At 39.9% G+C, this 60,948-nt stretch overlaps 2 protein-coding genes across 2 annotated transcripts; both read left to right on the top strand.

Annotated features, from left to right (window-relative positions):
• The first annotated feature begins 221 nt into the window (after nt 1-221).
• skila (SKI-like proto-oncogene a) lies at nt 222-37,619 on the top strand. The gene is made up of 8 exons (XM_028472418.1): nt 222-364; nt 1,368-2,649; nt 25,908-25,994; nt 27,027-27,115; nt 28,718-28,860; nt 33,431-33,810; nt 34,902-35,132; nt 36,234-37,619. Exons 2-8 carry the CDS (start codon nt 1,528-1,530, stop codon nt 36,483-36,485), a joined length of 2,304 nt encoding a protein of 767 aa, XP_028328219.1. The 5' UTR covers nt 222-364; nt 1,368-1,527; the 3' UTR covers nt 36,486-37,619.
• Nucleotides 37,620-49,577: 11,958 nt separating this feature from the next.
• nadkb (NAD kinase b) lies at nt 49,578-60,091 on the top strand. Its single transcript, XM_028472419.1, has 12 exons — nt 49,578-49,746; nt 51,496-51,783; nt 51,861-51,944; nt 52,678-52,807; nt 54,370-54,478; nt 55,058-55,143; nt 56,335-56,437; nt 56,530-56,681; nt 58,293-58,392; nt 59,035-59,192; nt 59,275-59,357; nt 59,447-60,091. The coding sequence occupies exons 2-12, from the start codon at nt 51,497-51,499 to the stop codon at nt 59,604-59,606; spliced, it is 1,452 nt and encodes a 483-aa protein (XP_028328220.1). The 5' UTR covers nt 49,578-49,746; nt 51,496; the 3' UTR covers nt 59,607-60,091.
• The last annotated feature ends 857 nt before the right edge of the window (nt 60,092-60,948 follow it).

Genomic DNA, 60,948 nt, shown 5'->3' with positions numbered 1-60,948 from the left:
GCGGTGGACCCCGCCGTGCCCTCCCCGAGTCGGGCTTGTGCGTGACACCCAACCGCGTTAGTGCCCCCCACCATCCCCGCCCTCAGACCAGACAGTGAATGTCATTATCAGCGCTGTCTGCATACCAGGCGAGGTGTACCGCCCGCAGACGGACGGAGGGTGGAGGAGGGAGGGGTGGTGCAGCAGCAGTGGTGGTGCTTTCCGCGGTGTCCTTGCAGCAGCAGGACGGGAATGGGAATGGATGGGAGCGGACGTGACTTTCGGGGATGCCTCACACGGGTTTGGTTGTGCGGGACACTGCGGATGCTGAGTGCGTGATCGCTGCCCTGGACGGTGGTTGGATGTTGCAGCTCAGCTGGAGAAGGTGGTTCCCCCGTACAGCCTTGTCTATTGGTTACATTCAACCTTTTCTCTATAGCGTCGAGGTTTCCACTGCGGGAGTCCGCGTCAGATTCCATTAGATGTGTGTGTGTGTGTGTGTTTTTTTTATATATATATTTTTTAAAACCAAATGTGAAAAATCGCATTGAATTTGAAAACACGATTAAATAAAGAAAAGTGTTTCACTACAGCGCATTTAGTCGATCTGTGGGTGTCATACTGCAGCAGATGCTATTATCAGCCACACCACGCTTTAAATTGGGGGGATCCCAGCTTAGTGATGGTTAACTCTTTCGGGTATTTAAAAAAAAAAAAAAAAAAAAAAAAAAAAAAACATAAAATCCACGTTTTCAATTATTCTGCAGCCTCAAAAGCAGTGGGAGCTAAAGGAGGGAAGGGGCGGCCACAGTTTGGGCTTTTATCAATTGTTTTCTATAGGGCTGATGATGGGGGTCAGCGTGGGGTAAAGGTACCCCACAGGGAACACACTTTCATTTGCAAAGTAGACTGTTTTTTTTTTTTGTTTTTTTTTTGTAAATCACCTTTAAATGACCACTGTGATGGAAGAGGTTGGTTGGGTGTAGTGTTACTGTTTACTGGTCCCTGTCTGTGTTTGTTAGAATTTACACTTTGTAGCATGCCTTCACCCAAAACCCTTTGGTGGTGTGAATCCTGATGCAAAAGATCCTCAATCACAGGAGAGAGGAATACAAGCTTTGTGTTTGTGTGAAGTATGGTAATGTCCATTTGGTTTAGTGGACCATGCTGAAAGCCACTGACCCTTTCAGCCCCCAGCCATCATAGCAGAGAACTGGATTTCCTCTTTTTATGGGGGACATTTGAAGGCAGTTTTTCTTTTCACTCCTACATTTAAAAAATGCCAGTTATTCACAAACTTTAAATCTTAAGGAGTGTATCAAAAGTTATGAGGACGACTGACTTTTTATTTGTATTTTCCATGTCTAATTCTTTGTTTTGTTGCACAGGTTGTGGATCCGTACAACAACAATCTTCAGTAACCATCATGTATGCGTTCACCTGCATGAAGATTTGTGCTATTTGAGAAGTATTTAGGTGGTGGAAAAAGGCTTAAAGGAAAAGAGGATCTTAGCTGACAGATAAGTGACAAAAACCTTGTGTTCAGACATGGCCAGCACCCAGACCAGTGTGAAAACTCCTTTCAAAGACTTGACCTCCTTCAAGGGCAACATGAAACGTCTGTACAGAGAACGACTGGAAGACGCGCCCATCAAGAAACGAGTAATGGCAGAGATGAACCTGAAGCGACGCTGCATGGATTCCCTCCCCAAAACTCCAAAGGTGAAGAGGGAGCAGGTGGAGGATCTGCGACATGAGTATGACATGGATGTGGAGGGCCGTGCTGAACTGCATGTAGTGGGCTCTGCTAAAGCCCTGGACCTGAGTCCTGGGCTCAAACACACACTGGCACAGTTCACCCTGAGCAGCCAGAGCTCCCTGGGGGGCCCAGCTGCCTTCTCCGCCCGCACAGGCCACGAGCACTCCCCTGCTGGTCTGCCACCACTTTCTTCCCCTCCAGTTTTAGGAGGAGGTCCCCTGTTGGTTCCATGCGACAGCTCCACTGAACTTACCCACTCTCTGCTGGAAGGAGAGTCAATCTCCTGCTTTGTTGTTGGGGGCGAGAAGCGGCTCTGCCTGCCCCAGGTTCTCAATTCCGTTCTGCGCGACTTCTCGCTGCAGCAGATCAACACCGTATGTGACGAGCTCTACGTCTACTGCTCGCGGTGTGATGCAGAGCAGCTGCACATCCTCAAGGTTTTAGGCATCCTGCCGTTCAACGCACCGTCCTGCGGTCTCATCACGCTGACGGACGCACAGCGCCTGTGCAATGCTCTACTCCGTCCGGGGGCAGTCCTGCCCGTTGACCCCAGTGGAAAACTGTCATCCCAGGGTCTACTAAAAGAGAGCGAGTCCAGTTTTCAGGTGGAGCACCAGTGTCTTGGGAAGTGCCAGGGTCTTTTTGTGCCCCAGTTCTACACCCAACCAGAAGCACCCTGTATCCAGTGTGTCGAGTGCCAGTTGCTCTTTTCACCACAGAAGTTTGTCATGCATTCACACAAGTCGCCCGATAAGCGGACCTGCCACTGGGGCTTTGACTCGGCCAAATGGCCCTGCTACCTGCAGCTTGCCAGGAAGTATCAAGGGACCCCTGAGGAGCCCAAGCTCAAGCAGCTGCTGGATGAGGTCAAAGAGAAGTTTCACTTCCTGCTCAAGAGGTCGCTGGACAAAGTAAGTGCTTGTTTGTCAACTTTTTCCAATGTGTATTTGTCAATTTACATACAAAAAAAGTAACAAGTCTGGTCAAAAATGTCTATCTGTGTCTGATATCTCTACTTTCTGCTCTGTAATCTTCAGCCATGCTTTTCGAGATCCTTTCCCAACTCCCTAATGGGGGTTATTTTTTTTGACATCTATTGATTAAATGAGTGTCTGAGGTAACGGACAGGTGATGACATCTGTTTTCCCAGTCTGAGGTCTGATCAAACAAGGTCAGGCCAGTTGGCCACAGCTGAAGAGGAATGCCATTATTTGTCCCCTCAGGTCATCTGGAGGTCAGTGGGAAAGTGAGGAAACAAAAGGGCCGTGTAGGATAAGACCCTAAACTCCTGGACTAGGGTCTCTCATCAGCAGCTACATTTGCTGGCATAACTTTTTATCAAGTCTTTCTGTCTTTTCAGTTTGATTTTAATATTGCAAGATATTATTTGTTTGGACCCCTTGAAAATGAGATGGCACATCTCAAGGGGCTGTCCTTATAACAAATACTTCAGAATTTGAAGTCTGTATTTGTTTTTACAGAGCTGGACCTTTTGTATTTGCTTGTTGCTATGGATTTTTGGAAAATAGAGAAATACATCAACAGCTATCCAAGAGGCAAGACATTTTTGGCTGCCTTGACTTCATTTTATAAACCCTGTGAAGAGTTGCTTAGCAACTTGAAGAAAATATCATTGCTCCTGCGAATTAGAAAATGTCTTGATGTTGTACGAATCACAGTTCCAGGGATGTAAGGAAGGCAGTGTCAGTGACCCATCTGCCTTCAGGCAAACCTGGGACTGAAATGGATTTATTGAATTCTCTCTTGATTCCAATGAAAATCAGAAAGCTGCAGTTTGTCAATGTGGGGTCGAACATTTTGGTGTGTAAAAAATAAAAGATTTAAAACTATTGACATGAATGGCATGTGTGCTTTAAAAAAATGCATTCAAATATTTTGATTGATGTCTTTTGACTTCCCTGAGAACATTGGATGGCTGTTGTTTGTTTAGATGAAGGTGGAATGGTTTTCTTTTTCTTTTTTGGTTGCATCACCTCATCCTCACATCCAGACAAGCTTATTTCTCTAGAAACCAGCGTGTTTGTCAGGCCCACAGGTGTTTGGATGCACAGCTGTTGAAGTGTGTGAGATCGGCACATGGTTTTCCTTGTCTGGGTTCCTCCGTGTGATTGTACCCGGAATATTGCCTGCTGTTTCATCTTGCGTCCCAACCTCCTTCCTGTCCTGCTCCCCCAGCCCACCCCCCCACCCCATCCTTGTTCTCTACTCCTCATCCCCTACCTTGATTAAAAGTCTTGTATATTAGAGCCATAGATCTTCTTACTCAGAGACACAACATATTACCACAGAGGAAGAAAACAATCCTGACCACAGACAACACACACACATAAAAACATGTAATGTCAAGGTGGATGATGAATCCCTAGGGCTCTGATGTGTACCGTTGTCTGTATGTGTGAGACATTGCAGCTTTCTGTGTGGGTAACGAGCTGCTCACCGGAGGCTAGTATGACACATCTTCGTCTCTGTGTGAGTCTCACACTTTGCGAGGCTCTCTTGAGCCTCTGCCTCACCACAGTTTCATGTGCTGTTTTCTCTCTGCTGGCTGATTCCCCTGTTTGAGGTGTTTCTCTTTCATCCCAGCTACAGTGACTGAATCTCACCATTTTCTGCTGTTTATGGAGGTTTTTGACCCTAGATGTTTGTCTCGTGGCCTCTTTTTAGATGACTAAATATATTTTGAGGGACTTTCCCACTTCCAGTTTACATTATTTCACAAAAGCGAGAACGCCCTCATATACTAGGTATCACTTTTTTTCTTCTCAAGGGATGATATTATAGAAATGAAACTTGAAAGTTAGTATGTTCAAATGCTTTGATAATACTAAAAATAGCCATTCGTTGTTCTACATTTACATACAGTCTACATCAGTCACAGTTAAAATGCTAAACCTTTATAAAGAAAAGAAAGCTAGAACATAATTACATTTCCCTTTTCCAGTATTACAAATAATGATTTTGAATCAGTAGACATATTTGGATTGATCATTTTAGTAAAGATAAACGTAGGCGTAGGTGTAACTGGGACTGTTATGTCTGTGTGCTGTTCACAGAACTGTATAACTCAAGATAAAGCTGAGGTTTGCGGTTCAAAGTCCAAAATATTGTTCCCTTTAATGTTTTGATGCTTCCATGGAAAGATAAATGCATGGAAAAATAGAGGAAGCAGGTGATATTGGTTTTTGGGGAACCCGCCTCACATTCTCATCTCAAGGCCTGAGAACAAGGTGACCTTGCAGTGTCCCACTTCATTCAGTGGGGACACTGGGCATTGGCCCCTAACCTCCAGCTGCCCTCCATTTGTGTATCTGTGCTTGAAACGGGTGTGTTTGAGAGAACAGGATGCGAGGCAGACGGACATACTCTCACCCCGAACATCCTCCAAACTCTGCGCTTCCAGCCGCCTCCGCTGCGCTGGCAGTGTGACTCATACTTTCCACATCCCAGTGGATGTTAGTGGAAAGCCAGCTAGGCCGCTTTCCAGTCACACTGCTTTTTTAGAGTGGACGACTTGCCTCGCGATGTTGGTCTAACCCCTGAACGTGGACCTTTTTCCCCCCGTGGCTCGTATTTACACACAGTGTCAATGTGCACATTTACAGGGAGCTCACAGATTGACCAGAGAACTCTGGTACCTCCAAGTAAAGAGGAGACACAAACTTGGGGGCTCTGGAAGTATTTTTTTCCCCTCTAATAGCTACGAGTCCCATTTCCTGTTTGCAATGTTGGGTTTGAGAAGGTGCAGTTAAAAAAAGTCCAGCACAGGTTCTCCATAAATGGGTCTTTGTGCCTCGAGGCAGTCCTGCCCTGTCTACCGATATCCGATGTGTAAATAGAGCTGGCTAGACAGACGCCACCAGCAGACAAGCTGAGCGAGCCTTATCACAAGAGTTACTTTAATACTGGGCAGACAGTTTGTTTAGTCTGCCCTCTGGGTTTGGACAGATGTCTGAAATTGAGATGAAGATGTCACATGTTTTTGTAGGTGACTCCCTTCCCGCCTCCTTTTCTAATGGGGCAGAAATGTGGATTTAATAACTACTCACGGATGTGTGAAATTACATCACCAGGGAGGTTTTGGGAAAGCAACAGGTTACCAAACCTCAAAAAATGAAGATGTGTCCACTGTGACATTTAAATGTAATATGGTGTCTTTTTGGTTGAATTTCTTCGTTATGAACGAGAAAGAGGTTTAGTCAGATGTGGTTTCACAATAATTGCTGTTTTTTTTAATTTTTTTTAACATATTTTGCACAACAGGAAAACATCTGAGGGGATATTTTAGGCTTGTTCCTAAACTGCACTAAGGACAAACAACACAGTGAACATACTGTATCCGTGTGTGGCCTCAGCCTTATTTTATAGCATTGTGTTGGCAAAGAGTCAGAAGCGTCAGACAGAGAACAGCCCTCCTCTGTCTGTCTCCTCGGCATGCCTGACACTAGATGCTGCGGCACAGACGGCAGACAGCTGCAGTTCTCTGGCTTCCTCTCTTTGCTATTTGGAAACCAGTGACTTCATTACCACAGACCAGTGCAGCTGAACTCTCTGGCGGTTTCCTTGGCTGTCTGCTGGTTTTGTCTGCTGTCTGTCTTCTTGTCAGTCCCACTCTCTGGCTGTTTCTAATTGAATTTTGGCATTTGTACCTGTACTAATCAGTTACTGAGCTGCATGGCCTCTTATTTCATCTACAGTGAATAAGCTTTTTGATCTTCTGTTGATAGGAAATTCTCTCTACTGAATATGGATGCCTTTTTGGTTTTTTGGAAGGAAATTCAAAGTATCTGGAGAAAAGTCTGACATTGAATAAGGTGAAAATTTGCAAATTAAAAAATAAAAGCAAAGTAGTTTCAGTGTTGTCAGTGATAATTTACATAAATTAATTCCTCTCTATCAACATTAGTGCTTTTAGTGACTTCTTGTATTTTTAACTGACACTGGGACTATTTGTTAATGTTAGATCTTTTATGTGACAAGACAACCATCTTCAGCTCTTTCACCTATTTTCTTCTAACCCAGACACATCTGTTGCTCACATGTATCTGTAAACAGTCAATGCCCCTCCAGGCCCCAATCAGCCATCAGTAACATAGTAAGCAGCCAAATGACCAAACAAGTCGATCATTACATAAGCAATAAGACCACTTGTGTGCGTCTGCAAGGCGGATGAGAAGAAAGACCCGTGGCTATTGATCTTTTCCCCAACCTTGATGGATGTGGCGAGTTGCCTGGTGACAAAAGACCCTGAATAGTGGAGGAGAGGAAGCAGAAGGCAGGAGGAAGGAAACTGTAGAAGAGAGTGAAATGAGGAAACCAGAGTTACAAAGACGGCGTTGCATAAGTTTCCGTCGGCATTCAGACATGCATACTGGTCTCCCAAGTTAACCTCGGCTCAGCTTCTGGTGTGGCTTCATTTTAGCAACTCGTACAAACAGAAATAGAGCTAGTGCTGTGTGTGCAGTCAGTGTACCTTCTCTGGGAAAAGTCATCCAGCAAAGTGAAATGCATGAGACGTGTCCAAGAAGAACAGGTTATAAGGCTAGGATAGGTGCGCTTCACATTGTAAGGCTTTACTTGACCCATTCAAAATGATTTAGACTTTTGTATGGCACAGTTTTTGTTAGAAAAATAAACAAAAAAATTAAATAGCTCCCACCTATTCTTTTTATAGTCCAAATATTGCTTTATTATGTATTCATCAAAAGTATCATTCCTGTTTTTTCCCCAAAGTGGTTCAGTTTGTTTCTCAAAACATTTGCGCAGTTTCTAAATGAACTGTCGTTAATCAAAGAAGAACTTTACGACATTTTTTGGACAGCTTTTGAAAGGTACATGCTTTACATGATTACAAACAACAAAAATAGTAATATCAATTTATATTTATTTAACACATTTCAAAACAGCCTGTGGAGTTTTTGTGTGTTTGCATGCTGCCACGCCTCACTCCAGATTGCTTTACAGAAGGTAAAACAACCTTTACCTTTTCTCTGAGAAGTTGTGAGTTTTCTCATTTCCAATATAGTTTAAGGAAAAGCCAATTATCTAGTGCAGTGCTTGGTTAATTCTTTTCAGGTTTCCAAAAGAGAAAAACTAAGCCCATGGAAATGTTGCCACTGTCTGGGAATAATCAAACCATGCTAAAGCTCACTGTTTGTAAAACCTGACATACAATATATATTTTTACAAAGTGCAGCTATATAACAAAATTAGAATAATATATGTAGTATATATTATATAAAGTAGCCCCTGTTAAAGCGAAGTACTATGTTTAACACTATGGTAATGTTAAAGTCAATATAAGGTGTGCCAGGTTTTTTCCCAAGGACTCATAGGGGGAAGGAATGAAGCCCATGATGCTCGATATTTAATTATTAGACTTCAGTTTAAGTATTTAATTTGAACCCTTTAGCTTTGCATTCATGTAAAGTTTCTTTCAATAAGCTAATTTAAGAATGTAAAATTTAACTTTGATTATTTTTGTGAAAGTATTTGTCCTTCAGAGACCAAACCTGTGTCTTTGGCTTCTTTAGTGAGTCAATGTATGCACTTGTAAAAGTTAACTGTTATTTTTATCTTGAAGTGACATTTTTCAAAGTTTTGTAATCCCTTGATTCAAATCCTATTTAAATTCAGATATTCCATTATACGTTTTCAGAGATTAGGTAAACTGAAGTCATTTTATGTCAGGTTGATTTTCCAAACTTCTCAACGTTTTTCGCTGGGCCTCCATGAAACAAGCCTTAGGGTTGTGGGGCCTCGTTCACCTTTCCCCCTGTAGAAAATTAACCTCCCGAAGGCCTGAGCTGAACTACAAATGGAGCATGTTACAGCCCTCTTGCCTGGCCAATCACGTTCTTGCTTTCCCGTCTAGCCCCAACTAGCACCCTTGCTTTTGCCCTCCACACCCAAAACCGACCCAAGACATTCATGCGCATTTTTCTATGTCTGCTTCGGTATTCTCCAAGGAACAATTATCCACTTAAGTCGAATACACATCCATGTCTTTGAAAGTTGGCCCATACTAACCCACAGTCAAGCACACCAGTATGTGCTGTGGTGGACTGTTGGTGTTCCATGTACACAACAAGCCATGCCTTGGCTAGTGTTTGCTGCCTGTTGTAAAGAGCTAAAAGAGGCCCCATGAGGTAGGAGGGGCGGCATCGAGGGGCCTCTGGTATGTCACTGTCAGGTCAGTGCCAGGAGTGCAGCTCTGTAACACCACTGAAGCTCACTGGATGAATGCCAAAGTCATTACTTCTCAACCTTTTTCTTTAATAGATAAGAATCTCCTCAAAGTTTTAGGTTTCACATGGTCATGGTCTGCAGTTTTAGCCTGGATACACTAGTCTACACTAGCTCTATTTTGTTTGCTTCATTGCCCCACAGTAAAAACTGTTGCTTTGGGTTAGCATAAAGATATTTCTACCAGCTGCAGCTCATTATTTTTTGCCTGTTTCCTTGGCTTCCTCTTTCACCTCAGCAATCGTAGAAAATAATATGCTGCAGAGGGACTGATGGGAGCTAGCCACAGCAGGAGACAGGTTTGTTCAGATATGGTGGAGCCTCCACCATGTCTGCCAGTATTCTCATAGACTAAACAAACAAGGCCTTAGCTCCTCCTAGAGAAATGTCCTGCAGGCTGTGAAAAGGCCTTGGAAGGAAAGCCTGTTTGCATGTTTTCAGCAGTCTGACTCACTCCCTTTTGTGTTTGAGACTAGTTTACAGTTTCAAAGTGCAAAGCATAGTGAAGGAGTAGAGCATGTAATGTGCTACAAACTGAAAAAACGTCTGTAAAATGATCTTACAACTTGTTAGCCTGGGTTATTTCAGAATCAGACCAGAATGAGGAGGTCTCGGTCTTAATTAATCAACGTGTCAATGAGAAGTTTAAATGTCGGCTGTCTGGAGTCCCTGAGAGATAGTCAGACGAGCAGGTTGTGTATGGGGGGGATGGGATATACTGGTAGTTGTGTACTGTAAATGTGCGGTGGGAGCCCGCCTGCTCAAGCGTTTGCATTTGAAAAGCTCTTGTGTGCCGCTTCCCCAGTGGGAACAGTGATTAATGAAGATATAAATGGAGAAACCCAGAGACAGTGCTTTCCATAGGAGCAGCACACACACACACACACACACACACCATATAGACTCCTTTACTCATTCATATTTACTCCTACAATCCTCGTCTTCGAGACAAGCAGATAAACACACAACATCAAAGCAGTGTCACGAGTCACTTCCATAGAACATTAAGCCCATCCACTACATTGATCAATAATGTATGATGCAAACAAGTGTAAAAACAGGAGAACTGGTCACCCTGTAGGTTTCATTAAAGCCCCATCCCTCCACTTAGCTAATCATTTATTTGTCTGGTAATTGCTCCACATTTCCATATGTAAGCTAGTACTTGTGTTTCCTTGGCTCATTCAGTCATTCTCATTTTTTGTCAAAGACAGCAGAATGCAAATACACACAGTTGGCAGCGATGGAAACCAGACGTTTAATGTAAACTTAAAGAGTAACTACACCTCAGGTTTTTTGGCTGACCTTAAAAAAAATGCATTGATTATGGGCGGGGCTCCTGGAACAGTTAAAACATGCCTAGTCTATACTATAAAATCTCCAAAGAACAATCTATGCTATGCTAAATACCTACTCAATACTCAAAATGCCTAAATATTCAAAATTCCTTTAATCCAACCTACTTGAGACCACAGGTGCTAGTTTTTATAGGAGGGGCGGAGCCAACAGTGTCCGTTAGTGACATAAGAAGCCACCAACACATCACAAACCACCATTATCAGCCACTAACAAAAATTGATTGTAATAGCAGGGTTTCAACCCATAGAAGGCAATCACTCTTAGGTTTTACAACAAAATATGCCAAATTTGATAACTTTGGCTAAAATGTCAAGAGTTGCGCTATAGATCAATCAATAACACTACCTCATGCGCAAACACATTTGTTTTTGGTTTTGGTGTTAGTTACTCTTTAACAATTCCCTTTCAGATCTCCAAAGCTTGGATTGGTAAATCCTTCCCTTTATTTTGTTTTTATACCCAACAAATCCCAACAAAACTCTGGAAAGATGTTGCTCTGGCTGAGCAAGTTTAGATAGTTAACACATGAGGAGCAACCTATAGTACTGAGGAAATAATTGACAGCTCATGATTTGCACTGCCTTCCCATTGCCGCCCTTGCAAACACTGATATGTTTATCTCTCTGTTATTCCCACCTGCAGTGATGCCGCTCATGGGAATTATTGAAACTCCTGCTTTTCCTTAGGCACACACGCGCACATACACACACACACACACACACACACACAGACACACTTGGAAACACGTAATCTTCTTTGCCTCAAGTCCCTCAAGGGCCCCTGCTCATCCTGTAAGCATACAACTTATATATCTGGATTTCCCTATTTGTTGTCCCTCCTCCTCAACTCTACACTGTGTAAACTAAGTAGTAGACACTCATCAAGGTTGTTGACCTCTAGAAGCCTATGATTACCAAAGCTTCTGTAAAACATGTATTTTTATAGTGCACTTCAGCTATGAAACCCTAATTAAAGGGTTGTATGTGCTGAGGCTGGTGAGTGCACTTCTGCACTCTGTTGCCAAATAGCCGATAAATGTGTTCTTGAACAAAAAAAAAAGGTTATGTATGTGTCTGGGCAACTCTTGACAAACGAGCTCAGCTCTTCTTTTCCTGCCTGCTCATAATAACGTTGCTGAGAAGGCGTGACCTTCACATAGTTTTACAATCTTTGATCTTATGTTGGAAAAGGCCAGGTTTTGTCTTGTGGTCTAGTCTGGCTACAGTTAACGCGGTTTCTGTGACAAGTATGCCGAGTTATGCTAGATATGCTATTTGTCATCATGATCAAAATGCCTCGGCTGCCTCACATCCTGGCTCCAGATGAAGCCATAAGTACAGTGGTGCTGTTGGAACAGTGATTCACTGATTGAGGAAATATTGAGTTATACTTGTAATTATTAAACAATAAGCAGCACTTTTCTGCTTGATTTAAAATATTCACTCATGTTTTAGCTTTTTGTCGTCCACCTTTTCAAGATTTTGGATATTATAGAATATTTTTGGATTTATTTTCTCCTTTAAAAGTTTAATAGGAAAATTTAAAAGTTTATTTTTAAATTTGAAAAGGAAATTATAATTTTGCGAACACCATGCTTGGTTTTTCTAAATGTTTTTATTGAGTAGTATAAAAAGAAAATAAAAATATCTTAAATAAATTTTGTCTGGTCATTGGATATTTACAAATAATCACATCACTCAAAAAAAGTTTTTTTCGTGCTCCTTTTATTCACTCAAAGACATCCATGAATCACTCTGTGGCTTGCGTGCGAGACTTTTGGTGTACTTGACTAATGCAGACACATTTAACGGCAGTTATTCAAAGCACGATAATCCCATATGATTTTCCTGGCAATTAAAACTTGAAATGGTATTAGGGACCATTGAAAATGTGGCGACGGCCCACAATTACCAGAGCTAATTGTTTCCTAAGAGGACATCTCATTGTAGAAAAGAACACTTCACTGATCATCACAGAAACACAGGATGCTGCTCAGAAGACGGTGTCTGCAGTCGGTGATTAAAGGAAGTCAGAGGACACACACACTTGTACAAACACACACACACACACAGATTTGCCACCGTCATCCCATCCAACACCCCAAAAGACTCGTCCAACATCGTGAGTCACAGCAGCTTCATTTGCGTTGCAGTCTGCTCTCCAGCCGTCAGCGTCACTTTGGAGCCAGGGACAAAGATTTATCACCATCCGGGCTTCCACTGCTGTCTGTTTGATCTGTGCCCAGGTGCGTTCGCTTCGAGCTCTGACTCAAGCCCTAATGAGATTTACCAAATCCAACTGTGCTGACATCGAGTAGGCCCCAGACTCTTGACTGTGTCTTGTTTGCCTTAATGAAGGAAGTCAGGTGTTCCAGCTGGCTGTGGAACCACTTGTCATAAGTTGTAGTGTAATAATGCCAGGGGATGGAAATGAATTGAAGCCTTGGGTCCAAAATGCTTTTATTGAAAGTAGTTGTCCATCTGTGGAATTAGAGAGCAGAACTCTAGTGAGAAGCAAACTGGTTTAAAAAAAATAGGAATTGTGACAGAGAGGATGGTGGTGGATGATGGATTTGCATTACGCAGGCTGTGCGTGTTTCTGGGTGAGGCAGAAAGACGGGCGGAGAGCTGGACAGCGAAAGTAGGGGAGCAGCAAAGGCTTCAAACAAGCTCCTGCATGTAATATGAATGAGACTTATGCTCCCTGCAGAACAAGTCAGAGGACTTCTTCAGGCCTGTCTGAATTTAAGTGTCCTTCTTTTTCCATGTGTCCTGTGATAGATTTCTTACCCTGCGGGGCATTTTGGCCAGGTGGTGCCTTCTCTTTGTAGATCTGTAACTGTATCACGGGCCAACCTCCTCCTCCTCCTCCTCCTCCCGTTCCTCTTCTTGTGCCCTTGTTGCAGACAGTGATGGCCAGCCAGGCAGCGACATCCACTGCAGTATTCTACATTACGGCAGAGCTGCCTCCTGTGCAGAGGAAGAAGAAAACAAACTCCAATCAATGAATGGCCACACACGTGGCTCAGTAATAAAGGGTTTTAGTCAGAACTTAAGTATCTCTTGCAGTGGAATATATAAACAGCCAATAAACCTCACAGCTTGTCTTTCCACTGACACATTTTGTCAGACACATTAGAGCTTAAAACATGTTGTCAGTTGCAAAAATAGTATTTATTACATATTCAAAATAGGTTCTGGGAACTTCTTAAGCTGTAATGCATATGGTATTATTTAAATGACTAGAAACAAAGTCTCGATTTTGCATTATAGTGGTGCATTTCTGGCTCACTGACTGTCTCTCTCTCAGCTTTCAGTCTGCTTAGCAACGCTCGTCTCTCCTCTCTCTCTCTCTCTCTCTCTCTCTCTCTCTCTCTCTCTCTCTCTCTCTCTCTTCCCATCTCCCAGCACGCAGACTTTTTTCATCCATTCAAATGAAGTGAGCTCCCTTGAATAGACGGAAGGAGAAGCAGGCAGTGGATTTGTGTTCCCTTTCCCCGAATGCTAATTTGAATTAAAATTCCTCCTCTAAAAAGCTTCCCCTGGTAGCAAGTATTTCGAAAGCTTTTGGTTTAGTTATTTTTATAGACTGGAACATTCAAGAACACACACATGCACAAGCAGACACACGCACAAGCTGGCTAGTATGAAGCTCAGATGATAAGTACAGTACAGCCATCCACAGACAAGACAAGGGCCCACTGGCCTCATTCTCTGTTGACGTGTCCTCCCAAGAGCATAAAGTGTGTCTGCTCATGTGTCTGTGTGCGTAGACGTGCTGGAGAGTTTTGCAGTTAAACTACGTCATCATCTTACAGTGTTCTGTGTGTATCTCTCCAGCTTGGCATGCTTAACACAAGTGAGCCTCAACAGCTTTAGTAATTATCGTGGTGGGGGTGAACGAAAGTAGAGCACAACAAACGAGCTTTGAGCCACTCGTGTATCAGCATTCAGAGCCAAGTACGATCAATTGTTCCTCATCAGACATGTTGCCATGAAGACAAATTAATTAATGGACTCTGAAACAAGCCTTAAAATGTATAACAGTAGTTATATTGTTCCCCCCTGCAGGAACAACAGTGAATTCACATCTCATATATCTCAGCTATCACTCCATGGCATCTGTCTCCGTCAAGGCTAAATAGTGTGTCTTACTTATGAAGCGGTGCAGTTATGCCTAAAATGACATTATTTAGCAATATGCTACCAATTTATCACAAGACCTCAGGCTTATATTTTTAAATGACATCCAGCTGTTTGTCTGTTGAGTGTACAGTTGTAAAATGACTTTGTGTAATAATAATGATAAACGGGATCTAATTATGGCTGTAATTTGATCAGTACATCATACTGTCTGTAACATTTCAACAGTGCATAATTACACATCGGGCAAAATCCAATCAGAACTTCTTTTTGGAAGTCGTCCAATCGAAAATACTTTTGTTGCGTGGAAGGCTGGACAAGCCGATAAGTGATCCATGTAAGCTTATTGTGTTTACAGACATAAGACTGCTCATGTGGTCTTACGCATTGATCACAACAAATCTGTCCAAGTGTATTTCCAAACGTTAGTACCATCTCATATCAGGTTAATAAATGGTAATTCAATCTTTAAAAAAATGCATAAACTCTTGTGCTTTATAATTTAGTTGACTTAAATCCTAATGTAATTTAGTTGGCTTAAACTAGTACACTGGTTCCCCAACTTTTTTTGCCCCATGTACCCCCTTTGCATATTTGCCAAATCATGTGTACCCCCTTTACATCATAAGTAGTACCCTATCTATAATTGCATATGCTTTTTCATTTGTGGAAGAGCGGGCTCTCTTAAACCCCGAAGGCTTTATCTTAAACTTGATCTAATTAAAAAGCAAGGGAAGTCTGAGTGTGTGCGTGCGTGTGGAGCAAATATCTCCCCGACACGGTGCAAGTTCAACCTGAAACTTGGTCAATGGGTTCCAAATACCCCAAGTGTGTGTATCTGTTATTTTGGAGTAATTTGGTCATTTCAAAATGTTTATTTTAATTTTATTTCACTTCTGGACGGCCCCGAAATGAAACCTATTCAACTTTTGACCTCAGGGTGTGAGGGGGCGCTAGCGCACCATCTATATCTATTTCACTGCACAGCTCCTCACCCGAGCAAGAGTCACGTGTGCGGCCAGAGCCAATCGCTGCACACACAGCAAAGCAGACACAGACTGTAAACACACAATCAAACATTTCACGGAACACACACACACGGTATTTATTTATTTAAATATACTAAATGGGTAAAATAAAACACAAAAAACTGCACAAAAAGACAACTGAAAGAATAAAAAATACACATGACTCCAAAAAACATACATTACAGAAAAATACACCAAACAAAATAAATATAAAAGTGAGTAAAAAAAAACAAAATTTATCATGTTCATGTCCCATAGAACTAAACCAGGGAATTCGCACACGCTGTTTTATTTTGCACCTGAAAATAAACCCCTTTTCTTATTTGGTGATGATGTCATTTCAAAATGTTAGTTTGACCGTACGCTATTTAGACCAGACGGACCTCACCCGGAAGTGATTGACGGCAATAGCTGCTGTGTTGAAAGCCACAAATTTCTCTGCAGTGTGTGTGTGAGGGAGAAAAAAACATATATTACAGAAAAATACACCAAACGAAAACAAAAATATGAAAATGACTCAAAATACACTAAACTAAATACTAATCCAAAAAATACACTAAAATGACAACAGAAATGCACAAAACTAAATATTTATACAAAAAATACACAAAATAACAGAAATGAACAAAATTACACAAAATGACTGCAGAATCACACTACAATGGCAACAAAAAATTATAATTATACAAAAAATGCACAAAAACACAACAGAAAGATACGCAAATACACATAATGACTCCAAAAAACATACATTACAGAAAGATACACCAAACAAAAAAAATATGAAAGTGAGTAAAAAAAAACAAATTTGTCATGTTCATGTCCCATAGAATTAAACCAGGGAAATCGCACACGCTGTTTCATTTTGCACCCGCAAATAAACCCCTTTACAACACTACAGAGTACAGAGTATGTACACCTCTATGTACATCCAACCTTCAAACACATACTCATTTGGCCATAATTAACTCTACTTAAGCTCCCACATGAATGCATACTTCCGACGGGCACTGTACTAGTTAAAACAATGAGCGTAATTTAAAGTGGAATTTATTTACATTTTTAAATACCAATGCAACTTTTATGTGATTACTTCAATAGTAAGTTAACACGGTCAGCTATGTAAAATGTAGCTAAGTATGATCTCCTATTGTCAGAAGATTGATAAAATGGTCTCTACAGCATAAAATAATCCTGTTTCAACCACTGAACTGGGCTATAACTAAAATAGTCCTAATGACTACCTTTTAACTATTTATTTATTTATTCAGTTTATTTCCGACATGGTTGCATTCACAGTTTTCTTTTTCTCTTTTGTACATGCCGAAAAAGGAGACGAGAGAAGCAGGTAGCTTATCCGTCCCCTATTTTGAACACAGAAAATTTACATCAGAGCTCGTCTCTCTGGTCAAACATTCTTTGGTTCTGAACACAATTTCATTTTTTTTCTTTTTTTGTCCTTTTTTGTGTAGGATTTATTCTCATCTGTAGTCAGTGTTGTCATCTTTTTTTAATTTTTATTCTTCCTCTCCATCGTTGTTCGTGTCATCCTTCTTCCCCGTAGATTTCATTCCCAAACGTTGTTTGTGTTCCTCCAGTTCAAAAGAAAAGTTCATCTTCTTTCTCATTGATGTGTTGATCTCGTATTCTTGCAAAAATGTCGTCCGAGTTTTTTCTTTATATCTAGCCAAGTTTGCAGCTTGTTTTGTCTCTGCATCAAGGTTATTCCAGCTGGTAATAGCTCTGTTGACAGTGCTGTATTTTCCAATGTTAGATTTAACCCTTTCTTGTATAAACACATTATTATGTCTTAGTTCATAAGCAGTATGTTTGTATGTGAAACGTTTTTGTATTTGATATTGGAGTGTTTTTAGTGATGCCCTATATTCGAGAATTTGTGTGTTGTAGTGTATTATTTCTTGCAGTTTGAGGTATTTGGCCTTTTCAAATAGTTCATTTGTGTGTGCGTTGTGTGGTGCCTTAAATGAAATCCTGATTGCTTTTTTTTGTAGTTTAAATAAAGGTTCAAGATACGTTTTGTAGGTGTTTCCCCAGATTTCTGAGCAGTAATTTAAATGTGACCCAACAAGGGAAGAATTGATTGTCTTCAGTGATTTGGTATGTAGTATTTGTTGTAATTTCCATAGGATGTACTGTAGGTGCTTATAGCAACTTTGTTTTTAACTACTTGTATGTGTTTTTTCCAAGTCAGTTTCTCATCTACAACTAAGTTTCAGTTTAGTCAAAAGACTATCACTAAAACTAAATTAAATGTGTTGTTGAAATTGACATTTATTATCAGAAAACTTTGTATTTTTCTTTTCCTGCCATTTTCTGTTCATGGTGTGATGGGAAGTAAATTAGAGAATTGAGGTGGGATTTACCTTAGCATCTGCTTGTGTATTCCAGTCAGACAATTTGTCCATTCATGAGGTAACATTATTCAAACCCCCCCTCCCCCAAAACACATTCACTGGTGTGAACACAGACTGGAAGCCGCCACTGGGGATTCAACTGCACAACATGAGAAATGGAGGAAAAGGGAGAGGGAAATGAATTTCAAAAAGTAATTGGGTTTAAAGAGTTTAAATAGATGTTTTTTACACATTTACTTTGAATTGAGGCTCCAGTCCACCATAGAGCTAGACGGGGACAGTAGACAGTAGAAAGATTCCTCACTATGGCGTTTATAGTGGCTTCTTTTTCTGCCTTTCTACTGCTTTCCTGTGAGTACCAGCAATCAGGGCAGTCACAAGTGTGATAGATTGTAAAATGGCTGACTATGAGGGCAGATATGGATGAGGAGAGTTCAACACATTGGCAGAGGGAGGGGGAAAGCCACGTGTGACGACTGTCTAGACGTGGTGCCCATGTGGTGCAAAAAATGCACCCGAGGCCTGAAGCCAATGCCGGGAACCAACCTGTTCTTATCTCCCTCTGTGTGTGTCTGTTTGTGTTCCCGACCGGGGCATGACTGGGCTAACCGATCCTTATCAGCCTGCCCTGGTTTTTTTCTCTTTTGTATTTGAACCCAAGGAGGAACAGGTGTGTATTTGTTTGTCTAATGGGGCAGACAGTCACATGTCGTCTGTCTGCGTGTTTGTTTTGGCTGTCTGCCGACCCTGTTTTTCTCTTCCTTGTCTTGTGTCCCTTTTCACCTATGTTATGTGTGTACACTTCCACCTGTCGGAGCTGTCCTTCTTTGTACACTCTACTGTTTTTATTACATCTTATCTTCTTTTTTCCCCACTATCCAAAGAGAAACTAAGTCATTGTCACACATTCACTGGAGAGGATCAATGAAAAGAGTCTTTTTTTTTTTTTTTTTTCTTTTTTCCTTCAATCAATTTGTAAGAAATGAATGCTGACAGTTTAAACACATCTCTGTGTTCCTGCTTCACACTGATGAGATGACTGTACCCTCAAATGAAAACATTTTCCTTTAATTGCCCCACTTTACAATCTGCTTCCCTTGTGGTCTGTTATTGATTCGACTGCTCAAACTAAGTGTGGCCCCAAGTCTGTGGGATAAATGGCTTGTTGGATTAAAGCCTTTAGCAATTGTGTGTGGTTACTAGTTTGTTTCCAAGAGGCCCCAGTAAAAACCAGTATAGATCAGAATAGATCTGCTGCCTTGGGAACTCTATTGTACTATAGAAGCTAAAGGAGTTTCATTTATTTTCTACAAAGGCATCTGAAACGAAATGTTTGTCAAAATGTACAATTCTTTAAAAAAAAAAAAAAAAAAAAAAAAACACCAATAAATCCAATTGAAAATAAAATTAATTCTCAGGTTCTAAGTATGGCTACATTTATGAAGTCTAAAACTGTGCCATACCAAATGTACCATGTGGGTAACAACATATTAGGGAGAAACCCCAACCTGAACCGAAGAAAGTGGCTGGGCGTTGATCAGAAATGATACGACAAAGTAGTAAGTAGTAAAAAAAAATAATTGTAAAAAATTATAATTTCCTGAGTATCCGTTGGGTGTAGAAATGTAATGAATTATTTCTTTTAAAATGTAATTAAGTACAAGTAAAATTACTGATTTATAAATATACTCAAAAAGTACACGTACAGTACCCATAAAAGCAACTCAATTACAATAACATGAGTACCTGTAATCCATTACTTTCACCTCTGGATAGAAGGCATTTGGAAAGGCAGCTAGGCTGCGTCCATATGTTGTAATCGTGTTGCACAGCCAGGAAGTGTACATAAGTGTGCATTTCAAGCCTAAACTTTGACACAGTTGACGGCTACAGCAGAGCAGGATGTGGTCGAGAAACAGACAGGGCGTGACTGAGCGCCTGTGTACTTTATGTGCTCCCCCCGTTCCTCCCTCGGGGCCTGAAGCTGAATGAAAAGGCACCCAAATAAAGGTTGTTTACTTCCTCCCATGAGAAGAGCTTTAGAAAGGAAAATGAGCAGCATTAGTAAATCCTCCTCTGCTGCCCACTGCTAGCCCTCTCCCTCTGCCTCCTGAATGCTAGCTCGTCAATGGTTCAAGGGGAAGGAGGGGAAAGAGGCAGTTCTCATACCCACTGGCTGATGCCAGGGGTTCAACAGATGTAAAGACTATTGTGCCCAATGGCAGAACAAGGTTCTTTAATACCAGGCAGGCAGACATAATACAAACGCAGGCCCGTTGCCATGGGATGAAAGGTCAAGGCGAGGCTAGTGTAGTCGACGTTTCTGTGCCTCACATAAGATTTGCCATTAGGCTCGTGTTGTGAGTCGGTACAAAGTGTGAGTTTGTGTGTCATAATCTGGGCAGGGTTACAAAGTTCAAACCCTGTCCGATGAAATAGATCACAGCAAACTATGAATTTGGATGGATACAAATGGAACTTACTTAATCTTTTTACCAACTTATTTTTAAAAATAACACATACGATATTCTAATACTAATTACTCTCACAAATGTAACTTTTTTAATTGCAATCCTAGTCATTTGAAAAGAACGAATGTCATAGGCCCTCAGCTTCAAATAACATCAATAAGTTCATATAATGGATAAGAAACAATTTGTGCTTCCAATAAACAAGTAGTCAATTTCAATTACTGGTACACTGCCAAAACAAGGGTTTTATATTAATTTGTTTTCCAAAGCAAAAGTGTCATTAGATTTTCTTAAAAAATGTGATTAAGTTAATTTCTCATTAAAATGTATCTATACTGAACAAAAATTTAAACGCAACACTTTTGTTTTTGCTCCCATTTTTCATGCTGAACTCAAAGATCTACAACATTTTCTACATACACAAAAGACATATTTCTCACAAATATTGTTCACAAATCTGTCTAAATCTGTGTTAGTGAGCACTTTAACAATCCGTCCCACCTCACAGGTGTGGCATATAAAGATGCTGATTAGACAGCATGATTATTGCACAGGTGTGCCTTAGGCTGGCCACAACACACGTTTCATTTTTTGTTTGTTAGTGATGTTGCTACATAGTTTATTGACTTAGTACCCATTAAAAATATCTTTGCTGTTACCATAGTAACACAATCATGCAGGTGTAAATCAGGGTGGATATTTTCTGTCTCTTTTAAACATTTACATTGGATGATTGTAGTCTATTTCTTTCAAACCGCTTTCAGTTTTTGCTATAAAAGAAGGAAAATAAATATTAAATAATTCAAGCTTTTTAAACAAAACAAAAAAATCTGAGAACTTTCTATTATTTTGTAATTATTCTCATTTGTCAACTTCAGCTGAATATACAGATCCAATCAGTACCAAATGTGCTAGTTTTCTTTTCTCCTAAATTTTTCAGAGCCAACTTTTCTCCAAAGACAGACTGAGTGAGTGTTTACATGAGTGGGGGCAACAGCCCATGTATGCATTTTATTATGCATGTATGGAGACAGCATGTGTATTATAGCTGATATTGGCTGTGTGTGTGTGTGTGCGTGTGCGTGCGTGCGTGCGTGTGTGTGTGTGTCGGTGCGTGCGTGCGTGCGTGTGTGTGTATACACTGACTGAGACAGCAGTCATCTGGAGAGTCCACGTGACTGGAGGAGGAGAGCTTGACCTCGGTGTTTGCGCTTTGTGTGGCAGTGTGTCAGTCTGTGTCAGTGCTTCCCCCTTCAGCTGAGTAGAACCTACAGCAGGGATCTGATGAAAAGGACACAGCATTTTTTAATATGGTCTAATAGAACGACTGAAGCAAAGCTAAATTTGCTGCTTTGTTAAGCTTTTGTGAGGTTAAATCTTTTATTCTGCTTGGAAATCCCTGACCTCTTTTTGGAGGATGTCACTGCTTTTGCAGCAACGCCAATCCTAGAATATTTTTCAGCTCCCTCAAAACTGACAAATGAAATTAATTATTAATCTTTTACATTTTGATTCTACAGAATTAAAAGCTACTCTTCAGTATGTATTATGCCTTATGCAGTAAATTTTTCCTCCTCATTGGAGGAGAATGAATTTTCACGGATGTCTGTTGTAGAGTGGCACTTGTCATTGTTGGATTTCACAGCACTCAAACGACACAGACAGACCAGAAAACACTTACCGCTCCATTCATGTGTCTAGTGTAGAAAGCGTCACGTGTTTGAGCGTGCGGCGGTCGAAAGGGGTGGGGGGGGAGCAGACTGCAGTGAGATACAGGAAATGGGTCATAGTGAAAGTTCACATTGGCTGTTGGGTGTGCAAGTTGGAGCTCATGTTGTGTACAAATGTGTGGCGAACTGCTGGTGATGATTAGGAATGAACAGGGGCAGAGTTCAGCTGAGCGAGTGTGTGGAATGCTAATCCACATTGTCATAAGGCGAGTCTCGGCTTGACAAAAGCTTGACAAAGAGCTGAACAGATGAGAATGATGAAGCATAGTGGTGTTGCAATGTGCAAACGTTTGCACCCGCACACATTCATTAAGGAATAAAAACAGCCATGCAGCAGGAATAATGAGCTGTGTGTGTGTGTATGTGTGTGTGCGCGCTTGTGTGTGTGCGTGTGCGTGTGTGTGTGTGTGTTGATATTGGATGCATAGCTGTCAACTACCAGGTAAACTGGAGTTATGAGAAGAGACAGGTAACCATTAGTGGAAAGACTCATACATTCATGTGAGTATGAACGGTCTATATGTGGATGTGCACACTGCATCTTTCACGTCTTTATAATTGTGTTTTTGTTACAAAATGCAACCCCCCCCCCCCCACACACACACACAATAAAACCCAGCCTCCACATAGTCCCAGAGCTCAGGTTAAACATCTCTACACCTCCCAATCACGCTTTCCATCCCAAGGAATAATTGGTCCTCACAAATATAGACAAACAAACAGGCAAAGACAGACACAGACTGGGCTTTTTAATGAGCTGTCAGTGAATTCAGTAAGTGTGTGTCTGCTATGGTGGGGGGTCAGGAAGATAAGAGACCCCTGGATGACCTGGTGTTAATATCAGTTTAGGCCCTGTGCTCCCCTGCTTTGCACACACACACGCACACACACACGCACGCACACACACAAACCTGCTCAAGGTGAGGGACTGAGTGACAGATTGAGAGGATTCTAGCAGGGAGGGCCAGCATAAACAATGTTCGTGTGTGTGTGTGTACGATCTTTGCCTTTCCCTTTATGGTTGCTCCTCATCCCGCTTTCCCTTCCTTCCTCCGTCCCCTTCATGTCCCATCACCCTCTTCCCTCTCTCTCTCTCCTCTGCTCTGCACTCGCCCACCTCCCCTCCCTGCTCTCAGTGCTGCAGTGCTGCTTTTCCAAGAGAAAAAAAGGGAAAGAAAACCACCAACCACAAGCGCTCGTATACGGACAAGCCCCTTTATATATATACACACACACACACACACACACCTGGCTACAAATACAGCTCCAGCCTTTTTTTGCATTTGTATTTACATGTCCATTCAACCATGTCTTGGTAAATAAAAGGCTATTCCCAATATGTACAGTACACAGATTCCCTCACACAGTCTGCTTATTTTTCCGCTGTCTACAAACAATGTAGAAAGAAAATGGTTGGTTCATGGTTGCATAGATCATTCATCATTTTCCTTATGGTTTTGTCTTTTAGTTTTTTACAAAATATTGAGCTGCTTCTCAAGTTGTAATAGTGGAAAACTTACATTTTTACATGCAAATCAAATGATATGCCCCGGGTACACCCCCCCCCCCCCCCCCCCCCCACACACACACACACACACAACTCTATAAAATTGGTATCACTGGAAAGCCTAGGATATCTAGAATACAAAATCAACTGGCAACAGTAGAAATTTTGGGATGCACTATATGAAACTGACCTTTTTGTTGACCTACCCTTAAAAAAAAAAAACACATTTTTAATTGCGAATGCTATAAAATTCAAGATATCGTCATAGAATACACAATGTTTGACATATTTTTGACATGTGATACACCAGAAGAAAGGTTGTTCAATATCAAATCACAATATTATTGATTTTATTTCTCAATATGTAATATGTGAAGAGTTATACTGGTTTAAGTGACGATAAACCCTAAACTAAGTTTTGTCATTGCGCAAACTCAATAATTTTCTCTATGTGGTTCCCGATTTTCCCTAAAGATTTACAGCAATCAATCTAGTGGAAAGATTGGAATCTTCACATATTACATATTGATAAATATATCAGTACGTTCTTGATTTGGTATTGAATGACCTTTCTTTAGGTGTATCATATGTCAAAAATATGTCAAACATTGTGTATTCTATGACTTGATATCTTGAATTTTATAGAATAGTTTTTTTAGGGAAGGTCAACAAAAAGGTCTGTTTCATATAGTGCATCCCAAGATTTTTATTGTTACCAGTACAGATTCTAGAGATCCTAGGCTTTCCAGTCATAGCAATTTTATAGAGATAGAAGTTTCTATCACATTTGTCTTCATTAACACACACACACAAGCGGTCAAAAGGAGATTTTATATCGAATGGGTTTAATATAGTTGTTATGCAGCCCATTTGGAGCAAAGATCAACAATAAATTAATAAAGTTCACAGTGATGCAAACAAATTGGAAGGGTGCTGCATGACTATAGTCTTATTTGTTGAAAATATTATGTTTCAAAATTGAGGACAAAAAGAGATTTTTACAATTTGTTGAATAAACATTACAAAGCATAATGTCAAAAAGGAAATGTTCTACATGAATGCTAATTGAAGCAGCTGCTGGAGCAGTGGCTAATATAATGATAAGCGGTTAATACCTAGCTGTCACAGTAATTTGCCTCCATTGTTTGGAGGCTGTTTAGCTCCTGTAATGACAGTGTCTCCCAACCAACGCAGCGCAGAGTAAAATCCTTTAGTCCAATTGATGAAAAGCTGCCTGTTTATTGTTCATCCCATGTGTGTGCGCGCCTGCATTTGAGTGCGTCTGTGTGTGTGCATGCACCTTCTGTGGATAAACGTTTTTATAGATGGGTTTTAAAAGGCCAGTAAGTCAATTATTGATGCATCCTGCAGCCTCTCTCTCTCTCTCTCTCTCGCTTTTTTCTTTTCTGCTCTTTGCTTTTGCACTTTTTATTGAATTCTCACTCCTTCGCTTCCTCCTTCATCATCCAGCCACTACATAGTCTGTGACTGTGAGCTCCCAAACAGCACTGAAAAATCTTGTTCCCTGGGTGCCTGTGGTACCTGTCAATTCTGTTCAATTTCTCTGTATGTATATGTGTGTGTGTTTGTGTTTTGTGTGTGTCAGGCCTGTCTGCCACTGATAGGCATCAGCTCCATCAGCTTGTGGCCTCTCGCTGAGCGTGCCCCGAATTTTGCAGGAAAAATAGCAGCGCGCAGAGCCGACACATAAGTAACAGTGTTTGTCAGAGACACTCCGGGGCTCTCAGGATGTAGAGCCGACACAACAAATCACCGGCGTCCGTACACACACAAATCTCCATCTCTGTGTGTGCAGCAAAGAGCATCTCTCCTCCTGCAGTGCACGTGGACCAATTAGTCACGCACATACGAGCACAGACATGTTGGTTTTTCTGCTGTTTTATTCATATGACGTCCTCGGCGGGGCCTTGTTTGCCTGTTTTCTTACTGCACTGTATCAGTCTGTCCAGGCTGTTGCTCACTCACGCCTGGTTGCCTTTATTGCCATTCATCTCCATTTTCTAGCACTCGGATATCATTTGTCACTATTTCCCTTCATTTAGATCCTATTTGTCTCCACCCTGCTCCTTTACAACCATGTGTCAGTTGTAAATTGTTCGCTCCTCTGTCTGTTTCTCCCATTCCCACACTCTCTGTCTTTCATGTGTATTGTACAAACTGCTCAAACTCATGTTGCTAGTACCATTCCCTTGTGTTGTCCTGCTGTGTTTGACCTTGAGGTGTGTATTGTCCTCTTAACCGTGTTTTTCTCCATCTCTGTGTGTGTTTTATAGAAGGCAGTGGATGAGGAGGAGCGCCAGGTGAGGAAGCCCTCCTTAGATCCCAGAGACAAGTTGGCTGATGGCGACCCTGCGAGAAAGGTCAGTAGTCATTTCCCCTCACCTTCAGGCACCTCCTCCACATCCAGCTTTCAGGGTCACCACCCCCATAAACACAACACAACAGACACCTCTTTTCCCTTGTGCGCACACTTCTCCTGCACCCAGTCAAGAGATGCCCCACTGCAGCACAACTACTCACCTCCACAATCACTCCACCACTCCAACTTTTCATGCAGTGAAGAAGCTCTTCATCATGATTATCTTCTGCTCAGACTCGTGCGCACATGTGTGCAGTTTCTCAGCTAGGGTTGGGCAATATATCAAGATTCAAAATTTATAGTTCTTTTTTTTTGCGTTACAGAAAATTGTAATATCGTCTGTCAATCTTTTTTTAATATCTTATTTTGTATTAGATACTAATTTTAGGAGTTGCTGCTTTCGCTACTTATCAGAACAGCATGAAAAGCTCAGTTAGATGGATTGCTGAGTGCGTCCTAACCCAGACCTTCCCCGAAACAAGACACACTCACACGTGCTGTCCCTTAGAGGAGAAAAAGCCAAAAGTGGCAAATATTGTGCAGCTGATTGTTAATAAATGTCCCTGTTCCATTGTGCATTTTTTCCTATGTTTAATATCGTATATCACCTTTTTGAGAAAAAATTATTGAAATATGAATTATGGTCCATATTGCCCAGTCCTAGTCTCAGCTGATATCTAATGGATGATTCCTCAACCACATGTATACACACATATATTTGCTTTATTAGATTACAGCCCTGAGATCACCATCTGCAGGACACCACATTCCCTTCTCCTCTCCATCCTACTGAGTCCCTTCATGTATTCATGCGTGCACACTGCACACCTGTCTATGTGTGTGTGTGTGTGTGTGTGTGTGGGCAAGCAACTACCGTAATCGTCATTGTAATAACTCAACCATTCATAGATTTGAGGTTAATGCACAGATCAATTTGTGTGGATAGAGGAGAGGCTTTGTAACCTGAACATCATTGTGTTGGATAGTGTACAGTGTATTTTATTTATGTGTTTGTGTGTTTCCGTCTTTCCAGGGAAAAGCCTCACCACCCACTCTGGTGTTTAACCGCCTTTTCTCAGACATCAAGGAGGAGCCAGGACACCCCACCCTGGTCCATCCCAGGTACTACAGCTCTTTAACCTGCATTTAGCCTCAACCTGGGTGAATTGTTTAGCTGAAAACTTAGCTTTTCTTTCTTTGAATTTAATAATTGGTCATTTACTAATAGAATTCTCAACCACCAGGCAGCAGCTCAGTCATTATCAATATATTTTTTTAAATTTGTATTTTTGTTATTATCTCTTTCCTTTTTTTTTACTTTCACCAAACATATGAACATTTCTAGTCTATCTTTTTTAAGAGGTTTTAAAATGACTAAACACGTTTTAACGTTAAAGATGATCGATTCCTTGTTTTGGTTTATGTCGTTCAAGTTGTATTTGAAAGGCAAAGGAAATATTAAAAGCCCTCACTGTTAAAGTATCAATCGATAGCTGAACTTTTGCCAGTTGGCCTGGGTTTTTATGTGTAGAAGCCTGCAGTCACACTTCAAATACTGTAGGTGGACCTACTCAGGCTTACAGCTTTAGTGAATGAGTCATCAAGTGATGACAAGCTAGTTTTTTTTAAATTTCATTTATTTTTTAATGTCTAAACTTTTTCACATGCACCACTTCTCCTCCTCCTCCTCCTCCTCCTACCAGCCTGTGTTTGGAATGAACTCTCCCACTAATGTGACCCAGATTAAAGCCTGGAATTATATGGTTTATGGTGTTGTGACTTATGACTACATGTGATCGCCTCTGACATACTGACTATGTGAAGGCTTGCAGACAGAAGGCCAGACAAATTGGTGGGATTAGAGTTCTGGTCACCTGCCAGTAGTCACATGACATGCTTTAAAACCCAAAGCACAGACTTGTACACACCAGTTTGAAGCACTTGTGTCCGTAAACGATGCATCAGATATCCACAACAGTTAACAGAAGCGTATTTGGGTTGCTACAACATCCATTAGTGGGCTCACACGTCCAATCTTAGGCTGGCTTCCATTATTCAATCACCTCTGAGCTATTTCATGTGAAGGACTTTCAGATTTCCATTGAGGCGAACAGGCGGTGCCTCTTATAGAAGGGAGGGTTGGTTGTGCTGCAGTTTGTTCAGGCAGAGTCCCACTGAGCTGTCATGCTTAACCTAGTTCACTGCTCCTGCCTCAGCTCTGTCTGGAGGGGACTGGTGATGGGGGAGGGGCTTTCCCCCTTACCCTTCTCCTCGCCTCTCTTCTCTCCTCTCTTGATAACATGGGCTCAGTTTCTTCAGAGCATCTTCAAGCTTCACCTATTTCTCACTCGTAGCCAATCTGAACATTGGTGATAAGCTGAGGGCCTGTTTAGGCGAAGATCCTGTAAACATCCGATAAGAAATATCCATATTCTCAGCTCCTTCAGACGCCCACATTCCTTGAGGCAGAAGTGGTATACGGCTTTCACTCCGTTGTATTTTTTATTGCTTAAAAGCATCATGTAAGCAGTTGTAGGCCATTTGCAGTGTTTTATGTATATCAGCAGCACAGCAAAGTCACTAACATCGAAACATTTTACAATCTGAGCCACAAAGAGTGATGCAGCTGCCACTGGAACCATAATGGAACTGATGGTTGACAGTGACAAGATAAAGTTTCCTCCTTTTTAATGTTCTACCCTCTTCAACCTCTCTGTCTCCCAGTTACTACCTGTACACCTACGATAAAATGGTGGCTCCCAATGTGTCGCTGCAGAGAGAGGCAGAGATGAGCCCCGAGACGCTCGGCGCGCTGCTCAAACACCACTACAGCCGGAGAATACTGGGAAACGACGAACCACCCATGGGTCAGTAAAGCTATAACAAAGCATTTCACCAAAATGAAGAAGACGAGATGCAAGATATTCACTGATCTCTCCCAACACATGCAAAAACACACTCACTCTGAATCACAATTTCAGATGAATTCATTGTGATGTCAAATATCATATTTAGAGGGTAGAAAAGAGACAAAAGCAATGTTTTTCAACCTTGGGGTCGCCTGAAATATCTAGTTATTGGTAAAAAATAAAATTAAGAATAAATTAAATTTTTTCAAACACAATAAATATCAAATAACTTTATCCTATACTTAAACATTCTCAAATATGAATATTTTTCAAATGAAAGGCAGTTTAAAAATATCTGAGGTGGCGTACTTGTCACTTTGTGCACTGATCCTGGCTACTCTGTGTTCATAGCACACTTTAATAAACATGATCAAAAACTAATTCTAGTAAAAAAAAAAAAAAAAATGTTAAAAGTCTCTGGTTCGCCAGACATTTGTGATATCAAGATGGGGTCACGACCCAAAAATGGTTGGGAACCTCTTTATTAAAGCAATGGATATAAAAAGATTGACATTGATTATATCATTTATATTGTGTACTTTACGCATGTAGTTTTTTTCTTTGGTTAAATGGAGATATTAGACAGTAAGTAAGGGTTTTATTCTGTGGATTTATCCTAAGTGCATGAGTAAAAGTTGGAGAAAAAAAGCAAGAATCTGGGCTGGTAGCCCAACAACTAAAATGTTATCGCTCGATGACTAATCATCCAGAATTGCAGTTTTTGTTGGATGCCATTAGTATGCACTGTGGTCAGAATCTATCAAAAGTGTTTCCACAGTATGTGTTTGTTGGTGTTCTTGCATGAACTAAATACCAGTGAGTAGATTGGTATGTGAACATGATAGTCATGTTGTTAGCACGCTAGGTTGTGCCCTGACTTTCACTCTGTGGGTCTACACATGTATATATAATCCTTTGATTAATCACAGTTTGATAAACAAATGGTTAAATAAATCTTGCCATTGGTGGAATGTGTTTATTTAATAACTCGGTTTTCTTCTTTTCTAGTCACTGCTTTAAGTGATAGGTGACTTGGAAATGTTACAGCTGCAGTTTGAAAAGAATTTAAACAGCTTATTTGTGATTTGTGTTTTAGTTTTTTAATATAGTTAAAGAAAAAGTGTGAGATGAAGCATTCTTGTTCAGCAAAAAAAAAAAAAGGTTAAGCATAAAATAGAGGTGACACAATGGTGGCCACGCCCTATTCTTTCTGAGAAGAGTTTGCATGTACTCCACTTTTTTTGGGTGTTTTCTCTAATTTTGTACTTTCCTCCCAGATTCCCAAAACCTTTATATTAGATAGATTTGTTTTGCACATCTAGAATCCCAAATGTGAATACATGTTTATTGGAAAGGCATTTGCTCTGTTTGATTTCTGACTCGCAGTCGACGCTCGACATGCAACGCTAATAAAAAAATTAGCATTGATTTATTGAATACTCTCGTATAGTAGAGGCAGAAACATGGCTGACACATGTCTGCTATAAATATGTGACACACATACAGGGAGGCCTTTACGTACATATAGCATAAACCGAAGCGACACGCAGATCATGCAGCACACTCAGAGAGACACGTGCTTACTGTAAACATAACACACACGCTCATGCGCACACACATACACACATACAGAGCCTGCAGTCATGCACATAATCATGCACTGACCTTCATGTAAAGACTCCAGAGGCACCTCACTATTGATGAACAAAAGGGGTGAAAATGATGTTGACCTCCTCATTTTGTCTTCACGTGCACGTGTTAGTGCATTTTTAACCCTGCGTTAATGAGGTGTGTTTGTATATGTATTGTGTATAAGCAGTGAGGGAAAGGAAAGGAGGTTGAATCACAGGAGCGCTTTTCTGTCTGCGATCATCATGTCTGACTGCCAGGCTTTCATTTTTTTTCCCTTTCCTATTTTTCTTTTTCATCTTTTCCGTCCAATCTGTCCCTCTTACACCATCCTCCCTTCCTGTCTCTCTCTCTTCTTTTCCTGGCAGCCATCTCCACTCCCTCTCAGCAGCTCATCCGTCTGCCACCACACTTTCTCTTCAGTCCTTTCTTCCATCTATCCATCTCTGTCGCTTTTTTTTCTTCTTCTCTCCAGCTCCCTTCATCTCCGCCTCCCTCACTGTGTGCTGACAACCGCTTCTAGCCTCTCTCTTTTTTATTCCTCCCATCTTCTTTACCCCTCTTTCTCTTTCTGACACATCCACCATTCTTTGTTTGCCTGCTTATTTTTATTTGGGCCCACGACCAAATGATTTACTCCTGTGATGTGGCTCCGTACGTGTGCAGGAGAGGTGTGTACGCACAAGCCATGTTGGAGTTCATAAATTTGTGCACTCCCCATGCAGCGTGGCAGAACACACACACACACACACACACACACACACAGTTTCCTAATAAACAACTCGTTGCTCTCCTGCCCTCTGTGAGCTCAAGCTCCAAACACCATCATTATCAGCCTTCACATGCCCTGCTCTTGCATCTGTGCACATGCGTATGACTTACAATAATGCAAGTCCTATAACAGCTTTTCACCAATCCATAAAGTCTGAGCTAAGCATTAAAAAAATATGAGCTTTAATCACCATCAGTTTAGTTGGTGTAGAAAAAGGAACTCCTGTCAGCAGTTACAAACCCTTAAGAAATACGGTTGTAGTTCTAAAGGGTGTTGAATGAAGACTGTATATATAGTATAGTGTATAGTAGCTTTTGTTTCATTTGTAGAAAGTAAGACCACAGGCAAATAATATTGAAACTAAGCTCAGAGTGTTTTAATGTGGAGTTTAAGTTTTATTTTTTAGAATGCTGTAAAATACAGGGGGGAAAAAAAAAAATATATATATATATATATATATATATATATTTTTTTTTTAATCAAGTCACCATGGTAGCTATGCGTGGTTCACATTTTCACGAAGACATCCCTTAGGGGGCCCTTGGACCAATTTTTTTGCAGCCTCCAAGGTAACCGCACAAAATGGCTCCAAAAAATGCATAAAATTACACCTAAAAACATAGGAGATTACAGAAAAATACACAAAAAAGAGGACGAAAATTACTCCAAAAATTCACAAGATGACTACAAAAATACACACAATGACAGAAAAATATACAAAACATCAACAATACACAAAATGACAATAAATTGCACAAAAAGATGCCAGAAATACACAGAATGACTCCAAAAACAACAAACACACACAAAATGAGAACAAAACAACAATAAACAATACACACATTGACTCCAAAAATACACAAACCACAATAAAAACACCTATCTTTTTTCCTGTTAATGCTCAAATTGGTCATCTATCTATAAGAGCAAGGAATCTGTGTGTGGCTCAAATATCTCTGCGGTTCAGGGACAGACAGAGCTGAGACTTTCAACATGGCTGCTGCTTGGTTCAAGGGTGTGCTACATCCGATTTCTTTGGACTGCAATGATACCGTTAATAAATTATTTCATAAATAAATAAATTATTTCATAATAAATAAAACGGCTCAATGTTAAGAAATGTGTTGATGATGTCGCAGGTTCTCTCGAATAAAGGCAAGTTCCTTTGTTGATGAAGATGCCATAGGTTCACTCAGAGTCCCAAGCCCAGATAAAGGAGGAGGGTTGGGTGTTTTAGCTAGCAATTCCACCCTACATAACAGTCTTTTAATTAAATTTGATATTCTAATATTTAAAAATACAGGACAAAATTGTTTTATGTAATGTGGGTCTAAAGCATCAAAGTCATTAAGTAATAAGATAACAAACTGTAAGGTCTTTTACCTGCTTTCTGTGAAGTGTTTGCGATTACACGTGTTTTGAATTGATGCTATACGAATAAAGATCGATTGATTAGTGAAGTTATTTTGAGACAGAATGGCCTCTTTTAATGGCAAAATAAAGAAACATTACAAACAAGAATCAACAGAAGAAAGTTCATTTGTATCAAACATAATCAGACAATCTTATTTCTGTGTTCACTGCTGTGATAAAAGTTCTGGTTGTGGTCCTGGTGACAATGAACCATGCTAAAGTAGGTCATTTTACAAAATATGAGACTGATTGTAGCCCCTCCTCATTATCACTTGAAGTTCAGTTTTGAAGAGAGTTAATTTGTTGCAAAAAGATTCAGACAAAACCACACTGTGTCCCAGATTCCCATCATTCTCATCGTCTCATGTGACGCACGTCCACGCCGGCGTGTGAGCAGAGGAGTTTGAGCCCACGCAGAGTGGAGCAGATTCAACACAAAGCTTTTTTTTTTGCTTTATTCTCACTGAGGGCAAACGTACACAGAGAATCAGTGGGCGAGTGTTTGGTTCCTCGGCTATAGCCATATCGTATTCATGAGTGCGCTTGCGCCTAGAAAGAAGTGTGAGTTTCTATGAGCTTGTAAGAGGGTGTTGCTATGCGTGGGCGACAGTGTGCACCAGCATGGCTGGCACTTCCTGTCTTTCAGCCACCTCTGTTTTGTGTCTTTCGTTTTTTAAAAGTTTTCTCTTTTTTTTCCCTCTCTCTCTCCTTCAGATCTCCATGCGTCACCTCCTGTCGCTGCTGGCGCCGACGAGGCCCTGTCCCAACGCGCTGCTGCTGCTGCTGCTGCCTCGGCCTCAGAGCTCCAATGCCAAACCCTGGCAGTTTCCATGGAGAGAGGCAGCCCAGGTGTCAAGAAAGCCGCCCGCATTCCCGCCCACTCGCCTCCTCCTGTTCCTCCTCTCGCATCCTTGTCATCGGAAACGGAATTCGCAGCAAAGGACTTGAGTTGTACCACGAGCAGCGCCTCTGCGGCGGCGGTAGGGGGGCTGGAGGACGACAAGGACAGAATTGTGGTGGAGATAATGCAGATGTACAGCAGGCAGCAGGAGAAGCTCAACTCCACCCTGAAGAAGCAGCTGCAGCTGGAAGTGGTGAGTCAGCGATTGGGGAGATAAATGATACCAAGATAACGTAAAACGTAGCTGTTCACACCCATTAAAAGTGTCCTTGATATGGGTGTGAGGGTGATGTTCACCTTCCACTGACCCCCTCCATCCCCCCTCTACTGAAAACCTAGTCTAAGATGCTTCTTTGAAGTTTATTCCACAGTCAGCAGAGTATTCCACATTTACTTATTACATGAATTATATAAAATTATAAAGACCAGCTTTTTAAAACCACTGACTGAGCATTTAAAAGTTTGGAAGTTTAACTACATTTTTGCTGTCTGGAGATTGTTTTTAAGGGCCCTTAAACCGGTTTTAAAGTAAATTGGTTTTAAAGCCATTATATAAATCAATCTCAATCTTTTATTTGTATAGCGCCAAATCATAACCAATGGTATCTCAAGACACTTTACAGTAGAGCAGTCTTTAGGACGTACTCTTCATTTTATGGATACACACATATGCATATATACGTATATACACATACATATGTATCCCACACCCAACATGAACATGAATTTGGCCCCTGTAATCTATGAAACAAAACCTTAAACAGCAATGCAAACAGAAGTATAATAGAAGTTTAAAAGACCTACAGTTTCTAAATAAATTAAAATAAGATATATAATAAGATATATAAATTCTCAACTTAAAGTGTAAACAGGTTCCTTGCAAACACTAACACTAGAATCTGCTTCAGTAATAGTATTTTAAACAACACACAATCTTAAACAACTGTATTCTCTTTAACCTTATAAAATATAAATGTAGTTCAACTAAAATGCAGTATGAAAGCAAACATCTGATCTGACACAACTTGTCACTAGCATAGTATAACAAACATGTTAAAAACTAACACCATCAGAAATTCTTGAAATCAAAATTGGGTCACGATCAAAAAAAGGTTGGAACCACTGGTTTAGGCGATGGTGAACAGTGTTTAAATTTACTGATGGGAAAACCTAGTTGTCTCACTGATGTCATAGAGTTGAACAAAGTGAATGAGCCAGGATTGGAGCCTCTGGTGCTGTCAGACATTCCACACAGAGCACTGACGTTTTTCCCTGTGTTTGCAGGAGCTGGAGGCGTTACGTGGGGGCGAGGCAGCGAGGCTACGGGAGCTGAGCGCCGAGCAACGGGAGCTACGCAGCGAGCTTGAGGCCGTGCACAGCGAGCAGGCGCGGAGGCTCAGCCAAGCCCGCCAAGAGCAGCTGGAGCTGGAGAGCCGTCTGGAGCAGCTCCGTCAGCAGGCCTGTGCCTGTGAGCCAGGAGCACAGCGCCAGCAGGAGGCCCACTACACTGCTCAGGTACATTACTACTATGTAAATCCTGCAAAGCTATTTTCTCTTTTTGTTTATATTGCTTGGAAAACCAACTAAGACATCTGTGAGGAATACATTTCAATTATTCTCACCATCGCCAACTTGCTGATAATAACTCACGAACAGCTCAGTGCTCCAGTGGGAGCCGCACTCACAGGATTGATCAACACAGCGGCGTTCATATGAAGACTGTTGTGTTGAAGTGAAAAATACTTCTTGGAAGCCTGTGAATCCTTTGTTAAAAAATAGCAAAAAAATGTTCGTTTTTTTTTATGAATTGTCCACAGTTTGGTTTTATTTGCACTTTTCTCAACATATCTTTAGTGTAGATCTCAGTGCTGTGGTAAACCCCCACCCTTCATTTTTTTCTCGACCCATTGCTTCTACATTACTAACTCTGGGCTCTCTGCCATTTATATGATGGGGTGCGTGCATATGTTAATGTTGCTAGGATCCGTATGTGTGAACCAGTTTAGCTATTTGGAACATTTCTCACTCAATACCATATGAAAATAGGGAACTCGTATATGGATTCTTGTGTACAAGGGATAAGGGTGTGCATTGCCATGACTCTGGCGATACGATTCACGATTTGCATGTCACGATACGGTACATCCCGATATATCTCGATACTAAACGGTACGATATACATTGCGATACATCACTATAACAATAATTAGTACACAATGGTATGAAATGCAATTTATTTCATTTTTTGAACTTGCAAGAACAAGTAAATGGTAACTAACTGTAATTCAAGAACCAATATCAAAAACAAGTGGTATGTTTATCACTGTCAAATTATATTTTTTCAAAAAAGTTTAACTTTTCTACGACAGATTCTGATTCATTAAAGTTCTTAAATTCTATACAAAAAAACATTATTTAAAAACATGTATTTGAATATTTTTTGGATCAATACGATAATCCCACAGTGCAATAATGTGATATATCAGATTTTTTCTTCTTGATGATGGTAGACTTACCACACATTAAGAAACCTTTGAAATACTAACACATCTAGCTGCCATCAGACGGACCGCTAAGAATACGTCTGACTAAACGTGTTTATTTTTCTCCTCCCAGTTGTCAGAGCTGCGTCAGAGGCTGGAGCGAGCGGAGGCCGACCGGCACGAGCTGCAGGAGGAGCTGCGTAGGGAGCGCGAGGCGCGGGAGAAGCTGGAGCGCACCATCACCCAGCTCAGGCAGCAGATGGGCCAGCCTGGCACTATGGGAGGAAGCCCCTCGCCGCCCAACACCCCCTCCACTGGACCCATGAACGCCAACTCCCCACTCTGCACCTCCATCTCTGAGGCCCCAGTGGCCAGCCACAAATAACTGGCGCCTAAACCTCCCCCAACCCGACTCCCTTCTTCATCCCTTTTATCGTCACTCACCAACCCCACAGACACAAACAAACCAGCCTGCATCTCCTCAGGCGCTTTAAATTCTGCACCTCACCCGTCGTCTCTTTTATCTCCGTGTTGGACTGACTTTCTTTTGTAATTTAACATCCTTTAATATGATTTCTGTGTTTATTTTGTTTTTTTTTCCCTCCGTGATCCTTTTATTGCTTCCCTCGCCATTCTTCAAACAGTATTTAAAGGTTTTTGAACATGTATGTTGGATTTAATTTATAGATTTTATTGAACAAACAACTGCTTCACAGACCAGCTGGAACCCATAGCCACCATGTTTTGTGCTCATTCCTTCCTGCTCTCTGGAGCCAGAGCTAAAGGCGTTTTCAGACACTGGTTCTCCACTCCTTGTGGGACTTTTAGAGAACTTTGTTTCGACTACCTTGCACAGCAGCCGGCGCCCATGCACTCAGCAACGCAAGGCTACTCCTTATCCTCCAAATCCCTGAAGTACCAGCGAGAGCAGGATAAGAAAAATGCACAGACATTTTGGATTGTTTTTATCGCTCTTTTGGAAACACAGAGACAAAATATAACGTAAAATATCACGTCTTTATCGAGAAGAAAGTTATTTACTGTAAAAAAAAAATTAACTTTTCACAGATGTTATAAAACTTCATCAGAGTGGGACACCGAACTTATAAGTCGTATGAATGCCCCCGCCATTACTGAAGGTAGTGTGTTGATATAGAGGTTCTGTTTGCTCTGCTTGGACAGCCTCCCTCACCTCAGTCTGTTTCTACTGTGTGAGACGTTTGAGAAGAAGGGCTGTCCTTAATCTTTTACAAACTTGTTCTAAATGCATGCGTGTCATTCACGATGATTTTTTAGCAAGATTTCCTAAAGTGCATTAAAAATCTTTTATTCTGTTTAGCTGCTTCAATCGAGTTTAACAAAAATGGAAAAATCCCACATCGTGACAGATGCAAAATTCAAAACAAGTTTGTAAAAGATTTTTGGTAACATTTAAGTTTTATACATAAGGCTGACATTACGCTGTCATTAGCATGAATAAGGTGTCATGAAGGCTGCCATTAAGTGTTGTTTGCTGAACTATGACCTTTAGAGCTATGTTGGCATTTTTTGGGTTGGTAAGGTTAAGGTTAGGGGTTAAGGTAACAAAGGGTTAGGGTAACGAATGACACTTAATGACAGCCTTTATGACACCTTATTCATGCTAATGACAGCATAATGTCAGCCTTAATTATAAAACTGTGTGTTAGCAAAAAAGAGAAAAGATGCACCCGCTTTGGGCAAAGCAGAAAAACACTGTGGTCTTTTCAGCCTCAGCTTGTAGTAGCTCTAAGCCCTAACGGCGGGCACACATACCTTCTCAGATTAGACGCCCTGTGTGTGTGTGTGTGTGTGCGTGTGCGCGTGCGTGCGTGTGTGGTGGTGCATGGCTGACCTTGGGTAGCCTTTCTGAGCGCAAACTGATGTGTGTGTGGAAGCTGCTGCTGCTGTATGGTGTCACCATAAAAACCCAGGACACCCCTCACATGCCTGTGTGCACGCACACACACACGGAGTGCGTGGATGCCACACAGGCATTCACACAGAACAATGGTCCCCAACGTTCCCAGCAGACGATCAAAGCTGCACACTGTCCTTGTTTTCAGGGCCTCTCGTTGTGCTGTTCATGGGCGTTCATTGTTAGCAGATGGTTTTCATCTCCGCCCGGTTTTAGTCCTAAGCGTCAACCAAGAATGTGGGTCGCAGGTGAAAGCCGTCAGTCCAGCACCGCTTTGGCGCCTCCTGCACACCCGTTATTCTGCCTGGCTGAACAAACAGCACCGGGTGAGGTGGTGAGGGGATAATGCTGCTCCCTCCTCCCCCCTTTACATGGCAGACTGGGTGGGCCTGGGGTACCAAAGGGAGCCCCCCACACACACATGCTCTCACCATCCTACCCTCCTCCATTTATTCTTCTGTACTTTTTAGAATGGGGGGCCTCTGGTGACACTGTACAGGGTCTCCCTCCACTCCACTCGCACAATCCCTCCATCCCACAAGCCCTCATCCATCCATCCACCAACCAGCTGGGGGTGAGGCCACATTGAGTGCAAGCAGACAGGACTTACTTTTTATTGTGCCAGTTGCCAGCTAAAATCACTTTTTATGGCCAGCCAGAACGTGTGAGTGTGCGTGTGCGTGTGACCGAGTGTGTAAATAGTTGTTTTAACGGTGAAACAGAGTTTTAAGGGTTGGGCCTCCGCCTACTCTGAGGCTTTTTTATGAATCTAAAATGCAAGTTGATAGACATTCCACTGTGCTCCTCCACCCAGACTTTTGGTACACACAGTTTCCCTTTACGATAGAAAGACCACATCATCACGCAAAACAAGTGCAAGTCGGTGAAATCAGAAGTTACACTTTTACTGTTGTTCCATTTAAACCTTTATGAAATGATGAAAGAAAAATATTTAACATATTAACAAAAATATTTATATTCACTTTGTAAATACAGTAGTCATTAATATATTAACTGTTCTTATATAAATATATATAAAAAATATACATATAATCTTTAAAAGGTTATATGATTTGGACACAGGCTAAAGCTGGCCAAAAACCTCTTTTTTGCTTTCCTTTGTAAGACAGATGATTATTCACATCAAAACTTGACTTTTAATAAGATAAAATGGGAGAACTAATGGTTTACACCATAATACAATAATGATAGTTTGTTACCCATCCTACCACCCCCCCCCACCCCTGCGCTGTTCTGAACTAATGCAACTGTTTCTGTGGGTTTCACCCTGTTTAATGTGTAATGTAAGCAGTTTGTTTCCCCCTCATTGTTATCCACTGAGCTACAATGAAGATGCCTTCATGGGTTGGAAACGTGTATTCTTTATTATCATTATTTTCTTTGCATGTTTTTGCGTAACTTTTTCTTTTCTTAAACATTTTGTAAAAATGTGTCACCGCCAAGCTTTTCTATCAAACGGAAGAAAAGAGAGACTGAAACGGTTTCCTCCTCCCACAGACGTGTTCATGCATGGATATTAGATGCGTGCAACAATAAAGTTTTTCAAATGTGTGATAAATTTAAAATCAAGAATCAAGGTGTGACAAACACAAGCCGTATTCTCGTTTTCATCGAGAAATCGCTCTCATGTCTGACTGAAGCACATTAAACAGAAAGACAGAGAGAGAATAGCTTAATAACATGCAGCTCCTGGATGTGTGGTGATATTTACAGATTTTAATATCTCATATTACACTTGTTGCTCCTAAGATAATCAGTATTTGTTTTTTTTAAAGAATTTGATGTGTAAAGAAAATCCAAAATGACCTTGAATTCAAACCACGATCAGATTTCTACTGGAAATCAGTAATCTGTATTTTTACGTTCAGAGTACGGTAGTTTGGATTTTATACACAAGAGGGCACAGTTCAACTTCTCTCAATGTGCATCAATGAAGAAGATAAAAAAAGGAGTGAACTTTAAGGGAGATGAACCCTTTACATCCTGGTGTGCTGGGCCTTTTTGCATTTTGCAGTGTTATGAGATCTTGCATATGATTTGTACAGAGTTTTTACTGCTGTGACTTTTTCCCCTTCCAACTGTTTGGAAAAACACATTGAACTTGGATCCATGTTGGACGCAGGATTTCCGTGAACATTTGCCTCCTGGCCACGAGAAAGAAAGAAAAAAAGAGAGAGAGAGCTTGTTGTAAACAGGTCTGCTGCTGACCTTTGAAGTGACGCAGGTGGCTCACTTTGTAGTCAGGTGTGTAATTCGCAGCTCCTAATTATTCATGGGGAAAAAAGCTGCAGCATCAAGTGATGGCAGCGATCAGCGGTGGTTACCAAGGAGTTAAAATCCACATGCACCCAGGAATAGATCTACTAAAAAATACTTTTGTGAAGAACCTTCCCTCCTCTCGGTGATATTTAGAAACATGAAACGCACTGTCTGTGTAATGACCATTGCATAACTCTGTTGCCAATACTACATTGTGATGAGACTCTTGTTCTTGCATGAATCGAGACAATGTTCTCCTACCTCATGTTGTGATATAAAAAGATGTTTTATAAGCAGAAGACGCTGCATTTCTGTTTAACATCATTGATATTTACTAGTAAATGAGATACTGTAAATGCTTTTAGCTTAATACCTCAGTTGTATCTAGTGTTTGTCTTTTTCTGTTCATGCCCTTGACCCTGATTTCAGATCTTGTAAATAAAACCCTGTATAGACGATGAACTTGGATCAAATTCAAGTAAAGTTCTGTAGTGTCAAACACTGTGTTGTCATTTTTTTTTTTTAGACTTTTACCAGAAAATATACATCTCCAAACTTAACAGCTCTTCATCACCTCCCGGTAAAATCTCAGAAGAGTTTGACTGCCTTTGTCAAAAAATTTGAAAAATTCAAACAGTCAATAGCTCACATTCAACTTACAATAAAGCAAAGCAAAATATTATTAGAAAAGGCAGAATTGTAAACACTATACCAGACATGGACAACTGGCGGCCTAGGGGTTTAATTTTACGCAGCCCTCAAAGTAAACGTACAAAATGATAAAAAAATATATATATATTTTTAAAAATGCACAAAACGAAAGCAAGATTAAAAAAAATAATTAAAATTATACATTAAAAATTACAAAGAATTACAACATTGAAGTAAGACAAGAAAAACACAGAAAACACTCCAAAAAGCACAAAACATGCACAAAATGCAATCATAATGAGCAAGACAACAACCAACATACACAGAATGACAGAAAAACACACAAAATTACTATAAAAACACATTGTTCTTTACTGTATTAATGTTCAGATTAGTAATTATTCTAAATGCTGACATGAATGTTGATAATGTGGCCCTTCGATCAAACAAACACATTTTGCGGCCCCCCACTGTAATATAAGTTGCCAACCTCGGCACTAAACTAAGGATTCACCATTGCCAACAATGAGTATCAGACATAATGTGAAGGTGTTTACATGTACAACAGTACAATAGATTTGATCGATCATTGAGTGCAGTTTGGTTGTAAAAGAAAAATGTCAGCCGTGTGGAAATGATTTAAGGTTAGTCAAAGTAGATAAAAAAGAACAATATGTGCAAAATTGTGTTGGTATCGGTGCTCATTCCTACACAAACACAGATTTATTATAGCTGCTGCACAGCAATGGTCAGGGTCAGGCAATTTTAGACAAAATCATAAAATTCTGATAAACAAAGTGTAGGAAGATAAAGCAAATGTAGTGTTTTGGTGTGAATTTTACACAAGTTGAGGCTTGAACTGACCATTTCTGGAAAAAGAAACAATCTAACGGAGTTAATTAGTAAGAGAAAACGACGTTACATGTGTTTAAAACTTCTTCTCGCTCATTATAGGAATTCTACAATGAATCAATGAGTCAAACACATAATTAATCCACAACTATTTCATGATTTAACATCCTCTGTCACTGAGCTAATTAGCATCTGTAACTTCACTAATTAACTAAGCCAGTCAAGACAGCAGCTGTTAGCCTTAAAGGCTGATTACAAACGACTGTCAAAAATTCAGTTATTGAAAATTAAAAAATAAAATACACATCTTGAACCTAGACAGGATGAGTAAGTTTGTCATTTGTTTTTAACAACGATCTATTGGCTCCAGAAGTGAAAAACTGATCTTTGAAATTCAATATGCCGTACCTGTATATATATATATATATATATATATATATATATACAGTATATATAAAATGAAATCAGTTTTTTAAAGTAAAATTATCATCTGCCATGACTCCAAATTGTGTCAATTTTTTTCTATGAACATTAAAAATGTATTTAACACAAATTTGCAAGAATATCTTTACATCACTGTTTACGGTCAAACATTTTGATGCACTGTAAGCTACATTTTTGATGAATCAAAAATGTGTGTGGATCGTTTGTGTATAGGAAAGAACACGCAGGAAAACAATAGGTACTAGTAATAATAACTGAATAGCACAGAAATAAAGAAATTAAATAAATAGCAGCAACATTTTCAATTGCCAAATAAAACTAGGCAAGACCTGTATTCGCAAGACTAATACGTATTTGGTCATTGAAAATTGGCAAAACAACCTGTATCTGGATTTGTTGACAAGTTTGTTGTTTTTACCAATGAAACTGAAAGTAATAAAGCAGGAAAAACAGAAGACTGACATTGACCTTAAATATGACCTTGAGCAAAGGTCAAGGTCACACATTGAAAGGAAATGTCGTTCAATGGTACCAGTGGCCAAGTTATAGGGAAAAAAGTGTATATATATTTATTTTTTGTGACGTCGTGAACTTTGACCCCTACCGATCTTTTTACTGGTTAAGTCGTACAGCTTCGGTCCACAAAATAAAATACTCCACTTGAGATGAGCATTTCATAAATGTAAGCATCAAACTTGTATGATAAATATTCGAAGAGATATGGAAAATTTTGGTTACTTGACGCAAATTTGACCTTGACATTTTGGCTCCAAAAAAGGTCGACTGCACATCATTGACATTGCCCGTATGAGATGACATAAGTGTCATTAGTGCTGCATTAATAGCCTAGGACAGACCCAGGACAAAAGAGTTGTGGAAGAAAAATAATAAGAACTCCTACGAGAACAGTTGTATTTGGCAATTATCATTTTCCAAATACAATTACATTTTAAAGCTCTTCTGTTGATTAGACACTGTGAATGTAAAGCAGTCCAGTCAGACTGGAGTTTGAGTTCTCCTAAAAGAGCAGTTTTGATGCTTTTTTGAATTCATATGGCAGCTTAGAGCAAGTTAAAGGCACTAACCTTTCACCCTAGTCAGCATAATTGTTAACGGCTCGTGTATACTCGTGAGCGATGGATCAAATACGGAGGAGGAATTTTATCTCAAAGTTCGTAGCAATAAAGTTTTGAACTTTAATCAATAATTCAGTGTCTATATCTGCTTCTGCAACAGCCTGACTCGTCTAAGTCTTGAATATCTACACACACACACGTGTATCGTCTAGAACAGGGGTGTCAAACTCATTTTAGTTCCATGGGCCAAATACAGAGCAGTTTGATCTCAGGTGTGCAATAGATTTTGTGTGGGAAAATTAGTAATTTTAACATTATTGTGCATAAAATACAAAATATGTAAAAAAAAACGACAACATCCATGCAATAAATGATACATATCAGTCCCAAGAGGATCTTCACCTTAAATGTATTAGATTTTGTCACCAATTTCTATTCAATTAATTAATTAATTTAAGGAAAATTGTAAAAAATTTGAGTTTTTTCAACTGTTTAACCTGCAATTCTGTGAAATGAGCACAAGGAAAACTGTGAGTCCATGCAAATATTGTTGAGTTTCATTTACACAAGGATTCATTTTTATTCATTTTTACTTTTTCCTGTGGGCCAAATTGGATGCTCCAAAAGGCCGGATTTGGGCCCCGGGCCATGAGTTTGACACATATGGTCTAGAACAGGACTATTCAACTATACCTTTATGTGAGCCAAATTGTCGGAAGGCTATGGTTTGTGTGCCTGACATTCTTGGTACAGTTGCTTTTGTAGTGAACTGACACAAAGCATCACATTTTCAATATTTTCATTGAACTCTTTAATATCTGTAAAAAGCATTAGTTGGCTTTTTGGACAAGTAATGAAAAATACAAGCAGTTTCAAGTTGAATTAAATAATAATCACAGCACCTGCTGGATAAAAAGTGCAAGAAATAAATAAACTGAAAAACACGACCAATTTCTGGTTTCATTAAATAACAGTAACGGCACCTTCTGGAGCTTTGTGTATGAAATTGAAAAAACAACAACATAACTACCTTCAGGTTTAACAAAATTTAAAAAAAAAAAAAAAAAAAAATGCATAGTCACAAAGGCATACACCTGTTCATTTATTTAACCAAACAGGTATTTAACAGTGCAAACCCATTTTATCTTACATCACTTGTAAGGATAGCCTCTACTAAGAGGTCATAAAGAACTAGTAACCCAACCTATTAATTAGCGGTAGATCAAAAATATAAAAATAAAAATAAAACAAAACCCTTTCCACCCCTTTCACTAATACTTACTAACAGCCCTCCCCACCCATCGCCCCCCCACATAAACCCCTACAACAATAAAAACACAAACCTTCCAACTCACACCCTAAGGGACTAAGGCCATCCAAAATGGAACATGACCATTCAAAATGCAGGAAAACCAAGGACCATGACATTTAAATCAAAAAACAAGTATAACCTCCTCATACTCCACCTTTAAATCACACATAACCCTAAAACATATTGGTGTTTTACAAAACAAAACACCCCGAGTGAACAAGACTGTCCCAGGATTGACTTCCCCCCGAACCAAACTCAAAATTACCCAGAGGAAGATTGAAGCATTGCAAGACGACAGCCAGGAAGATCCAGCAGCAGCAGCTTTCCAGATCTACACAACATAGCATCCTTAAAAGGTTTTTATTTCAAAACCCATCTTAGATAACCAAATAAAGTTTTACCCCAAAGGTTTTCTTAAAAACCAACTTCAAGAACCACCTCCAGTTGCAAGAAACCCGGACCTGAAACCGACCACCACCAGAGGAAGACCCCAGCACCAACCAGGAGGAGATAGCAGCAGCCCAAAGGGACCCCCTCCAGCTGGGTCTAAGCTCAGCCTGAGAGGATCAACCAACTCTGCAGTCTGGTTGACTTGACTGAGGCCGGATACCTAACGGTGACAACTAAGGCCTTAGTCAATCAGATAGTGAGTATACGGCCCCCCTGGTTCCGATTCTAGGACAGCACTCAGGGTGTGGTGGTCTCGAGCTACAGGACCTTAATTGAAGCTCAATTTTCTACGAGGTTTAGCCTCACTTATACAACAGCCCATTCTGCACTACAAACGGACTCATTTGGAAAAACTACCACCTTAAAAACAACCCATTGATCTCATTCAAATTCTCCTTTTTCCCTCCAAAACCAACTCCACCCTCTAACCTGACTTAGAGGTTAGTCCGAGGTTACACCGGGAACTAGACCCATCTTCACCAATTTTTCTTCACTGATTCCCTGGACCAACTAGTGACCAGGCCGTGAATCCAACTGGACGTAGGAAAAGGTAAGCCATCCCCTGACAAATATTTAACTAAAAATCAGGCTGTGGATGTTTTCTTTATCTAGGTCTACTACTAGCATACAATTCTCAACCGATAACCTGGAAACCTTTTCTTACTTACTTTAAAACTCAAAATATATCTTGGGTTGACGAGCCAAAAACAGTAAAACTAATACTGGGCTTAGATTCAAAAGAAGACCGCCTTCAAGGAGGGCGTATAGTGATCAAACGCCGAAACGTCCGTCGATCCGAAGGTCCACTACTGACAATGTGTCTTCACTAAAAGGTAGAAAAACGAGGCTAAAATAATCTCAAAAGAAAACTTATCTTCCATTAGCCTTAACTCAGCTTTAAACAACACTTCAATTTAAATTTCCCCAGTTCTCGTACCACGCCTCTGGTTCACGCTTGATCCTTACGGTAATTTTGTCCTGGGATTAATAATAGGGAAAACATGTTACATTCAACTATAAAACAACAAATTAAAAAGCTCCTAACCTCAGCACAAGATACCTTCCTCTGCGCAAAAATCCACATGCCTCTTTTAAATTAATAAATAACCCTAACTTTAACCTGAGGACCAAAATTAGGGAATTCCACAATTGAACCTTAACCTTAGGGCCAAATGAAAGTTCCCTAAATTTACATCAAAACCGAAAGTAAACCCAACGCTTAAAGTAAAATTAACCAAGAAAAATCAGGCAGGAATGCACCCAAACACTTCCAACTCCACCCCAGGTAATGGGGCGGAGGCTGGGGGGGGTCCCTGAATCCCCCCGGGATTCTAACCCTAACCCTAAAAATTGTTGTGATTTAGGGTTATAACCTAACCCTACGACACTACGTAAGTGTACTTTGGTAACCCTAACCCTACAAATAGACACTATCATAACCCAACCCTAAACCTAATCCTAACCCTAACCCTGAGACGGTACATACTTGTACTTCGGTAACCGTACCAATAGCACCAGACGTTGTCCGTACGGCAATTGTATAAATAGACACTTCTGTTTCTTTTTCGTGAGTATCCATGCTACTCGAAGAGAAGCTATGGTTGCCTTCTGCTGCAGCGGGAGAAGATTGCAGAGCTCTGCTGGTAGTTTAAGGCAAGGGTTTTCAGTTTTGTCTGCTGAGCATCTGAGCCTGGTGGACAGTCATTGTCAAAGTTGGCATGGGTCGTCTTGAAGTGCCATCGGACACTGTCTATTTTTGGGGTGAACTTTCCGTTGCTTTTCCTTTAAATGTGCCATGCCTTCTGTTTATCTGGAGCACCTTTCCATAATGTGCGCTGTAAGCAGCACTGCCGGAAAACGTCACAAAGTGCCACAAATTGTCATGAAGTGTCGTTTTTAGCTGACGTTAAACAATTTATTCACTAACTATGAATAGACGGGCCACGGGCCAGTTGAGTTTGAGGAATGGACCGCCAGTTGAATAGCCCTGGTCTAGAAAATATTGAACCACCACAGCCATATTTTTGGATTTCTGGTAAAAGCATGTCCATGCAAAAAGATTGTGCAGATGCACAATGAACCATGAGTTTCAATCTGTGTAAAACTACCAAATCCTAACTGGCCTGTGGAAACTAAACATGGTAAACACTCCTATTGAAGGTTAACCTAGTCCTCACGCTAACTCTCTATATTTCACAGCAGTTTTATTCAAGTAGCTTAAACTCTTTTTCCTCCTGAGACAAGGCTTTTAAATGTAACCCCTTTGTACTGTGTATGTGTAAGAAACTCAGTGTTGTGCTTTTGTGTCCTTGAAACTTGAATTGTCTCTTATTACCATGACCAAGTTAAAAACAAACATCCTGTGTGTTGACTACATGTTTGTTTTTTGTAACACTCTGTGTGTTCCTCTGAAGGCACACAGAGAACATGTTAAGTATACAAGCGAGTAAACATTTAAAACCCTAAAGTCCGTTGCTCTTTCTCACACCCACCTTCCACATAGCAATAAGTCATGTTCTTTTTTAACCCCTGTGGCAGATTAGTAGTGTTTTATTACATTACTCTAAAGGTCTAAATATCATATCGGGCTTTTGTTTTGTGTTTTATCTCTTTATCAAATCCTAAACTCACAAACCTCAACCCAATGCAGCACTTTTGGGGAGACTACACACATACACAAATGTTCCCAATAGAACATCTTATTTAATGGTCAAAAATTTCCCATCTTAATCTTTTTTTAAATAAAGAATATTGAGATACTGCCCGGAGGAGATTAAGACATTATAGCTGCAAAGGGTGGGCCAACTACATATTAAATTCCACAGAGTTATGGGAATTACTTGCCCATAAATGTGAACAAGAGAATAAATGAATGGACATGATGGTGGCCAGAGGGATTCTATAATAATAAAAATATTATTAGCTTGGATTTTGTAGGGGGCTTGGATTTTTGTGAGTAGAAATCCAAAACAGAGAGAAACCAGTAATAATTCAGAGAAGAATAACAGAGAAGATAAGATCTAATTCTTACATTCACAGGGCAGTGCAGGTGAACATTCTAGTGTTTAAATGGAATGGGATTCAAGCTGCCAACCCTTAGGTTATTGGACAACCACATCTACCTCATCAGTTAGTGTAATGTTGTGCTTTTGTCAGAATGCTGAAAGGCATGGCTACAGACCTAGCTTGCCTCTACCATAAATGCTAATTTTGTTAATCCAACAATAGTCTCCATCAAAACTGGCCCTAATCTGTTTCCGTAGCTCCTCAATAGCCACAGGTGAGACTGAATGCTTCACCTCTTCCAAACTTGACTGGTTTTTCCGTCTGAATAGATTCAGTTTTTGGCAAAATCTCTTCAAATTCTTTCAAGAAATTACAACGCTGTGTTTATGAGCTAAAAGAGAAAGAATATCTTTGTTATTAAAGGCAACTTTGAAGTGTAGTTTCATGCGTTCATCGATATCACGCCATTTTGTATTTTCAGCAGCATTGCCAAAAGAGCACAAAAACAGCTTCATGGAATTAAAATTTTACAGTTCTACAATTTTATAAGTGGTATCACCGATTTGGTAGGAAAAAACACATAAAATGACACATTAGGAGTAGAATGCCAACGCACAATCTGAGGCCGATATTGGCGAGACATATGCGCGCTATCTGGGATCTTGTGTATTCTAATTGTGTCTTTGCTTTTAAAATGAACTCCTGAGTCCAGAGGAGAAAGTAAGGGATTATAAGTACTCACATTACTGTAATTGAATTGCTTTTATGAGTATATTCCTAAATATGTAATTTTACTTGTACTTAAGTACATTTTAAAAATTCCTACACCCAACTGTTACTGAGTAAATTATTATTTTTTTGTTTTAAAATGATCAATGTACATTGTGAAATGGGGGTGAAATTAACTAGTAACTTTTACTTTGAGTACTATTTAATTGAGCTACTTTTTACTTGTACTTGGGTATTTTATGTGTGACTTACTTGTACTTGAGTACAATTTCAATCAAGTAAGTGTACTTCTACTTAAGTAGGACAATATCAGTTTTTACACCTCTGCCTGTATGGGAGCACATCTGTACCATAATTCAGTTTAAAATGGATTAACAGAAATGCTTTTTTCATTTTCAGAAGAGGCTGAAATAAATAAGAATAACACACATTTCACTGATGCACTTTGCTCTTGACAAGAAAAACATGTGGAAATAAAAAAAAGAAGCCTGAAATACTTCCCCTTCAGCAGCAAAACTGTATGTACAAAACAAACAAACAAAAACAAAAAAAAACCCCAGACGTTGACAAAAAAAGCACTATATGTACCTGGAGGGGCAAAGAGCCAGGCTCTCCCTCCCCCTGTGCACGTGCCTCATGTGACTGTAAACATGATGTCGTTGGTTGTAGTTTTAAACATGGCCACCAGGGGAAGATTAGTCGCTGTGGTTTTAACAGAACATCTTTAGTGTCACCGGGGCTCTGAGTCTGCATTCATTCATTTCCGCTCCGGGTCTCTTTACTGTCCTCAGTGTTTATACTTCACTGCTTATTATTGAGTTAAAAAACAAACTTATAAAATCTCTACAGGAAGACACTCACTACCCCTGTGCTCCTGCTGATATGAAAGTGTTGTTGCGTTCGTGAAAAGGTAAGATAATTTGTGTTGTTTTTCCCACTGTTTATTATTATTATTATGATGATTATTTTTTATTAACCGCTGTTAGCCATTGCTAGGCTAGGTAGCGTTAGCTGTCAACAAACGGACTCACTCACATGTAAATGCTCGGAAGTCATCTGCATTTTTAAAAAAAAAAAAAAAAAAAAAAAACTGAGTTATGGTACCAAAATGACGAGAAATATCTTCACTTCAAATGAATACCATAGATTAATAATATACATTTTATTCCCGTTTTAGCACCATAATATCCCCAAACACATGTTCCTACTTTTATATCTGCACCAACTTCTTCAACGTATTTTACAATTTGTGCTCGGAAAATATAGTACTACTAACAGCAATTTATAAATCACTTACATTTTATACCAAGTGTTGTTCGACGTAAATAGAGAATATCCGTACTTCTACGTTACATTAAACAGGTTTTAAGTATATCTGACTGACTGTTGATGCTACTTTTAGAGCTACACTTGCCTAATTGGCACTTTTTTGTGACTACAGAACGAGAACAATATTAAGTTAGGCTGTGGCTATTGATACGGAAACGTATCAATAAACTGACCTTCATTGACCAGTATAGATGACGTGATAGGTGCACCACGTGACTTAAAGTTATTTTTATTTTTAGCTACCCTGCTAACCCTTTTATTTGAGCCCAAACACTATCCCAGGAAATACCCTAAAAGGTTTATTTTTTTCTTATATATGTTTTTAAATGTGAAATTTGCCGCGTTAAATATGCTAAAATATAAATTACAAAAGCGGGATTCGAGCCCACGGCAGCGGAAGGAAGAATTCGTCAGTCAGTCCATCCTGACACGGTGAAAAAACAGGCACATTACGCTTATGTAGAAAAGGTCTATTGATACGTTTCTGTATCAATAGACACTTCCAATATGCTAAGTTTTCATATAGTCAGACAACTTATTTTTAGGAAATTTGATCTTCCGACATGTTTCGACTACTTTCAGTCTTCGTCAGTTGACAGTCTTTGAGGTCGACCAGAAATAACTCATAAGGACACAAGAAATCAAACAGTAGATGGGTTGATGCTTTCCTGATGAAAGAACCCGTAGAAATACATCAAAGCAACCACGAAGATGCCTCTGAGGAAGACTGACAGTTGGCAGTCGAAACATGTCAGTAGACCAAATTTCCAAAAAAAAAAAAAAAAAAAAGTTATCTGAATAAATGAAACCTAAGGCTGCGTGATTAATCCATATCAAAACAAAATTGGGATCTTTATTGAGGGCGATTTTTAAAAGGTCAAAATCGGAAAATAAATGTTTCCGTTTATGAGGGTAATCGTAATCTCTCCCCAAAATTACCAACATTTATTTTCACTTTTTTTAATAAAAGAAAATATCTTAAATAAATAAACCCAGTGTCTTTTTCTAAAATGGGGGAAAGAAAAATCAAAATTGAAATTTGCGTTTTCAAAATAAAATATCAGGATTTAGTTTTGAGCTGAAATTGTGCAGCCTTAACATATTGTTTCTAAAAGACAACAATAGGAACTTGCTGGAATTAAAACAAGAACAAGCATGAAACAGACTGCGATAGGTTGTCGTCGTTACATTTAGTTGATTGATAGTTGTTGTGGTGATAGAATACGTGTATTAGGATTTATTTTAGTAGTCGCATAATATTTTTGCCTCCTGAGCTCAGAATTGACTCTGTGTTATCAGTTTATTTACTCTATTATTATTATTATTTCAGAATGCAGAACTCAGGTACCAGCATGTCATCAAAGCCACCGACACTAGCAGACGAGGTGCAACCTGCAGGTCCCGTGGGTCAGCTGTCCGAGTCAGCCATGTCCTCCAGGCACAGGGAGCACCCGTCCAAGTCACCAAGGAGACGGCGGGAGGGGAAGAGGTCGCGGCGAATGGGGGATGATCACGAACAGCTGCTGGGGGACGTGGAGCGGCAGAGGTTGCCTGGCCAACACGAGCACACCGAGCCCTCTGGTTCGGCGAGCAATGTAGCGGAAAGCTGTCTTAAGAGGTTTACTGGTCACTGCCATAATAAAACGTGAGATCATGTCATCTCACTGACTGCTTTCTTTTTTCTTCTTCTCACAGAAAAGCTCACTTTCTACATGGACCGTATCCAGCCACTCACTTCGGACCTAAAGCCTGTATTCTACCCAACCCAACTTCAGTGATGTAAGCTTAGCCGTATGAGCCAAAAGTCTGTGTGCGCATGGTGTAAGTTGTTGTCATCACACAGATATTGTGTAACATTGCGAGATAAGATTAGAAAAGTCGGATGGTGATTGGATGTTTAGTGAGAAGGCCGTTCTCCTGAGGTAGGATACATGTGCTTAATGTCAGCAGATTTCAAAGCAATCAGCAGAATTAGAGTTAAATCACAAGAGGAAAGTGTCTGCAGCATGCCGGTCATTCAGCATCGGAAGCGCTGGTACCACTGGTGAGGACTCAGCAGAATGCATGGGAAGCTTTTGTATTTTAGAGTTTAAGATTAGATCGTCATCATTGAGGAGTAATAGAAAAGTGTTAGGTTAAAGAATAACTCAGCTGTGAGCAGATAATACGTTAATAAATCCTGCTGAAGACATGGAATCAGAGATTGGATTGATATTTGCCTAACTTTAACTTTAACCTGACAGCTTTTTCCACTGTAATGTGCACTTTTATTTGAATCCTTATTTAATTAATAGTCTTTTACTTAATTATGTACATTTTAGTGTTTATTCTTTTTATTTCTAATATTTCTCGAGCCTCTGTGACATAAGTAATTTCCCCCTGGGATGAAATAAAGTATTTCTGATTCTGAACTTAAAGCAATTTTTTAAAAGTTGCCTGACTATGTTACATCGGTTGTTTTATCATTTGCTTAAGTCTTAACTGTGCGATTGCGTTGGTATTGCTTCTTTAGGCACATCCAGGACCCAGCTAGCCAGAGGCTGACCTGGAACAAACCTCCAGTCAACGTGCTGGTTATCCGCAAGATCCGAGATGAGAGTCTGGTCAAGCCTTTTAAGGAGCTGTGCAGATTTTTAGTGGAGGTATGAAGGCCAAAATGTTGACTTATTGCATTGATCTATATGTTGAATTATGATATTAGTGTGTGATCATGATGTTAGCTTTTCATTGGGTGAAACTGTTTGCTACATGTGCATTTTTGATCGTCCATCAGCACTTTATTGTCCCTGAGTTATAATATAAGCAGCATTTGCATTGTGGTAGATGAGATTACTGGTATTATAAAGTAAGGTGCTGGTCACCTGCATAACAATGGAATGGATCACATTTTTTGTTTTTTTAGGGGAGACCCTCTTTAAAGCATTTTTTTACTATTTAAGTTAATTATTGCAGAGATCAGATGTTCCACTTACTGGTTTTTAAAACAGACTCACTGGAACTTGTGACGTTTCTATGGCTCAAATTAGAAATGGCTCACATTGTGTAGACATTTTCTTTTTCCCAAAGCTAAATTTTTTTTGATGATGTTTTCAAAATACTGATTCCATGCTGTGGTATCTGGGACCATTTTTACCATTAGAAGCTGATTCTTTAATTTCTGTAAGTGGCTGTGTTGTCTTTTTGTCATAGGTGCTCTGTTAGGTTAACATCTGGGATTTCTAAATCAATTCTTCAAAATGCATGTCTCAGTCGCAAACTATTTCTTAACGTTTTTTGTTTAAATGTCGTAAGTTAATAGAGTTTAGAACAGAGGTGTGCGTTCAGGGGTCAGAGGTCAGGGTGGGCTGCCTCGCATTCCCGTGGCAACAGTCCTATGAAGCCAGGCATGCAAAAACAAACAAACTGCAACCCAGTGTGTATTTTTATATTGGATATCTCTGATTAACCAATAGCTTTATCTGAGCTGCAGCGGCGTGATAGCCGGACATCACCATTCACTGTTTTCCTTCTTACAACATTTGATAAAGATTGCACCTCTGACACCAATGGACACTGATTATACCAGAGGGGATTTCAACCTTGGGGTCATGAGACATTTGGAGGGGGTTGCCAGATGCCTTTAAAAAAACTAAGATTGTTTTGTTTTTTACAATTTGACCCCATTTTTGCTTATTTTTTTTAATCATTTTTCTGCTATTATACCAAACTTGCCATATTTTAACCTGTTTTCATCACTTTTCTTGCTGTGTTTTTGCTCCTTTTAATGCATTTATTTCCATTTCTGCCACTTCTCCATAAAATTTCAATGCATTTTCTGCACTCAGAAACCCTTTCTCCTACTTTTACCACCTAGTGTCACATGTTGACCATCATTGTGACATTTAACCTCTTTTCATGCGTAGTTTTTTCAATTTAATCACAGTCACAATTTGTCATGCCCGTGATTTAAACTAGTTGTTCCAATATTGACACTTTGAACTATTTTTACCACTTTTTCTGTCTGTTTTTTGGCCACTCTAATTTGGAACTTTTCACCAATTTCTGTGGTTTTTAAAATCCCATTTCACCATCTTTTCCACCTTTTTTGGTCATTTTTTTTCCTGATTAAAACAAGGATTTACATCTTTAAGATGATATACTCATCTCATGATGACAGAGCTTCAGTGATTCACCTGTCAATTTATTGTGTGCATTTATCTTGTAGGAGAAGCAGATGATGGTGTACGTGGAGCGCAGAGTGGCAGACGACAACACGTTGTCCAAGGATGAAGCGTTTGGCTCCATCCGCAACCAGCTGTGCACCTTCAGAGAGGGTGAGACGCTGAATTCTCTTTCTTGTTTGTTAGTTGCAGTAACTGTATGGTAGTAGTGGTGGTTTTTTGGTGTGGTATTGAAATTGAAATTCAGTCTTCTTTAAATCTTTAAGTTTGAGCTGCATTTGTATGTATTAGTATTAGGATGTTTCAGTACTATTTCTTTATTTTCACAATATTGCTCTGATATGGTCTGGGATTTTACTATAATTACCGTAAACGTTGAAAAGCAGTCGTTGCATCTTTCTAGACTTTGAGGTGGACGTGGTTCAGTGCGTGTTTGTGAGCAGAACAAAGAGTCCCCGGAGATTAAAGAAAAGGATGAGCAGTGCTCTTATCTGGCGTCATTGGCCTGGTATTCAAACATTCAAACAGCCTTAACCACTGCACACAGTGCACACAGCGTACACTGTTCTCAGACTGGATGAATCACTTGCATGTGGTCGGCTCTGCAATGATTACTCACATTCCTGAAAAAAGAAAAAAAAAGCTTTTGTGACACACACTTTCAGACTGATAGTATTAAAGACGCCGCAGGCTACATTAGCATACTCTGATTTCCGTTTATTGTTGCTACAGGTTATGACGACATCTCCAACTGTATCGATCTCATCATCTGTCTGGGTGGTGATGGCACTCTGCTGTATGCGTCGTCTCTCTTCCAGGTATTGTCTGTTTTTAACTCAACAGCATCAATATTATTTGACAGATGGAGAGATTTTTAAACTCAACTCTGCATAGATTCTTGTTGGTTTAATGAACACGACAAGTGAAGGAAATACACACGGATTTAAAGCACAAAACTGCTGCAGCATAGTTTAAACTACAACTGAGTTGCAATTTAGTCAAAAGACCATGATTACAACTAAATCAACACTTTCAGGCACAAACTGTTGCTCTTTTACGTTCAGCTGCTGAGGCACAGCATTCTGATCTGTTTTCAATGGAGCTTTTTTATTTGGAGTTTCTTAAGCCCAATAACTTCATCAACAGAAAGTAGAATGAGTATGAACTAGTAGGGCTGAACGATTAATTGCTCATAAAATGTGATTTTCTAATCGCAAAGGCTGCAAATTATTAATTTTTTTTTTACTTGTCCTGTCCTGTTAAGTTCAGGGAGTGTTTAAGAAGTGCAGTCCACATGTTTACAAGTTTCATGAAACATGAAGTTAGTTATATATGTTGAAGAGGTAAAGCCACAGATTTGTTTGCTTTATTGTTGTAATTTGTACAAAAATGTACATTTTAAATTTATTTAAAGTTTAAATAAATCTGAAATGTTTTATTATGAAACAGATTAATTTGTTGCTTGTGTTCACTGAAAAATACATGACAACAGGCCCTAATTGCATGTTAAATCACAAATGCAATATTGAGGGAGAAAAAAAATCGCAATTAGATTATTTTCCAAAATCGTTCAGCCCTATGAACAAGGGATCATTTTGTTGACTTAAAACATTTTGTTTAAGTGACAATAACGAGACTTGACTAATTAGAAAAATAAACGACAACTAAATAAAAATATATTTGTATTTTCGTCGACTAATAAAACCTAAACTATATTAAATGAGACGAAATCCAATCAGAATTCATGTGATCAATAGTGTGGTGGTTTTGGGACTTGCTGTCTGTAATTTGACACCTACCCTAGTCTATCATAAGTTGCATTAAAGTAGTATTTGCATGAATGATAATCTAGAGTTATACAAAAACTCAAAAATAGGGAAACTTGTGCACTTGTGATTTTTGGACACAAGTTGGGAGGAAAAAAAATAAAGTAGGCAGTTCATCATCTCATGAAGTAATGGAAGTGACGAGTGATGTGTGGTAACAGTTGTTTCCTTTCTTTTCTGTAGTGCAGCGTCCCTCCAGTCATGGCTTTCCATCTGGGCTCCCTTGGTTTTCTAACGCCGTTCAAGTTTGATTCATTCAGGACTGAAGTTTCCAAAGTGTTTGAAGGTAAACGAGAGTTTCATGTGGTTTTTAAATCAAAGATTTGTGCTGCTGTTCTTTATTGTTCAACGGCATATCTTTGTGTGACCTTGCACTAGGCAACGCAGCCATCACTCTGCGCAGCCGTCTGAAGGTGAAGGTAATGAAGGACATGCAGCTGTCCAGCAAAGAGCTTCAGCAGGAGCACAACGGCCTCCTCATCCACGAACACAACAACAGTGACAACGGCAAAGTCACCCAGCAGATGCAGGTGAGGATGATGATGATGAGTCGGTCTAAACCAAATGTGTCAAGTTCAAGGCCCGGGGGCCAAATCCGACCCTTTAGAGCATCCAATTTGGCCCACAGGAGAAAACATGAATTATTGTGTAAATTACCAAATAATGCAGTTGTAGATGTCTCATATTCACCAATTTATTGAAACTCGACAATATTTTTAGGGGCTTACATTTTTCCTTTGTTAATATCACATGAATGCAGTCATTTTCATTTCCAATCTGTGGAAAGAACTCTCCATTTTTCCACAAATCTGGCAATTTCTCACAAACAATTCCCAAAAATCCCTCTAATTTACACAAAGAATTTGTAACAAAATCAAGAATTTTTTAGGTGAATCGAACTGATATGAAAAACTTGGGCACAATGATGTAAAAATTGTGCTTTTTTTTTTTCACCCATCTTAAATTTGCATCCCACTTGAGATCAAACTGGTCCATTTTTGGCCCCTGAACTAAGATGAGTTTAACACCCCTGGTCTAAACAGATGCTGTGTGTTGTTTTATCGACTTAGAAGGTGCTAGTGTTTGAAGTCAAACGACAGCGTGACGTTTTGGCTTTTTCACATTTATAATAAGCTCATTTGCTAGTATTCTAAAATCCAACATGGAGTTTTCTCAGCTTCCAGCAGATATTCTGTGTCTGGCTGTCATGAGGTTTGTTTCTTCCAGTAAATGACGCAGGCTGACACATGCTTTCTGTGCACGGGTGTGTTTCCTTTTCATCCCAGGTGTGTCTGTGTGCGCAAGCGAAAGTGAGCACATCAGTTTACAGCTCCGTGAGGGCAGCATCAGTTCTGTTGCCATGGTGACAGTCATAATAAAGGCAATAGTTGCAGAGAAGGGTGAGGAAAGTCAGATGTTGTGAGGTTGTGTTGAGCCAGTTGCCATGGAGACCATGGCGTCAAGAGCAGTGCAATGGATTCCTGATGCTCACAGTGTGAAGTGCTGTATAAACAGCAGGAGAAACACACACACACACACACACACACACACACACACACACACACACACACACACACACACACACACACACACACAGGCAGAGCATTTTTAAGCTTTGGTGATGATTGTTCTGATCCCTGAGCCTCAATCTGACCTCACATTACATCATGTCTGCGTCTAACAGGAAGTTTGCTCACTGCTGGCGTCACAACATGTGCCAATCATCACATGATGCAGGGCCATGTGTGAACGGTGGTGTTGTAGCCTGTTGTGTAACGAGGCCTGGACTCTGTGTCCATTATGTTGTGTTTACTCAGGTTAACCATCAGTGGAACAGGCCTCAGAACAAATATGCACAAGCCCCTCAATCACTTCCAGACTTTGGACAACAGACGCACTGCTTAGTTAGAAATATCAACTTAATCAATTTACAGGAAATGTATTATTTACCCATAAAGCCTGGAGAAAATTTCACAGAATCAAATGTGATGCAACAGTTGGTGCTCAGTGATCCACAGAAACCTGACACATTTAATCTGACCACAGAATCAGATATTAAGTTCTTGTGTGATAAGGTTATTGAAATGTAAATGTGTCTTCTTTGCCATAATTATTAATTATTCATTTGTGTTTGTGTGCAGGTGTTGAATGAAGTAGTGGTGGATCGTGGCCCCTCCTCCTACCTCTCTAATGTGGACCTGTACCTCGATGGTCGTCTCATCACTTCAGTGCAGGGAGATGGTAAGCATTATGACTATTATTATCATTATCATTATTAGGGCTGTGATCTGCTTTGATTTGTCCAAAATTGTTCTTTAGTGCAAAATTTTACACATTTATTCCTGTAACGTATTAATTTCCAAACATACTGATAAGAGTGATAAATGCATTTTTTGTTTTAATGAAGCTGAAATGATTTTACATTTGTTTTACAACTGCCCATACACGTTATTATTCTGGAATGTGGTGTAGGATTTCTTATAAAACAAAACTAAAAACACAATCGTAATAATGCCAAAATATGTTATTTTTATCTTTGAAAACAAAAATAAATCTATATCTTTCATCATTATTCTAATTATATCACTGGCAAAATTCTATATTCATAAATAACAATTCTCAAAATCCCTCCCAAATTTTATTTTTTTCCTTAATCGAGGTTCATTATCATATGAATACTCAAAACATTTTTGAAAAACAAAAAAGGTGAAAAAAAACCCCTCTTTTGTAAGAGTGTTCTTTGTTCTTTGTTCCCTTTATGTTGTTTTACTGATTTGTAAACTATTGCAATTTGTCAATAAAATTGAAATAAAATAATAAAAGTTCAACTAAAATAAGGTTGTTCTTTAATGTCAAACATTCTAAGCACTGTTTGTGTTGTAGGTTTGATCGTGTCGACGCCCACAGGCAGCACGGCGTACGCTGCGGCTGCAGGAGCCTCAATGATCCACCCCAACGTTCCTGCCATCATGGTGACTCCCATCTGCCCACACTCCCTCTCCTTCAGACCCATCGTGGTCCCTGCAGGCGTGGAGCTCATGGTAGGGGGCGTCATTGTTCAAACCTGAAAATGATAAAAAGAAAAAAAAATTAAAAAGTTAACTTCATCAATTGTCTCTACAGATCACATTGTCTCCTGACTCCAGAAACACTGCCTGGGTGTCATTTGATGGCAGGAAGAGGCAGGAGATCCAGCATGGAGACTGGTACGCAACTATCAGATCTGCTTCGACTAGTGTTGTTAGGTCTCAACCTTTTAAAACTCAACCTTTCTTTGTTTTCTCCTTCAAAACAGCATCAAAATCACAACATCCTGCTACCCAGTGCCTTCCATCTGCTGCCATGACCTGGTTTACGACTGGTTTGAAAGTCTGGCCCAGTGTTTGCACTGGAACGTGAGGAAGAAGCAGACACGACTCGCTGATGACTCAGACTCATCAGATACAGAAAACTAAACTGGTTTAGGTTCTCACAGAGGCTGAGGAGGAAGCACTGGACTGAAATAAAGCCAAAGATAAACGCAGCGTGTTGATGTTCACAGTTTAAAGCTACGCTACCTTAGCAACACCAGGGAATGTGTACATTTCTAAAGAAAGTAATGTGAATAGCGCTTATTCAGTCAACAGGAAGTGACTTTGTTTCAATCTCTATCTGTAAATGTGTACATACGGAAAGCTCCTGTCACTTTATTTATTGTTTTATGTGTGCAATATTTATATATTTGGGAATAAACTGTTAAAATATAACAGTATAATCATTTATATTGCAGATAGAAACAGAGTGTAATTGTTTTCAGCTTATGTTTCTGTAAATAATAATATGGCTGGAAATGACACAATTTCACTCAAATGATATTCATCTGAAACGAATCCAGGACAAAAATCTTGTTTTGGAAAAAAACCCTGTAAAAATAGAAAATAAAGTGCTTTTTATCTCCCTAGTTGAGTCTTTGGTAATTTCTTTGCCAAAAATGATTACCTTGTTAAAAAAGTGACGTGAATCTATAGATTTCCACAAATGGAAAGATTTAACTTTTTTTTTTTAGGGTAATTTATTTATTTATTTATTTATTTTGTTCCGACGTGCAGGGACATTTGTGAGTCTTTTAAAATGACGAGATGATTATTGTTTTTTTTTTTTTTTTTTTACTTCCTCTGTTATTACCAGAACTCCGTTTCATTCCCGTTACCCTAAGTGTAAAAGTAAATACTGAGTAATAAGCAGGGGTGGAAAGTAACGAATTACATTTACTCTCGTTACTGTAACTGACTAGCTTTTTTTTTTTTGCGTACTTCTACTTTTTTGAGTACTTTAAAATCTGTACGTTTACTTTTAAGTACATTTTGTTTCAAGTAACAGTACTTCGTTACATTTGAAATAGATTCCGTTACAGAATAAAATAAATCCCGCACGCGGACGGGAGTTTGCGATTGAACGTAACCTAGAGCTATTGTTTGGATCGGTGTGTATATGTCTATGGCCTGCTCTGGTAATTCACGTGACGTCACTCACATTGCTGCATCGCGTCAAATTCAAAACAACGCCATAAAAAGTGGATTTTAAACCTAGGTCTGCGGTCGGGAGGAGCAGAGTCTGCTGATGCCCGTGTCTGTAGCGACCACCTGATCAGAGGTGAGTTAGCGAGCTAACTTTGTTTTAGTGGCTGTGTTTATATAGCATTAGGCTGTCGTCAAATGCTCATTTACTATTATTTAACTTGCTGCACACTGTGCACATAAGGCTGAACACCGTAATGCCATTTCACTACATGTCATGAAGTACTATTCAGTAGTAGGG

Source organism: Gouania willdenowi, chromosome 17 (assembly GCF_900634775.1).
Source record: "Gouania willdenowi chromosome 17, fGouWil2.1, whole genome shotgun sequence".
Taxonomy (NCBI): Eukaryota; Metazoa; Chordata; class Actinopteri; order Blenniiformes; family Gobiesocidae; genus Gouania; species Gouania willdenowi.
Note: the sequence above shows the minus strand (reverse complement) of the source record. Positions and strands in the feature narration are given on the sequence as shown.

Excerpts from the sequence above, each read along its gene's own strand:
- skila (XM_028472418.1), top strand. The coding sequence starts at position 1,528 with ATGGCCAGCACCCAGACCAGTGTGAAAACTCCTTTCAAAGACTTGACC. Across the intron at positions 25,995-27,026 it reads ATGGCGACCCTGCGAGAAAG|GGAAAAGCCTCACCACCCAC; the intron begins GTCAGTAGTCAT and ends CCGTCTTTCCAG. Across the intron at positions 27,116-28,717 it reads CCCACCCTGGTCCATCCCAG|TTACTACCTGTACACCTACG; the intron begins GTACTACAGCTC and ends TCTGTCTCCCAG.
- nadkb (XM_028472419.1), top strand. The coding sequence starts at position 51,497 with ATGCAGAACTCAGGTACCAGCATGTCATCAAAGCCACCGACACTAGCA. Across the intron at positions 51,784-51,860 it reads GCGGAAAGCTGTCTTAAGAG|AAAAGCTCACTTTCTACATG; the intron begins GTTTACTGGTCA and ends TTCTTCTCACAG. Across the intron at positions 51,945-52,677 it reads CCCAACCCAACTTCAGTGAT|GCACATCCAGGACCCAGCTA; the intron begins GTAAGCTTAGCC and ends TTGCTTCTTTAG.